At 45.9% G+C, this 62,919-nt stretch overlaps 2 protein-coding genes across 2 annotated transcripts; one reads left to right on the top strand and one right to left on the bottom strand.

The window, feature by feature from the left end:
- Positions 1–27,190: 27,190 nt before the first annotated feature.
- Positions 27,191–28,960, bottom strand: LOC139041828 (uncharacterized). The gene is made up of 2 exons (XM_070496565.1): positions 28,154–28,960; positions 27,191–27,641 (listed from the first exon to the last, which is right to left on the bottom strand). The coding sequence occupies exons 1-2, from the start codon at positions 28,432–28,434 to the stop codon at positions 27,191–27,193; spliced, it is 732 nt and encodes a 243-aa protein (XP_070352666.1). The 5' UTR covers positions 28,435–28,960.
- Positions 27,335–47,263, top strand: NR2E1 (nuclear receptor subfamily 2 group E member 1). The gene is made up of 9 exons (XM_014839043.3): positions 27,335–27,468; positions 32,084–32,229; positions 35,461–35,548; positions 37,063–37,298; positions 38,623–38,769; positions 40,905–41,001; positions 41,389–41,538; positions 41,799–41,904; positions 45,787–47,263. Exons 1-9 carry the CDS (start codon positions 27,444–27,446, stop codon positions 45,947–45,949), a joined length of 1,158 nt encoding a protein of 385 aa, XP_014694529.1. The 5' UTR covers positions 27,335–27,443; the 3' UTR covers positions 45,950–47,263.
- Positions 47,264–62,919: the final 15,656 nt, after the last annotated feature.

Consider the following 62,919-nt stretch of genomic DNA (forward strand, 5'->3'; position numbering starts at 1 on the left):
CTGGACCCAGGAGAGCCAACGATGTAGTTCCAGTCCAAAGACTGGTGGCTCAAGATCTCACCAGATGTTGGGAAGAAGAGCCATGTGTCAGTTCAAGTCCGAAGGCAGGAAAAAACTGATGTCCCAGCTCAAGGGCAGTCAGGCAGGAGGAGTTCTCTCTTACTCAGCCTTTTTGTTCTATTCAGGCCTTCAACTGATTGGATGAGGCCCACCCACATTAGGGAGGACCATTTGCTTTACTCAGTCTATGATTCAAATGCTCACCTCATCCAATAAACACCCCCACAGACACATCCAGAATAATGTTTGAACAAATATCTGGGCACCCCATGGCCCAGTCAAGTTGACACATAAAATAAATGATCACAGTTCTCATCCTCATAAATCATCTTATTAGTGCCCCTGGGAAACTTTCAAAACATACCACACTCTAGTCCCACCCCCAGAAATTCTTATGTCATTGGTCGGAAGTGCAGCTTCTCTTGGGAGTTTTAAAAGCTCCTGGGGTGACTCTGATATGCAGTCAAGGTGGCCAGATGAGGTACCTCAGCCAGCAAACTTAGCTGGGCAGAGAAGCCACATGGGAGTGCTTTATGACCCAGACCAAGGCCAGCACCAACTAACCACTGAGAGTCTCTAAATTAGTTGAGGGCCCTAAATGCACTGCCGGCTGTAACAGCAAGCAAATATCATGCAATTTAACAATGTAGGTGCCAAGTGCACATACGATAAAACTGAAATCAAAGACACAAAGCTTTTGGGGGAAACAGAGATCCTTTGGATATGGGAATGGTGAGGTTTTAAACTTCGGTGTTGGTGGCAAATAGAACTATGGTTTATGTTTCATAATTTAGGTACTTTTGATTCCATGCACTTTTAATCATTTAGCTGATTTTTTGTAGTTGCTACTTTTTTCTTCTGGGAAGTTGGGGGCATGTCACTCCCTCATTTTGCCCAGTGCTATGCCCACAGCCAGGAAAAAAAGGATGACTCGGCTAAAGGGGCTGCAGGGAGGGCCTCTGGCCTGGGCCGTGGAGTTGGGCTTCCCTGTGGGGTGGGGAGAAGGAGGAGGCTGAGAGGATGTGGGGGAGAGAAACTCCTCTCCACCCTAGCTGAGGAAGAAACCAGCGCCTGGGTGTGGGTGGGGTCACCAGATAGGACTTTGCATACTTAGGATAGTAGTTCTAGTCCTTTCCATGGTGATGCTAAGAGCTGAGAGTGACCGTTTTTTCTGAGGGACAGCAACTCTCACCCACTCTGGCATAGGGTAAATAAGGCGAACTAAAATGGTAATTTACAGTCTGTGTGGGTTTTGTGCAGTATTTGCTCAGTATCAATCCAACCAGAGGCAAAAGCACATAGAAATGTTTTCCATGGTAAACAAGAGCCACATTCTATTGTTCCAGCTTTTGCCATGAAGGAGAACTTTGCAAAAGCTGCCAACGCCTTCAAAGATGCTCATTCCTTAAAGAGAATTTACTGATAACCTTAAAAAACCGTGGATCCAACTCTGCAACATAGTTTCAGAAACAAGTCCCACCCTGCCAACAGAGTTTCAGTTTGAGAAGATGGACCGTGGTGATGGTTGCACAGCAATGTGAATGTACTTAATGCCACTGAACCTCACACTTAAAAATGGTTTAAATGGCGCGAAATAAAAAGTTTCCCGTTAAAAAATAAAGGCATTCCATATGCAGAATTAACAGCACCTTTAAATATATAATACCAAAACTGAAACCCTGAAGGCTTTACTAACTGCCTAAATCAGCAATTCTAGGTTCAAACACGTATGAGAAGAGGCAAGAAACGGGATGGCAGAGAGGTCGTGTCTATGCCATCACCACGAAATCTTTCCATCAGCCATGTGGTTCTCAAGATGGCAAAGAGTTTTTTCTCAGTTGAGCTGCTGTTTTGGCGGCAGAGAATCAACGGGAAAGGAGAAATCTTCCTCCTCAAAGCAACGAAAACGGGCCGGGCGCCCACCCCTGCGGACCGCCGCCCCGCGCAGCCCCGCGCCCGGCTGCCCTCGCCCTCGGCGGCCGGAGCCGCGGACCCGCGGGCGGAGAGGGCGTCCCCCCGGCCGGCGCAGCCCACCCCGGGGGCCGCGCGCCTCGCTCCCAGGGCCTCCTGTGGCTGCGAGGCGGGAGCAGGCTTCGCCGCCTCCCTCCCGCTCGCCCGGCTTCCAGGTTCAATAAGGATTACATCATGGAGCAAGTATGCGGGGCAGCCTGAGAATCAAAGCCGTCACAATCAGCGGCTGGTTAACTGTAATGTTGCTGAAACACACCCTCCCCGCTCCGGCCCCCTCCCCTCCCCACCCCGGCCCTCTGCTTGTCGTACTATTAAGGATAGCATTATTGGGGAAGAGGAAAATCTGATCAAAACTGTCGACCGCCAACGGCAGACTTTCTATGGATTCTGTAAAGGCCACCTTAACGATTTCCCTAATTAATGGATGACATCTTTGGCTGAAGGAGAGGCGATGGATTCGACTCTGTCTTCGTCTTTGTTAACCTTCTAATTAACTTTCGTAGGTCACCCAGGTCTCCCAAACCCAAAAAGTGAAGAGGCCCATTGTGCGAGGAGCAGTAAACTTACTTTTTCTGCTGGGGTACTTAAAAGGGGAACGATTATAGGCCGAGAAAAATAACTCCATTTAAAAGCTTTGTGGCCGTGGAGAATGCATAGGTCCCTCCCTTAGAAAATAATTGAAACACCTTTTATACCAATATTTCTATGCATAATAAAAACAAATTAGTAAAATGCATCTAAATTCAGCAGCACTTTCAAATTCCCTTTTTTGGAATGTAAGCCTCTGCAAGTCAACAAAAGGAGTGGGATTCAGAGAGAAAATTGCAACAGCTATCAGCCTTTATGCAGAGTGAGTGCGGACAGGGCCAGGGGCTCAGTCACCTCCCAGAGAAAAAGCTCCCAATATACTGCCCTTGCCCAGGCTGGGGATGAACCGCCTGGGGCACCCAACGACTGTTAGCCGATGAGCAGGTCTTTTTCTGGATAGAGTGGTCTTTTGGGGTTCAGAAATATTTTAATGGTCTTAGTGAAAAACAGAAACCACAATGGTGGAAAAGCTAGAAAGCAAGACGAAACCCCACTGTGATCAGTGAAATTGATAAACCAGAACAATTAAAAGAAAAAAAAGTAAGGCATATTCCCACTGGAATGTCAGTTTGGGTACATTTGCCAGACTATGCGGATGAGTTGTGGCTGCTGCTCCAGCTTCTTGACATCTCTGACCAAGCAAAGGAGACACAGGAAAGAGCAGGTGCTCAGCCTAAAATGGAACTGAGGTGGGGGCTCCCTTTAAGGAGGGCTTTGCCGAGAGCCAGCTCCTCTGAGAATCTCTTCCAAGGGAATGAGATTCCTAACCCAAGGACAACGGCAGCAGCAGTGACTTTAATACTGTCTTCTGATTATAAACAGAGCCAGAGCTAATTGTAGAAAAGTATAAAGACTTTAAATAAGTACTGGTAATATTTTAATTATGTCTTTCCATTTTTTCTATGCACCCCCAAATTTTTACACAGTTCAGATTTGTATCCTTCTTTTTGTTCCTTTAATACCACGTCGTGAGCACTGTCCTGCTCCTTTCGATGTCCTGCCCGCGCACCCAGATGGAAAGTGCAGGGGGTAGCCTTAGGCATCTCTCTGCTGGAAAGCTGCCACTTGTGAGGAGGCAAGTGCTCTCATGAATTGCTGTGAGAGTTTACATTGCTGCAACCTCTCTGTAATAGAGGGCAATTTGGCATTATTTATCAAAATTACGAAAATATTCATCCTTTGATGCAGCAATTCTTCTCTGGGAATTTTCCCTCAGTATACGCTTACACATGTGCGAGGACCTCTGTATAAAGTTATTCTTTACTGCACTGGCCGTAACAGATCAAATAGGGACCATAGAAACAACCTAAATGTTCATCCATAGGGGACTGGTTAAAGAAATGTGGTACATCCATCCAGTGGAATATTACGCAGCCATAAAAATATGGATGAGGATGTTCACTACCAATTTGGAATGGTCTCAAAAATAGCCTGTTAGGTAAAAAACAAACAAACAAAAAGAGCAGAAGAGTGTGTAAAGTATGCTAACATTTGCAGGGAAAGGCATGGTTTGAATGTGCATAAAAATTTTCTTCTAGCAGCAGTTGTCCTGGGAGCAGAGAACTGGGTGGCTGAGGAACAGCTGTAGGAAGAGACTTCACTATAACTTTTGTATCTTCTGAATTTGTACTATGTGAATACATTACCTATTTTTAAAATACGCAAATTTAAAACTAAAAAAAGAGAAAGGTTAACATCTTCCAATGTGCTCTGTGCATAGCTCTGTATAATTCAAGGGTGGCCCAGTCTTAAAACCGTCCTGTTCATGTCCGTATACTAACTGGCTTATTTCAGACTTCTCAAAGTCTGTCTAGATTAAAAGACCCCTAAAACAGAAGGTACAAAGTCACTCTGTCTTTGAAATCTTTAAATGTTTTTAAATGACAACAGACTAACGCAGTCTGTGATTTAATTGTTCAAAATTAATATTCAACAAACTGTTAAGTCTGTACAAATAAAACACAGGCTTCATCAGCCTGTGCACAGGGACAAATGCTTTGGGCCTCGGAATTGTGGAAACATTTCCTAACATTTGAGATGTGCCAAGAAAGAGAGAAAGAAATCAAATGAGATCGTGTCTTACTCAAATTCCTCTTGCTGGTAAGGGTCTGATTTACTGGTGTCAATCAAGTTAAGTGGTTCCCATCCTATGAGCTATAGGAAGTGATTGAACTAAAACCTGGAGCCAATATGATCCCCTCCCCACTGCTCAGCCCAGTCTGTCAAAATGGCACTGGAAATTATTCGGTTGAACCAGATGAAATTGGTGTTGTGTCAATGGTCCAATAGCAGCAATGTCAAGATTCAACCTCATTTTTTCATCCTCATAATGTTGTAGCCGGTGGCTACACAACAGAGATGGTTAGCTGCCTGTCCACCATCCACTTCTCCATTCTTCCCTGTTAGCAGAACTCCCATTTAGTTCCCATTTAGGAAGGTAGTAAATCTCACTTCGAATCAACCATATACATGGAATTCCCATTTCTTTTTGCCTGTGATTGGTTTCGATCTGGGCATATGATACAATTCTAGGCCAATGAGATATAAGAAAAGACAGCTAGAGGCTTCTCAGGAAGATTTCTCTTCCAGTGGACATTTTCAGGTCCAGATGGACCGCCCAGCATTCCAGCTGCCATCTTGCTCCATAAAAGCAGCACGCACGCAGACAAAATGGGCATGTGGGGTGGCACAGTCGAAAAAAGGAAGTTAGAGCTCCATGATCGTACTGAGTGGTTGTATCAAACAACTCTGTAATCCCCTGGCCTTGTACTTGTTATGTGAAATAATAATTTTCCTTATTGTTTAAGCCATTTTGAATTGGCTTTTCATTACATTCCAAATATCAATAGACCATCCTGGCAAATATTTTCACCACTTGAAGCGGTGCGAAGCCCAGGTAGTATCTTGTAAAGCTCCTCAAGTAGTTCTGCTGTGCTCCTGTAGTCAAGATTATTTTAAATGATAAAAATAAATGCCTCCTCAACATCTTTAGTCACTAGGGAAATGCAAATGAAAACCACAATGAGATACCACTTCACACCCACTAGAATGGCTATAATCAAAAAGATGGCCCATAACCACTGTTGAGGATGATGTGGAGAAATTGGAACCCTCATGCATTGCTGATGAGAATATAAAATGGTGCAGCCACCTTAGAAAACAGTTCTGCAGTTCCTCAAAAGTTACACATAGAGTTACCATATAACCCAGCAATTCTACTCCTACATATATATCCAAGAGAATTGAACACATACACTCACACAAAAACTGACACAGGAATGTTCATAGCAGTGTTATTCACAATAGCCAAAAAAGTAGAAACAATGCAAATGTCTATCAACTGATGAATGGATAAATAAATTGTAGCATATCCATACAATGGAATATTATGTGGCGATAAAAAGAACTGACTACTGACACAAGCTACAACAGGATGAACCTTGAAAACATTATGCTAAGTGAAAGAAGCCAGACACAAAAGGCTACAAAGTATATGATTTCACTTATATGAAATGTCCAGAATAGGCAAATCCGCAGACAGAAAGTAAATTAGTGGTTTCCAGGGGCTGGCAGCAGGGGGAAATGGGAAGCAACTGCTAATGGAAATGGAGTTTCCTTTTTGGGGTGATAAAAATGTTCTGCAATTTGAGAGTGTTGGCGGATGTACAACTCTGTGAGTATATTAAAAACTACTGGATTGTGCACTTTAAAAGGGTGACATCTGGGGCTGGCCCAGTGGCGCAGCAGTTAAGTTCGCACGTTTTGTTTCAGTGGGCCGGGGTTTGCTGGTTCGGATCCCAGGTGTGGACATACACACCACTTGTCAAGCCATGCTGTGGCAGGAGTCCCATATATAAAGTAGAGGAAGATGGGCACAGATGTTAGCTCAGGACCAGTCTTCCTCAGCAAAAAGAGGAGGATTGCTGGCAGATGTTAGCTCAGGGCTAATCTTCCTCAAAAAAAACAAAGGGTTCCTTTAGGGGCTGGCCCTGTTGCCTAGTGGTTAAGCTCAACGTGCTCCACTTCAGCCGCCCAGGTTTGGTTCCTGGGCGTGGAAATACACACTCGTCAGTGGCCATGCTGTGGCAGTGACCCACATACAAAACAGAAGACGATTGGCAGCAATGTCAGCTCAAGGTGAATCTTCCTCAGCAAAAAAAAAAAACGGTGAACTTTATGGTATGTCAGTTATATCTCAATAAAGCTGTTATGAAAAATTCAAAAAATAAATGCCTTCCATAATTATAATTGTTTTAAAAGCTCCCAGAATCACCATACAACTAAGAGTCAACCTTCAAAAATACATATGACCAATTGTTTTAAAAAAGTCTATTTTTCTCTAATTCGATCTGCATTTTTCCGTTAATTCAGCCAAAATGGGTGGAGATTCTATCCCCCGGTAGACTGTAAACTTCATGAGGCAGTGTCTACATCTGTGTCTTAGTGTCAGCATGTCCAGCTGAACTACACATATTACAAGTTTCCATTAGATCAATATGCCTCATCACTCTTCCTGTTCGTTCTTGCAAGAAAGATACAATGTCTAGAGAAAAGTGGGGTAGAGATGAGCAAGTAAGTGATTTTTGAAGGGATTAGAAAATCTCTGTTAGAAGCAATTCAGCGTATTCACAACAACCCCCTAACTATACCTCACTTCACCCCACAAAAATAGAGAGAACAGAGGGTAGGATAGAAATAAGAGAGTCTGGGGGCCAACCTGAGGCCGAGGGGTTAAGTTCGCATGCTCCACTGTGGCAGCCCTGGGTTCGCTGGTTCGCATCCTGGGCATGGACCTAGCCCCGCTCATCAAGCCATGCTGAGGCGGTGTCCTGCATAGAGGAACTAGAAGCACCTACAGCTTGGATATACAACTATGTACTGGGGAGCTTTCAGGAGGAAAAAAAAAGAGGATGATTGGCAATAGATGTTAGCTCAGGGCCAATCTTCAAAAAGAAGAAAGAAAGAAAGAAAGAAGAGAGTCTTCTAATACCAGGCATTAACAAGGTTTGATATCACCAAACTGGGTCAGAAATAATGGATGGCAACCTCACCATTGCACACCATCCCTAGAATTAATTCCTTTTTCTTTGTTCTCTATATCAGTAAGACCCACTCACAAAATTTCCTCCCAGTGTGAAGAGACTTCCTAATAACTAAGAAAGTTGGATATTTTCTCTGCTGAAAAGCCACATCTTGTTTATGGGCTGGATTCGCTATCTAAAAGTTCATGGGGCGAGGGGCCCTATGGAGACGGGTTATCCCCCATATCCCCCAATATAATTCCTTCGTTCAATTCACATTTTCTTTTCCTTCCCCTTTATCTTTTCTTATTCCTCTTCTCTCTTCCTATTTTGCACCTCCATTTATGCCTCTGAATTCTCCTTCCCTTCTCTTTTATCACATCCATCTTTAGTAGTGTATTTAAAGTGTCTCAACAAAGTCCTGATTCTGAAATTCTAAAGTCTTGATTTTGAATTTTGCTTTGCCGGACGAAAGATCAGTTTAACATAAAGAACCACAGGTGGTCCAGCATCTTTTCTTATATCCATCCACCAAACAAGGAGGTCACATATCTATCAAGAGATATTTGGTAGAGCTTAATTCAGTATACATGCAATTTATGTAGACATATACATTAAAGAATTTTCTGGATCTGTGTAGGGGCCTTTGAAGTCTCTTCTGCATGTTAATTTCTCTGCTAATCCAGATGCCACTGCTCTTTGTGACATTTCAGAGAGGTCACTGAGCACCATCCTTACAACCCTCCAGAGAAGAACAATGGAATGCCAGTGCAGAACCATTTTTTTATTACCTAACTTTTAGTATTTTTTTTTCTTTTCAAGAAAAGATAGACAGGTCCTAGGAGGTCTCATCACTGATAGGAATTTCTCTGGCTCAGTCAGCAGTTACCCTCTGCAGAGAAATGTCTGAATGTCCCTGTGTTCACAGATTTGTACATTTCCTGGTTTATATGATTACTCCCAGAAGGAAGCACCTTGAGCCTCTTTGCCGCTAAACTGACCTTTCTGGCCTCCCCATGTCTATGCAGTACAAAGAATCATAGATTTTTACACATGAACTTGCCCCCCGAGTTGGGAATTCTAGGAGCTCTAACTACAGTTAATCTGTATACAGACTACAGAGATTGGAAAGCAGTAACCAGTGTTAGGGACTGCAGCTTTTTAAGCCATATATTGCAGAAACAAAACACCAGCTTAAATTATAAGCTGAAAAAATATTTTAGTTTTAACAAAGCAGATTTTTAAAATCTGCTGCAAAATCTAGGTACAAAGTTATTTGTGTTTATTGTAGAAACTTTGAAAAAATACAAAGAAGAAAATAACTGACAATTCTACCATCCAGATAACCACTCTTCTATTTTCTTCCAGTCTCTTGACTATGCATATATTTTGAAATTCCTTTTTTAGACTTTCGTTGTTCTGTTTTAAGCAATAATGCTTCATGCTGAGGCTTGGCTCGAGTTTTCATGACAGGGAGGAAAGAGAGAGAGAAACCAAGAAAGAACAGGGAGGCTACCGGATTCTCTTGCCCCCTTTCTGACTGTTGACACTGCTTCCTTACACCTTCCTCCCCCAGAGGCATCCCCGTAAATCCTCAAATAGAACAAAAAGGCTTTTCCACTCCTAAAAAGCATGGTAAGTGAGCCTACTGCTTTTCACTGTGAAGAAAATATCAACATTCTGTATGGGGATAGCTGGGCAATTTGTGAATTTTTGCATTTCTATCATCATCTGTTTCCAGCCTTCTAAGAGTATGAATATCTGGGAAAAAAAGAAGAAGAGGAAGAAAAAGAAGAGGAAGGAGAAAAAGAATCTTTTTAATCATTGAAAACACCCTTTAGAGTCTAAAATGGGATGACCATTATTCTGACTTTCCTGCAACATAGTCGCTACTCTCCTCAGTCCGACTCTTTTTAAATTTTTAGTTTAAGATACTTACTGAATTTTGGCAAGTTTGAGTAAATAATACAGCTTTTCTAGCTTTGCATCATTATGGCCTAGAACTTAAGGCAATTGAGTGTATCCTCCTTTTCCTATAATTGTCGATGGAAGAGCACATTTGTCACAACCTATAGTACCTATAGTAAGCACTAAAAGCCTGTAGGAAGCACTAGACTGAGAAACCAGAACAGTCTGTCAGCCTCCTCAGAGGATGCTCAGTGTCTCCCGAGACCTATTTTCAGTGAAGCCTCTAAGAGTGACATTATTGTGCCCCTTGATTGTGCTATCATTTCGTCAAGAGAAATTGTAGCTCTGGCCTCTGCTTCCAGTACTTTAGTGGACTAGGTGCTGTGATGGTGAATTTTATGTGGCAACTTGGGTAGGCTGTGTTGCCCAGTGTTTGGTCAAACACATCTAGATGTTGCTGGGAAGGTATTTCTTAGATGTGGGCAAAGTAGATTTTGAGTAAAGCAGATTACCCTCCACAATGTGGGTGCGGTTCATCCACTCAGTTGAAGGCCTTAAGAGAAAAGACTGAGGTCTCCTTAGGAGGAAGGAATTCTGCCTCCAGACCTGCCTTTGAACTAAGATTGCAACATCAACTCTTGCTGGAATTGCCAGCCTGCCAGACTGCCCTGTGGATTTTGAACTTGCCAGCCCCTACAATCTCATGGGTCAGTTCCTTAAAATTTCCCTCTCTCTCTCTCTCTCTCTGTTCCTGTCTCTCTCTCTCGCTCTCTCTCGCTCTCTCACTCTCATATATATATATTTCTTTGGAGATCCCTGACTAATACAGATAGCCTGAATGACAATCTCAACTAAAATAACTAAAATGCTTCATGAAATAATTTTAAAACATCTTTTTAAATGCATCACTGAGCTGGCACAAAAGGGAGAGATTTTTCAGATCCCAAAAAGTAAGTGAACGCAGGAACCCTGGTAGTTAAGCCAGTTTCAAAGCCAGCTTTCACCCTGGGAGTTTTATCAGACTCTGGGGACTCTGAATCTCAACCTGAGATAATATTCAGGGATTGCCCAAGGTGGGGAACCTGTTAGGAGAATCCTTGCATAAAGCTGAAAACACAAAGGGCTACATCCTCGGTGTAAAGATAAATTTTAAAAATAAACCCGGCCCGAAAAAGTGGTGCCACAGCAAGGACATTTGCCTATCTTAATGTTGACTGGGAGGGCAGATGGAAAAAAACTTCCCTAAGAATTTGGAAGCACAACTAGTTCTCAAGCAGATATTCTATCTGGATTCATACCACCTAGGTGGTCCCAAAAATTTTAAACCCTAATGATAGAGTATTTCAATATAAAAGGATCCAAGCTGGTAGTACAACCAGGTGTCTTGACTAGAAAGAGAAAACGCAAATCTTTCCTGAACAAATTCATCTTCAACTCTGGCCTCTAAGAATCGCCAGAGATAAAGTGCCAAGACAAATGAGAAGCTTGCAGAAGGAAAACATCACAAAGCCTAGCAGGAAACATGGCACCATGAAGTGAAGACCAGAAGAAGCAGGCAACAGACACCAGTGAAATAAAAGAGAAGCTTGAAAACATCAGCAAGGAACAAGAGACTGTAACGAACAACCAAATAGAACTGAAATGGAACCAAACGGTACAGAAATGAAAAATAAAATGATTGATTTTTTAAATGGAGGGGGGTGATTAAACAACTGGTTAGACCCAACAGAAAAGAGAATCAGTGAACTGGAAAATAGATTAAAAGACATTTTCCAGAATACAGTGCAGAAATAAAGAGACAGAAAATATGGAAGAGATGTGAGGCCGGCCTGGTGGCACAGCAGTTAAGTGTGCACGTTCCGCTTCAGCGGCCTGGGGTTTGCCAGTTCAGATCCTGGGTGCAGACACAGCACCACTTGGCAAACCATGCCATGGTAGGTGTCCCACATATAAAGTGGAGGAAGATGGGCATGGATGTTAGCTCAGGGCCAGTCTTCCTCAGCAAAAAGAGGAGGATTGGCAGCAGATAGCTCAGGGCTAATCTTCCTAAAAAAAAAAAAAAAATGGAAGAGATGTTAAGAGTTTTATAACTCCTAATCAGAGTTCATGAAGGAACTAATAGAGTAGAGAGAAGACAATTTCCACAGAGACAATAGTTGAGAATTTTCCACTTTTGTTAAAGACAACAGGGCCCAGATCCAGGAAGCCAAGTGCGTCCCAAGTAGGATAAATAAAAGAAATCCACATGTATTCCTACAACTGTAAAAGTGCAGAACTCCAAGGGGGAAGGAAAACTTTAAAAATAGACAGAGAAGAAAGACAGATCACCTGTAAATGTGGAGCTTTAGACCAAATACTGACTTTTCCACAGCAGCAACAACAAAAAAACAAAAGACAGTGGCATGTCGCCAGTGTCCTGAGAGAAAATAACTACATGTCAAGAATTATATCCCCAGTGAAATATCTTTCAAGAATCAGTGTAAAATACAGCTATTTTCAGTCAACTTAAAATTGAGAGCCTTTAACACTGGCAGACTCTCACTAAAGAAAATTATAAAGGATGTTCTTCAGAAAGAAAGAAATAATCAGCAAAGATATGGGTAATTATATGGATAAATCTAAATAAATTTGATTGTATTAACAATGATATCTAATCTGTAGGGGGGAAGGGATTAAGTCAGAAGTGGATCTCAGAAGTAAAAAAGGATAAGCTGAAAAGATTATAAGGTCCTCATATTGTTCAGGAGTAAGAAAGATATTGATTAACTTTAAGTGAAATTAAAATACCTAGGTAATCACCAAAAGAATAGACACACAAAGAAGACAACTTCCAAACAAGAGCAGGGGGAAACTGGACTAGGGGGGGAATTCCTCAATGAATGCATAAGAATCAAAAGCAAAAAGATGGTAGTAATAAATCCAAGTATATGACTAGTTACAATAACGTAAATGTACTAAAAACTCCAGTTAAATGACAAGGATTGTCAGACTGAATTTCTTTAAAAAACAGTTACATACTGGTTACAAGAGATTCTTAAAACATAAGGTCATAGAAAGATTGAAAGTCAAAGAAAGGAAAACCAAATATTAACAGAAGAAAGCTAGTGTGGCTAAATTAACATCAGAGAAAACAGACTACAGCCAAAGCATTACTAGAAATGAAAATTGTTGCTACCTAATTCACCAAGAAGATATGCCAGTTCTACACACATGTGCACCCACAATCATATACTTCCCTTTAATATCAGAGAAAATGCAATGCAAAGTTACTGCCATCACCACAGCTATTTAATAGTGTATTCAGGGCTGGCCACATGGCCTACTGGTTAGGTTTGGTGCACTCTGCTTTGGTGGCAGAGTTCAGTTACCAGCCATGGACCTACACCACTTGTCAGTGGCCATGCTGTGGAGGCATCCCACATACAAAATAGAGGAAGACTGGTGCAGATGTTAGCTCAAGGAGAATCTTCCTCAAGCAAAAAGAGGAAGATTGGAAACAGATGTTAGCTCAGGGAAAATCTTCCTCAGCAAAAAAAAAAAAAAAATCCTAACCTTTATAAGTATGACAAAAGCAGAAAATAAATTAAAGATTTAGGATTAAAAAAGATAAAAAACTGTCATATTTGTACATTATATTATTGGCCACATAGAAACTCAAGAAAAACTATAGATAAATCATTAGAGTTAATAAGAGTTTTTCAATCAACATACCCTTGTGTGCAGCAAAAACAATCAATAAGAAAATATAATTCTTTAAAAATGCCATTATAATAGCAAAAAAATGTAATAAATTTAGGTATAAATCTAATAAAAGTATGTACCTCATTTATACAGAAAAATTATACCTTATTGAAAAAACACTGAAGAAGACAAATAAATGGAGAAATATCAAATTGTTAGTAGGAAGCTTCAATAGCATGAAGATGTCAATTCTCCCTATATTGATTAAATCCAATTCCAATGAAAATCCCAACAATATTTTTCATGGAACTTGACAAGCTAATTCTAAAATTGGAATGGAAGAGCAAAGGGTCAAAAATAGCCAAGTCTCCCTAGAAAAAGCACAAGGAAAGGAGGATTTCCCTCCCAGATATCAAGACAGTATATAAGCTATAGTAAGTAAGACAATGGGATACTGGCAGAGGGCTAGACAAAAAGACCAAAGGATTATGATAGGGAACCTGGGAACAAATCAGTGTATATATAGAGACTTGCTTTTTATAACATAGTGGGCACTAGAGATAGAGAAAAGATTCAATCATGGTACTGGGAAAATTTATTAAACAACTGTGAGAAAACTAAATTGGAACCCTACCTCACACCATACACAAAAATCAATTCCATTTGGACTAAAGACTTAGATGTGGAAGGCAAAACTATAAAACTTTTAGAAAACAATTTAAGAGAACACTATTACAACCTCACAATAGGGAAATGTTTCTAAAACAAGACACAAAAATATCAACTCATGAAGGAAAATATTGATAAATTCTACCACACAAAATTAAAACTTTGGTTCATCAAAACACATTAGAAGGAGAGTGAAAAGACAATCACTAAACGGGAGAAAATATTTTCCATACATATAATTGAAATAAAGGATTAGTATCCAAAATGCTATTTTTAAAGCTCCTATCGATCAAAAGAAAAACAACCCAATAGGAAAATGGCAAAAGCACAAAGACGTGTTTCATAAAAGAGAAAATTAAAATGGCCCACAGACACCTGATAAACACTCAGTCCTGTTAGTAAACAGAGAAATGCAAATTAAAACTACAAAGAGATATTTCTCCCATATGAATAATAAAAATTGTAAAACAAGTCAATAATAAGTGTTGACAGGATGGGCAGCCACAATAACTCATACCTCCTGGTGCGAGTGTAAATTAATACAACCACTGAGCGAAACAGTCTGATAGTACCTAGTGAAAATGGATCAGACAGCAATTCTATTACTGGGTTTCCATACTAGAGAAACTCTTACACATGTGTACCAGGAGGCATGCACAAAAGATGCTCATAGCAGCACTTATGATAATTACAAAAGAAAGGAGAGAGAGGGAGAGAGAGAGAAAGGGAAGGGAAGAAACCAATATCCATTCACAACAGTGAGGACCAACCACTTGGGCATGCTCACACAGCGGAGTACTACACAACAATGAGAATGAAGAAAGACATTGTGTGAATGTGCCGCAGTTAATTTAATACCAACATTAAACAGTGTTGGGAGAAAAAAACAAATCACTGAAGACTATATAATGTATGCTTCTGCTTATGTAAAGTTTGAAAAAAGCAAACTTCACACTATATCATTTAGGGATACACACATAAGTAGTAAAATCATAAAGAGAGCAAGCAAATGAGTAAAACACAATTCAGGGTGGTGGTTACCTCCGGCGTGTGCCCTGGGGAGAAGAGATGCAATCCAAGAGGGCACAGAGGAGTCTCCTTATAGATACGACTGAGATTCTATTTTTTTTTTAACATAGCTGCTAGGATACAAGCATTTATTTTATTTCATTCTTTAGATTGTACAGATACATTCCTATAGTCTTATATTTATGATTCATATCACCATCAAATGTTAGATACGTTATTTCTAGGATCTTAGCTATCATACCGAGGCTCAGCCTATGTCTCCTGTTTTCCCTCTTCAAGGAAAAGCCATTAGAAAATGCCATTCTCTTATTGAGTCCATCCCTGGATCCAGCGTTGTTTTGTTTTTTTTTTTGGTGAAGAAAATTGGCCCTGAGCTAACATCTGTGGCCAATCTCCCTCTTTTTTTTTCTCTCCAAAGCCCCAGTACACAATCATGTATCCTACTTGTAAATCATTCTACTTCTTCTTTGCGGGATACCGCCACGCCACAGCTTGATGAGAGGTGCATAGGTCCGAACCCAGGATCCAAACCTGTGCACCCTGGGCCGCCAAAGCGGAGCGCACAAACTTAACCACTCAGCCACAGGGCAGCTCCTCAGTGCTCTTTCTTTTTGACTCGTGACGACCACAGTCTAGTTGCAGTGCTGTATTTGCCCCTGCCCTGCCATGATCAGAAGTCAGATTTCTGTACTTTGCTGGCAGTCTAAGCCTGGGGGTACCAAAATCATCCTCCTCCCCTTCCAGCAGTGTTTGCTCAGCCAGCAAGTGTAAGAGAAATAAATGGAGTTAAATTATAATGAGATCTCCAGGAGCTTCCTCTAATGATGTTCACATTGAGTGACTCCAAAATAATTCCTCCTAACAGACAGAGAGTAATTCAAGGCCTTGAAAGCTAACCAGAGCGAGTGGTGGAAAGGCCTGATGCCAGTATGTCAGCCCTTTCACGGGTAGATCATATCAAAACCACCTAGTCCTCCCTCTCTGAAGACCTTCATCTGCAAAATAAAAATGATCAGCAATTGTGCTGGGTGTTCTTAGAAGCTGTGCTCATGAGATTTCTATCAATAGGCAGTAGACCCTGTCATCAATTCTGTCTAACCTACACATTGCTGTCAAATGATGCCTTGTATTTTCTTTTTCTTCCCGATAATGCAATATCTCAGTCTTTATGCCCTCACTCAACCTTTGCCGGCATGGACACATGGCATTATCACACTTGCCAATAAAGGTCAACTACTATATATTTTTTGGTAGGCTTTAATAACTTTCATGATAAGCAAAAGGTCCTGTCATTTGTTTGATTTGAACTTGCAAAGGCATCAATAAGCTAAGAAGAAAGCATACTGAGAACTGACAGAAGAAAAATGTTGCTTCCCAAATTTATCTTTTGGGAATTCAAAATACACAATGGAGTAACAGCTGCTCTAGATTTCCATCAGAGATTAGCAGATAAGTTATTATTGAAATTCAAAGTTGTGACATCTTTAGATAAATATTTGCCCTTGATTTTCACAGGCTCTGATTCAACAGAAGTCTGGAAGGCTTCAACAGTCTGGCCCAGAGAATATCATTTTAAATCTACAGCTTTAAACTGTGGTTGAAAAGGAGCCCAGGTTGGAGTCTGCCAGCAGGTCCGTCTGCGGCTGTTGCCTCCTGATGTCAGTGTTTGGGTCTCTCTGCCTCCAGCCCTGTTTCAGCCTGTCCTTGAAGACTTTCTTCACCTCTCCTCCTGAGCCTGCCACAGATTCAGGACCTGCCATCAGAGCTCCACCTTCACTGTGGCGGCCTAGAGGGTTGCCAAAATACCCTGGCCTGATGCCTTCGGAGGGTCTTCATACTAAAGCCTAGCTATTGGAGACTTCAATTCGCCAGCCTTAGAGCACAAAGTGCCTCCAGATCCAAGAGCAGAAGCACCCCCACAAAATAAAAACCTTGGGATATCAGCTGTGAGCACCTGCTCAAGCCCTCCACCCAGCAAATGGCCTCCCTTACACCAGCACGCGGTCCCTCCGCCCTGTTGACTCCCTTGGGAAGCCAGTCCTCGAAAAAGAATGTGGCCTTTGCACTAACCACAAGGACGAGGGTGTCTTGTATGCAACCACTGCCAACCCAGCTTACAACAGAGGCTTGTATCCAGTATTATTGTGAAAGGAATTTCCTGCCCCTCTCGTGTCAGTTGAAGAGCCCTCTGCATTCATTCTCCCATTTTGAAAGGAGAGAAACAAGAGGAGATGAACTCCTGGTCCCTCTGGATGTGGTTTTCAGACTAGTGACAATATTAATCTTACAGTTTCTTTTTTTAAAAAAAAAAAATTACTGCTACTTGGTTCTCATAGTACGGTGCATCTACAAAGTAATTAGATATTTTTTCCCACGCATTTCATGAACAAATCCATCTTGTGACTTTATAGAGGAATGATGACGCCTTCCTTTGAGCCCCCTGTCTTGGCACCTCCTCTTCCCCACCTGCTGGATGATTTAGGTGTCAACCTTCCCAACTTGTCTGTAAACCGAAGGCAAACTCACTTTTGTCTCCCTCCTATCAGGAACAAATAGTTGCTCAATAAACGTCTGATGCATGGTCACACCTCCGAGGGCTAGAATTTCAAGGGGGTGTATCTTGCCCTTCCTCCTAAATCACCTGCCTATACTTCTCCCATCCCGGTGCATCCAACCCTCACCTCGGTCCTTGCAGTCACCCCATCACCCCATCGCCTTTATCTGCGGCTACAGACCTCGGGCAGGGAACTAAGCTCCTGCCTGGAAGGTGGGTGACACCAGGCGAGTGCAACGGAGGCGGGACGCGGCAGCCACACCCTCGTCCCGCTCCACTCGCGGGGTCCCCCACACCCCTCTCCCTCCAGCCCTTCTCCCCCCACCCCCCACCAAGCAGCAAGGTTGAGGCGAGGGAGCAAGTGGAGAATCTTGGCGGCCCCCTCCCCCGCCTTATAAAAAAGAAATTGACTTTTGTTTGGAGTTTGTGAAAAGTGGGGCTCGGGGCCCAGTCAATGGGGCGCCCCGCGGCGCGGGCTGAGTGGAGCTAGCGCGAACCGCTCAGCCGCGGCCCCAATTAATCCGCCCTTTGTGCGGCCCGCGCGGCCGCCCCCGCCGCAGCAGCACCAGCGGCCCATTGTTCGGCCGCGCCGGGCCGCGGGATTTACCCTTTTCAAACAGCCGGTTTTGTCCAGGGCAGTTCGAGCGGAAGTTTCTCACTGACAATTTGCCCCAAATAGATAGATTTGTCAGAAGCGACCTTCGGGAAGGAAGCAAAAAGCCACCGGCCTGAAGGTTGCGCCGGAGAGGGGGCCTGGCCGTCCACCCTCGGCCACCCGGCCCTGCGCGCCCGCAGCCCGGCGGCCCCAGCCCCGCGGGGGTCCCCGCTCAGGGCACCTGCAAGGCCAGACACTCCGCGGACCCGACCTCCGTTTACCCATCTGTGAAATGGGACAGCTGGGAGCTTGCAAGCCGTAAGTCCAGGGCTTTGGGTCAATTCGCGTGGACGCCGTTCATTTCCTTTCTCTCTCCCCCGTCCTTTTTAAAAACTGTAAGCAAAAAAGCTGGCGAGGCCTCAGCGACCACGTGAAATAGCCTTGAAGGTGGGTCACGGTGACAAGTTCCGGATTGTGCTCGTGCTGTTTCTCTCGTGCCCTCCGGCTCCTCCTTAACAGAGATGTCAACCGTGCCGAATCACAGGTGGTGCCTTTGTAAGACCGGCTATTGTCCTCTCATAAGTCAAGATATAAAACGCTTTGTGCTGAAAGGCCCCTGGTCTGGAGATCTCAACTTGGGAGTCAGACTGTTAGATTTTTTTTTTTTTTCCCATTCACCAGAGCCGCTCTTCTCCGAAATGACCTCACTTAATAAGCAAAATCTAAATGGGGGAAAAAAAACCCAACATGCTGTTGATGAAAAGAATAGTTACTGATTTCTTCACACTTAATGGCAAGTATGAGTCTTTTAAAATACAGTCTCATACCAAACAGATCTGTGAATTTTAAGCAGAACTGAATTGTATTAATCAGTTGATGGGTTTGTTCATTTTCTGTCACTAGAGGAGAAAATACAAAGGTTGGGTCTCCACGGCATCTGTTTTTACTGTACCCAGGCAGTCTCTTTCTTTAGGCTAGAAAATTTCCTGCTAGGTGCACATGAGAGAAAAATTGAAACAAAAAAGAAATCTGTTTTTTGTTTATCCATCAGGTGAATACATCCTTCAGCATCCTACAGAGGAAACCCTAGGTGGTCTTTAACGAGATTTCAGTGGTTAAGAGCTACAATTTAGAGACGATGACAATACGTACACAGTGTCAATAGTATTTAAACAAACATCCCAGACAACAGAATAATGGTTATTAACTATGATGCTTTGGGCTTCTGACTAATTTCCCATGCCTCTCTGCAGCCAAACAGCTGCAGGATTCCCCCCCTTTAAAAATGTTTATGTGCATCATTTAAAAAATTGCATTTAACAGCCATATCATTCCGTATGGTCCCTCTGTGTGGAACAGAAGTGACTGATCTAGTAACAGTGATGAAGCCAGTAGCAAGAATGTTTTTCACGACAAAAGGATTCTGTTCTACTAAAAATCAACTCCTTCAAAAGATTCCACATCTCTCTGAAATGTGGACAGCTCTCTGATGCTGTATGCTCTGCGGTATGGGTTAACGTGTCTAAATAAATGGAGCTCTTTAATCCTACTCATACTTGCACAAGTGTTTTCAAAAATGGATTCAATTGTGCAACTGAACTAAAGTGTACCCCTCCAGGGATTGGAAAATATTAAAGAAATCAAAAGAGAAGGTAAGGTTATTATTCCTTTCTCACTTCTAGACAAATATTAAGTTTTAAAAAATTACTTTAGTGATCAGGACATTAAAATGAATGCATTACTGGTACACTCCAAACAGGCAATCCAATCATTATTTAGCTAGTGCAACTAGAAATACATAGATTTAGGGATCCAAATACGTGCAGTTATGAATACTTAGGTAGTTATACATTATTTTAGCTAATCATAAATGCATAGACCAAAGTTGAATCACCTCCATTGCTTTTGTTGTTGTTTAGCATTTATTAAGCATCCACTTTGCACTAAAAGATGGTCAAAACATGTCAAAGAACCTCAGCCTTCAAAAAAAGCCATCTAAATATTTGTATCTTATCTATAGAGAAATACATATGTTGTATGTGGTGCGTGTTGTATTTGAAATAGCTCATTCAATGTCCTGATCTGATAGAAACAGGTTTCAAATCACTGTTTCATCTACTTCAAAATCATGTCAATTACACCTGAAATTTTAGAGCCTGGGAGAAAGCCTGCAACCTACCTCCTGAGCTGTGAACTGCTCTACCTGAAAAGCCAAATCCTCCTCCTCCCAGCAGGCAATCATCTTATGCCCTGAAGCATGAGATCTGATTACCCCTATCATCATCTTAGCTTGCATAGATACAGATGTTATTAACGGCTGTAGTTTATCCAACCCTTTTTTAAAACGCAGCTGCAGCATTTGACTTGGGGACCTCCTGTGAATCCCTCTGGTTGACTCCGTCTTGCACAAAGCACGTGGGGTTTGGGGGAGGGAGAAGAGAGGGGGAGGTTTGTTTTGTTTTGGAGGGTTTTTTTTTTTTTTTTGAATCAGACTTCCCTAAATAGACACTCGGCATCTTTGTAAGTGATGTGAATTCTGAAATTACTTACTAGAATAGGAGGACAACAGAGTGCTGAGTGAACTAGACCATTTGGAAACAAAGCATACTAGAATGTATGATGTTTTTCACTGCATTGGTAGAGATCAAATATGTGATCCTGATATGCTTATTCACGGAAGAAAGAATTATTAGCTTATTCTCAAATATGTTAGCCACATTTAAACTGGGCTACCCTGTTTTACATAACAATTGTTTCTACTAGTGTTGTAACAGTAATCTGGATAAAGCAGGTCCTAAACCTGCTGTGGAAGGAACGGAGGGATGTTTTTAAAATCTGAAAGTCCCAGGTTGGCAATCCACACTGATCAAATTCAGTGACTAATTGTTCAATCTAATCATTGACTTTTTCTCCGCATTTACTATTAGTGTCTCTAAGTAGTTCTTTAGCTCACGCCATCCCCTCTGCAAAAAAAAAAAAAGAGACCTCACAGGTTTTCTCTTCCTTGGGACACAGGAAATTTTAAGTGCTGGCAGAGAGGAAATGTGAAGAAAAATCTGTGATGTGGAGGAGTCTGAAGTTCCAGAAATACTATGGCTTCAAGATACACAAAACACTTTTCTTAATTCTGATAACTTCACTAGCAAGTGAGTGAAATTGCCTTAATTGGAGCTTCTGGAAGCCCTTCTGGGAAATGGGAGGTAGCTCAAAGCAGTGGAATTCGTATTTCAAAGAGCATTAGACTCAGCACCAAGGGATCTTGGTCCTGGGAATGGACTCTGTCTCTAGATGAGTGACCTGGGACAAGCTTTGTCTCTAAGGGTCTCAGATTCCTCATCTGGAAATGATGGAATTAGAGGCTACTGAGCCCTGAGCTCCCTTCTGACCCGTGTGCTCTGTGCTTCTGGGCCAAATGGAAGCCAAGTTGGACCATGTAATTCACAGGAAATTAAAGCGTTGAAGAAGACTTGGTAGCTAATCTCTCCCTGGCTGTAGTCTGCTTTCTTGTTTCTTTAGCCATCCTTTTGTTTTAAAACGCCAAAAATGGCCTGCATCGCTTCCCGAGGTTTGGAGATCTAGATGACCTGTCCCTGCTCTCTACCCTCCTGGTTGCTGGGGCAGAGCAAAGGCGAGCCCCTTCCACCTCAAGCCTCAGCTTTGATTGTGAGTACCATCAGGCAGGGCCACTCATACGGTCCACATTTATAAAGCACCGCTCTGTGCCAGAGTGCTGAGGCTGGCGACCCAAAGATGCATCCGAGCGTCTCTGCCCTCAAGGAGCTCCCTGTCTAGTTGGAGAGCTGGTATCCCTTATGTCACCTCTGAACTTTTTATTCTTCCTATTAAGGAAATAAGAAGCAGGCAGCCTTGTTTCTGTTGACCTATCTTCCTGGGAGAAGAGACTACATTATTTTCTTGCTCCTCTCTTCCTGGTAACACATCTAGTTGTTTCTGTTTAAAATACATTTCAGGGAGTCATCTTACAGGGAAGGAGCCCAGGTCCCAAAGTAAAGCAATTTGACATGAGAAACATGAAAAATTCTTCCTGGAACAAGGCAGGATATAAATAAATAAAATAGTTTATGTAGGAAATAAAGTAAGAGATGGGGGAAAGGTGTTTCTATTTGATTATTTTGGGGGCTAGAAGAAAATCAAAGTGCCATGAGACCCTAGAAGCCTCTAATCCTCAGCCAGCCCCCAGACCTGAACTTCTGCTGATGTGGCCCGAGGGAGGGTGTGAATAAATGCAGAGACGCGATTTGTCATTTGTTAAGAAAAAAAAAAAGGAACTCTCCCACACAGCATTGTCATCTTGCGGTTGCTCTTAACAGTGTTCATCTTCCCACTGGTGAGGAGTAACAACAACTCTTAGCCAACACAGTCCTGGAAAGTGTCAAGGAAAAACTGTGCAACTCAGTATCCATGGGTTCTAGAGCAGCTGGGTCTCTTTTCTGGATTGTTCTTGATGTTTCTTTTCTGAGTAGAGTTAGATAGGAGCCAAACAGTTTGTTGAAAGGTCCACAGCAGAATCAGGAGCAAGCCTGAAGAGACTGTTTCTTTCATCCCATCACTTCCCAAGCCCTCGCTGAGCCCCTGCTCCATGACCCACCTTCTCTCTCTCTCACCATCCGCTGGAGAAGCAACAACCAACCAGAGGTTGAATTATGACTTGGAAGTAAGTGAAAATCAACTTTCTCCTTCTGGTAAACAAGCAAACAAATAAAAAACTTGCATCAGTGTCTTTTGGAAACTGAACGTCAAACCTGAGGTGAGCTCAACTGGTAGGTTTTCCCGGCCATTCTCTGGGTCTCTGTATTTCGTCAGTGAAGTGAAGGGCCTTTTAAAGGAGTGAATCTCCAGAAGTAGAACAGCCTCGGAGAGGGGGCTGATCGCTGGTCGGGGAAGGGGGGGGGTCTGTTCCACACCAACTTTTTCAGCTCTGCTTGCTGATGAGAAAGCTTTTCCTTTCTCCTTTGCTGTTTTAATTTAGAAGAAAAGTGGGGACAGTTAATGGAGAAAATGGCATCATTTTTCGAGAAGCTAGTAAATAGAGAGCTAAGGGTCAGACTCAGATAATCGCATGCTGAGGAGGCATCCCGGCCTCTCCTACAATGAGTTCACAGGGGTCGGCTTCCCTTCTTAAATGGATGGGAACGGTGTTCGCAGGAGAGTGAGTTATGATACAGGACAGTTTTCAGAGGCACTAGAGTCCCCTAACACAAGGCCAGCTTTCCAGGGCATTCCCTGACAGCCTACCCCACTCCACACTGATTAGGGTCCCTTGTATTTTTTCTTTTCCAGACTGCCCTGGGTTTTAGTCCAATCTGAAGCACTTATCACCTTTTATGTGTCTGCTCTCCCTGCGGACTCCTTGAGAAAGGGCTCATGTCATTAATCTCTGGCACATAGTGGGTGATCAGCATTTGAATGGGGTGGATTAATGGATGGACAGAGAGACCTCTAGATTCCATGGTCCTTCTTGTGGTCTTTTTCCTGGACCAAAATGTAGACATCCTGTGCTAAAAGATGCCTTCTCTGTGTTTTTGGCTTTGGTTTTGGTTGAGAGCTGGGTACTCACAAAAGACTAAAGAGAAAGTTGGGGGCTATGTTTGGACCTGGTCAGAGGGCTTCAGAACCTCTGGGGTGTGGCTCTGCCCGGTTCCAAGCCAAGACTATGAACTCAGCCTTGAATTTAAGATCTTGTCTCTGTTAAAAGGTATTTCTGAGATAGACGGCATTTGCCCCTTATCAGTCATTTCCCTTGGTGGACTCACAGGAAAAATCTTTGAAAGTTGAGGTTGAACAGGGCATAGTTGTTTTACATATAATGACCTGGAGCCCAGAGAGATCTAGTCACTTGCCCAAGGTTACACAGCTAGTTGGGATGGAGCCTGAATCCCCACCTTCTGGCTTCCATGATTAGCCTTGCTGTGCCTCCAGTGGCCCCTTGGGAAATCTTCAGGTGACTCTCCTCCTTCATTTATTCTACCACCATTTATGCAGCACCTACTATGAATCAGGCAGCATGCTGGAGCCTGTGGATAGGAAGATGAAAAGTAAGAGTCCCTGCCCTGTAGAAGCTTTCTTCTCTGACCTTCGGCCAGCAAGAGCCCTAAATTTCTACACCTTAGATGCGTGTTCCCTCTGGCCTGCAACTGTTTCTGGCGAGCAGAAGGCACGGGTGCTCGGCTCCAGGCTCCTCCTGGAGCTGGTGGGCGCCGGGCCCCAGCCCCTCCTGCCTACCCTGGATCTTGTTGCTGCCGTTGCCACCGAACCAATCATGCCAGAAAGTCATCACGATGATTTCAGAACTGCATTGTGATTTATGCAAAGCGCGCAGATAATTACAGCCGGGCGCCCAGAACGCAGGACGAACATGCTGCGGATGTGTGTGAGCGTGTTGTGCCTTTTGCCAGGGTTGGATGCTGTGTGTGTGTGTGTGTGTGTGTGTTTCTATTCAGTGGACTTCTTGACACCTGCTTGATTAGGGACTGGTGACAGGAGAAAGAAGGAACATTCCCATTTTGATTTTGAGACAATTCAGGGAGCCTTGGGAGTATTTTCCAAAAATTCTGGTGCCTACAAATGAGCCAGCAGGGGGAGGATGTCGGGGAGTTGGGGCAGAGGTGGTTTGGGCCCCTCCAGAACTATCATCCTCCTACCTCCAAGCCCTGGAACCCGCGAATCGGCTTGTGGGTCTTCTCACTACAGATTCCTAAACTTTTCCTCAGGAGGCAGGCCCAGGTCTAGTCTTCGCCACCTGCCCTCATCTTCGCCCGAGATAAATTACTTGGATTCTTGAAATTCTTTGTCCTTAACCAAGCGCCCCTCTCTGCGTCCACATGATGGTAGGGGTGATGGTGGTGGTCGTTGTGGTTGTGGTGGTGGTGGCTGCCACAAATGGATTTCTGGCGGGAGCCAGAACCCCAAGCCCCAAAACCGAGCCTGGCGCAGTAACTGTGCTTCCCAAACTCTGCCTGAAAGTCACTTCCCTTTCTGGGTGCGGAGTTCGAGTTTGCACTACGTCGCGGGCAGGGCTGGTGGCGCACGGGTCTGCTCAACTTGGCTGTAAAAAATGTTGATTTCTTGTCCTGTCGCCTAAAAAAACCCCTCAAGTTTATGGTTTCTTCCCACAATTCCCCAATCTCGTCCCAATTCGAAAAACGGAGGAGGGGTAACTTGGGAGATAGTTGTCCCACTTCTTGCCTTTTCCGGGCGTCCCCAGCCCGCAGCCCTGGTCGCTGCGCGGCACCAGAGAGACCGCGGGCTCTGCTGTGTGGGGCGGGCGCGGCCCCGGGCTCCAGGCGGAGCCGAGGCTGCCGGGGAAAGTTACAGTCACGTGCCTCGGCCGCCGACAGTGGCGCACAGCCCGCGCCCCTGAGACGCCGGGCCGACGAGATGCTGCACCCTCCGAGGGCTCGGGGAACGCAAGCAGTTACTTGCACACACTTTCTCTGATCGAAAGCCCGAGTTGACACCCAGTCTGGGGAAAGTGGGACCAGGGGTGGGCGGGCAGAATTGTGCAGTGCCCGCCTGGGTTCTCCTTCCCGCAAACGCGCCGCGGAGGGCGGGGGAGCAGGAGGTGTGACCTCTGACCTCTGGCCGAGCCCATGCCCCGAGGAGAGGCTGGCAAGCTCTTGTTCGACAAGTTCAAGCTGCTGGGAGAGCTTAAATAAGAATTAATCTCTTAGAGATCGGGGATCACCGCTCCCTCGGCGTGCGCTCTCTCAGCGCGACGCAGCAACCAGGGCGCGAAAGAGCAGTGGAGTCGCGGGAAGGCGGTGGAGGCCGGGGAGCGAGGTGCTGAGGCGGGGTGGGCTCTCCAGAATCCCTTGGCCTGGAGAAGGGAGGTCAGCGAAGCCCACTGGGAACGAGCTGCGAGTGGCAGGAGGCGGCGGGTGGCGGGGGGTGGGGGGTGGGTTGGGAAGCTCTGCCCTGCAGCCGCTCCAGCGCAGATAATGGAGGCGGCAGGAGCTTCGCTGTGCTCCGGTCGGGCTTTGCTTTGGGAAGCAAGCAGCACCCTCCCCGCGGCTGGTGCCCAAGAGGACAGCGTGAAGGCCGCAGGAACTCGGAGCCTCCGCAGACCCCATCCCAGACCCCAAGTCTGCACACAGCGTCCTCAACTCTAACTTTCCGTAGATAGTTGCAAAATGAATAATTACTCACCTCGGACCAGATCCAAGTTTTACTCAACAGAAGGGGCACGGAACGAACTCATACGGTCATAGCCGGCGCGCACAATCACACACAATCACACAGCCACCCAGTTTCTTCCACGAACCTGTCTGGCACTCTGGAGAGAAGGGGAAAAGCGTTTTGAGAAAGCTCCATCTCCCCTCCCTTTCCCCTCTTGCCATGAAATAGAGTAATTCATTTTTATTGCAAGAGCAGTACCGTGCTCACCATCGCGCACGCACAGAGCCACACTCCCATATTCACTCTGCAACTCGTCAGCTCCGAGAGCGCCTGCATTTTCTTTGGGAGCCGCTTGGAGGTTCATTAATATCATTAGCATTTAACCCCCTCCCTCTTCCCATCCCCTCCCCGCACATGGCTGACGTCAGACCCCGCCAGGAGTTGGGGGAAAAGCTAAGTGGGCCAGGGACGCCCTATTCCCCTCCCCGCGACTGCCTGTCAGAGCGCTTCTGGAGATATTACAGGGGACCCAGCCCGCAGCGACAGGCACAAAGTCACGGGGTAATGAACTTCGGGGACCCTTTGCCGCTGCGTGCGCGGCTCTCCCCGGAAACCCGGACCTGGCCGCCTGTTTCCTCGGAAGACTTCCCAGCAATCTAGTTTTCGCACCCCGCGCTCGGGTTTGGGCAGCGCCGAGCCCATCTGCCTGAGCCTGCAGTTGTGTTTTCCTTCTCTCCTTAGAAGACCAGCGGCCTGTAGAGATCTATGCATACTCTGCATGCCTAATGTAGAGGGAGAAATTGAAGACTGAGAGACCGGAATGGGGAAAGAGAGGGATTTCACCCTTTTTGCTCCGTAGGAAGACCATTTTCGTGTCTCCATCTCTGTCCTTCAATACCCCTCTCTCGCTGTCCTCCTCCCTTCTTCCTCGATCTGCCTGTCCGTCTCTCCATTCGTCTGTCCATGCGTGTGTCCATATCAAGCAACATTCCCAGCAGCTGCGGTTTTGCAAGAGCCGGGAAGAAACTTAAGGATGCTTAAATTTCCACTGTGGAACGAATTCTGAGCCCTCGGGGAGCAGCGCAGCGCGCGACTGATACCCACCTGTCCGGCCCGGGAGCCTCGCAGGCTGGAGGGCGGCTGGAGAGCGGCGGCGCCCGGCGGCGAGGCGGGCGCTGCCGGCCGGGACTCGGGCAGCGCCCACCAACCGCTCCGCCCCGGGACCGCCAGCATGAGCAAGCCCGCAGGATCAACAAGTGGGTACCTTTCCGGCCGCCGCGGGGCTCCGGCGGCGCGCAGCCTGGGGCGGGCGGGCGGGGAGGCCTGGGAGGTCCTGCCCCGAGCGCTGCGGCTCCGAGCCCGGGAGCGGTACTCCGGCGGCGTGCGCGCTTTGGCCCAGCTCCTCCCAGACCGTGAGTCGGAGCGTTTCCTGGCGAGGGAAGAGCAATTTCGTTACCTCTGGATTGCTTGGTTCCCCCCTCTCTCTGGTGCGGTGGGAAGGTTGCGACCCATGCAGCCCACCAGTCCGGCGAGTTGCCTCCACTTAGCCGCCAGGTGCGGGGAGGAGGGGGGCGACGGGGGCGGGAACTAGGCCGCAGCTCCAGGCGGCAGCACAATAACACGCTCGCTCCAAACTCCGAGCTCCAAGGCGCAAAAGCAACTCTGCGCAAAGCGGATTTGAATGGAATGCTTTGCACCCCGTTTCTAGCTGTTTCAAATAATCCTGCAAACCGGGAAGCAGAAACAATTTAAAAGTCACATTTTCCTTAATCCTAAATCCGCGTAGGTCATAACTGGGGAATTTAAAGTATGGCGAACCGCTCTAGCAAAGAGAGGACCAAATCCCTAATCCCAAGGACTTTTCGAGCGGGAGCTCGGCAGAGGCAGGAGTGTGCGGCCTGTTCCCTTCGCGCGCTCCTCTCCTTCCTCAGACTTGCTTACCGGTGGCTCTCCCTCGGAACGCCAAGCCGAGGCTGGTCTCTAACTTCCCCTAGACGCCGCCGTGCAGGGCTGAGTGTGTGCGAGGGCATCTGTGTACACCGTGCCTGTGGAACCGAGACGTGCAGGCCCGAGCTGGAGTTGGGCGGCGCGGCCGCAGTGCTCGGATCTCCCCAGGGCATTTCAGTTCCCGCCTTCCGGGGGCCCGGGGCTGCCGCTGCCGCCGTCCCCACGTCTCGAGTTCTCCCTCCGGCCTTGAGATTTTCTGCACCCGCCTGTGGCATTTTTGACGCTCTGTGCTTTCCTCAGTCCCCCTCTCCTCGCTCGCCCACATTGTCCTGAGTCTTTGAAAGTTGGGAGCGTTCGAGATACTTCTGAGGTCCACTTAAGTGGCATGCAATTCCAGCTCTACCCCCCTTCCCGAAGTGCGTGGTGTTTTCACTTTGCCCGTTTGTTTTGGTTTGGGTGCTGACGTTTTAAAAATTAGAGTAAAATGAACGCGAACAAAAAGAGAAAATGAGAGATGTCTAGATCTGGGGAAGAGAGAAGGAACTCTAGCCGCGTCCCGCCTTGGAGCCCACCCTGGAGAAGGACCAGCGTCCGCAGCGAGCCTCGGGCCTACCCCGGCCTCCCTGCGCAGTCTCTGGGAAGGGAGGCCAGCTCGCCTTTTGCGGCCCACGTTCCCGGGTGTGAGGGGCCTTCGCAGGAGGCGCCGAAGTGACCCTTTCCTGTTGCATTCCGAGCTTCCATGGCAAAAACCGAAGCCCGCAGGCCTCGCCCGGCAGCCTCCTGGCTCGCTCGCCCTGTGCCAGGCCCTGGCTTCCTTGCCTGGAAGTAAGGGGGCTCGGACTCTCGCGCCCACTTCGGGTGTGGAGCCGCCGGGCTAGGGGCGGGGGTGTGAAAAGCGAGGCCTGGAAGGCGAGGGAAGCGGCCGGCGCCAAGCAGGGTCGCGGGGGGCTGCGCCCGCCTGTTGTGCACGAGGACGCAGGGGACCCTCAGGACTTTTAGGAGGAACGGCGGAGTGACGCACTGGGCAAACTTTGGAGCTTTCCAACGTCCCGAGAGCCAGAGATTGGCCTCGGCAGCCCGGAGCCCCGGCGCGGGTCCCGACGCCGCTGCAGAGGGGTCCCCGGCCCGCGGGGACAGCAGCCCCGCCCGCGGCGCCGGCGCGTCCAGGCCTTCTCCAGACCGGCGGCGGCAGCCTGGCCCGAAAGCCGCGGCCCTCGGCCCAGGGCGGCGGGGAGGTCGGCGCTCAGCGGGCGAGGTCAGGGCCGAGCCGGGCCGCGAGGTCTGCAACCCCCGCCTGGCTCGGCTTCGCCCGGCTGGAGAGCAGAGCGCTGTCACCCGGGAGCCCCGCCTGGGTGGTAACAAGACCCCGGCCAGTCACCCCTGCAGCCCAGACTAACTTCTTTCAACAGTCTCTGATGGTAATTACAGTAATCGAAGCTGCCATATATCTTTAGGCAATTATGACACACAAAAAGCCCCAAGGGGACCCCCTGGCGAGGGAAGTTAAGAACGGTTTTCCAGCCTCGGGAAACTCCCGCTCGCCTCACGTCGGAGCTCGCTCGGCTTGCTAAATGAGAGGAGCTTTGCAACGGGGTCAACCAGCTTGTCTCGTGACCCCAAGTCACCTTAACGTGGCTGGGTGGCGGAGTCTGAGGCGCAGACCCGCTATGCCCCGGAATGTTTGCGTCCCTCCCTCCTGTGCCCCGCCCCAGGCGGGTCTGCCGTCTCTAATCTGCCCCGGGAGCCGCGGCTCCGAGGTCTGCGCCGAGCCCGAGGAGGGTCGTCCACCCCGCCCTGGACCTCCCTGCACCCCCGCGGGGTTCTCCAGAGGATGGTGTCCCTGGCCTCCTGTCTGGATGGGCAGCGGGGGAAAAGAGCCCCTACCACTGCGCCTCCCGCGCGCTCGTCTTGGCATCCTCAGAAGTGCCACTGGGAAGAGGACAGCTGGGGCGACAGAATGGTTGGACCCCAAACACGGACCCCATCTCAGCCAGAGGGGTGTGTGTTCTGCAGAGCAGTATGATTGCAAAATATGACAACCAAGTTTACTGCCTCCAGAGTGAGTGCGGTGAGGCCAAGCTGGCCTGGCGGCCAGGCTACTGGCAGGCCCGTGAGTTCCTTGGGGCGCAGGGACAGGCCCGAGGGGGCGAGGGACAAGACCCGCTGTGGCCTCGCCTGGCTCTCTCCAGCCCCTCCCTCCCTCCAGCACAACCTCTCCTCCCACCCTCCGAGAGAGGGGGCACCAAGGAGATGGTGGCCGAGCCGCGCGTCTCCCCCGCCGCCCTTTGTCGCCATCCGAATTCCCATGCTACTCTTTTTGACGGGTCACTGGTGGCTCTATAGGCAGGTGCTATGGAGGGGTTGTAATTACCCCAGCCGAGCCTGGTGGTTACCAAACCCCCCGCCCCCGCGCTTCTCCCCCGCTCCCCCCCCCCCCCACCCCTCCTCCAAGGCGGCAGCCCAGGGTGTGCTCCAGCCCCCCGGACGCCTAAGAATCCATCAGCAAGTTTCCACCTCGGCCTCCTCGAGGGCCCTCCGCACGCCGCGCCCTCGCCTCCCCTGGTCCCCTCGCCGCATCCTTGTCACCCTTGCTTCTCCTCACCCCGCCTAATCGCGTCCCCACCCGGGGCGCTCCGGGGAGCAGCTGTCGAGTTTCACCCAGGCCCGAGGACGCCGGGCCCAGACTGGAGGCCTTCGAAAGGGCAGCGACGGGAAAACTACATGTTAAGAAGTTAGTTATTATTAACTAGTATTATTAACTATCATCATCATTATTATTAAAGCGTTAATTAAGTTACCACTTTATTTAATACCCCCATTGTTTGCAGGAAGAAGGATTTCTAAGTCCCTATAAACCTCTTCAAACTGGTTGGACTCTTGAACCTTCGAGAAAAGTAGTTCCCTCCCTACTGAATTTTGGAATATTACCCCCTTCCTGACATTCCTCCAGGGCCGGCGGCCACCCCAGGCTTGACGGGATCCCTAGGAAAGTTCTCTTAAGCCAGGCGACTGTCGAGGCCAGTCGGGGTGGGGGGCAATCTAGAGAAACCAGTCGGATCCTTTACAAAACTAGCCTCCGACAGTGGTGGAAAAACAGGAAGGGAGAGACCCGCACAGGGTCCAGCGTGAGGAGGCAGGTCTCTAAGAAGGAAGAACTCGGGGAGTCGAGGGAAGGCGAGGGGCTGTAACAGGTCCCACTTGACCTGCTAGCGAATCGACTTGCATCACGTCCCTCCCGCTTGCCTAGGCCGGTGCTAGTTACTTTGGGAAGAAATTTTTTTTTCCCTAAAAGAAATAATTTCTCAAAAGCGATCCACCCAGCATTTTTTTTAAATAGGTAAAGCGAAAGTTGGGCAATTACCACTACCCTTATTATCATTAATAATCCTAGTATTAGCATTACAATAATAATCCTAATAATAACAACCGCCCGGCAGCTCAGAGAAAACTCGATTGCCTTCCAGCTGCCATCCCTGGTTCCAGCCGTGTTTGTTTTTCTTCTTTTCCCTTTTACATTTCAAGTTTGTCTCCTCGCGCGCTCACTAACAACTTTTCTCTGTTAAATGCAAGAGCCGGGGAGGGAGGCGGCCAAACTTTGCGCGGAGCAGAAAGGCAGCGGCGGGCTGCGCTGCCGCCCCGGCCTGCTGTAATCTTTTATTCCAAAATGGGCCTCGGCGATTAGAGGAGACCCAAATACATGTAGCGGTGCATGAATAATGCTCATTGTAGGAAACTGACACTTGCTCAAGGAAAAAAAGTTTGGCTATAAAATCACTTCATTATTTGCTTTTACCGCAGCTTCGGTGCTAATCCCTTCAGAGGTCAGATTGCTTAGCATCTCTCTCTCTCTCCTTTCCTCCCTCTCCTCCGCCCTCCTCTCCTTCTCGCCCCATCCCCCCTTCCCGGTCTTTCCTGCGATTTCAGGCCGCATTTTAGATATTCCCTGTAAAGTGTGTGGCGACCGCAGCTCGGGGAAACACTATGGGGTCTACGCCTGCGACGGCTGCTCGGGTTTTTTCAAACGGAGCATCCGAAGGAATAGGACGTATGTCTGCAAATCTGGAAACCAGGTACCTTAGCCAGGGCTGCACTGCCTGGCTCCCCTCCGCTGCCTCCCCCTCCTTTGTTTGTGCCAAGGCCGCCTCTGAGTTTCCAAGCTACAGAGGAGAGACCAGGCCCTGACCTCGCCCTTCCTCTGCCCTCCTTACTGCCTTCACTCTCAGAGGCCCTTTCGCTTGGGAGAGGCGGGAAGAGGTAAGAGAAGACAAGAGTTTGCAAGGGGAAGTTTGAATGCCCCCAGCCTCCCTACACCCTGCGCCCCCCCTCCCCTGCCCTTTTAATCTTCTGATAGATTTTTACACTGGGTAAGGCCTACACCCAGTGGCTATAAGGCCAGCCCAAAGGACCTAAAGAAGTTTAGAATATAAACCACAAGTGCAAGCAGGAGAAAAGGCTATATTGTGTTGCCTGCCCACCCCACCCCAAGCACCCAAGCTCAGTGCACTGACCACTCGCCTGATTGGCAGGAGTAAAAGGCACAGGGCATCACAGTCAAAGTTGAGGCCCAAAGTGAGAGTTGGCCGCTTGGGACAGAGACGATGTGCTCTGTGAGGGACTGTGCCCTTTCAGCTTTGAGAAGGGCAGAGGAGCTTCAGCACCCATGTGACTTTAACTGGGCCTGGTCAGAAAAGGGCCGAGTGAGCGAGAAGGCTCCCAAGGAAGGGCTAACTGGGACCCTCTCCAAGCTTCCCATGTCTCCTCTTTCTCTGCTTAGAAGACGTGCCTGGTTGGTTGTGTTTTGGTCTTGAGCAGGCAGAAGGGGTCTCAAAGAGAATGGGGAGTCAGGGCATGGGCTGAATGTGAGTCAAAGCTTCCAGAAAGAGAGAGTAGAACCCCCGACTCAGTTTCTAGCTCAGTAGTAGATTTATTTCAACCTAGGAGATCAGTCTTTTGGTCCCATATTTTGCCTTCTTCTTAGCCAGGCACACAGACCCTCAGCTCAGAGCTACCACCTTGACTCCCGAGAAGATCCTGGAGAGTGTATTAGTCAGAGGTCATCCTTTGGTAACCAAAATGGTGAAAACATTCTCACTAATTAATACATATGATACATGTATATACCTACATATATATTGTTTGGTGCTAGTGAATTAGTCCATCTTTTTCTGAAGCCATGTCTGCTCATATAAATTTCTGATAGATTTGAGTTATCCACAAAAAGAAGAAGACATTTGCATTTGGATAAGTTATTTTGAACTCTCTAGCTCTGTTACCTGTTTAATTTGGTACACAGCTCTGTATCAATTTTTAGCTCTGCCATAGGGACCCATCACATTATACACACACAGGACTGTATCCTAATAGCTCCACAGAAATATAGGGATTACTGTGGGTCATCAAATTTGAGCAGACTTCTACTTAAATTATCTTTCGCTTTTATGCAATGCACAGAATTAGGGAATCAAAATCTCAGATGTTATGCTTGATATTTTCAAAGGGGTTGGCTATCAATTCAAACATATTGATGTCAGTCCAAGTACTTGTAAAGGAGTGATAATAGACTCATCAGGCTTGGTGGTCTCTCCTTGCAGACAGAATAAATGGACTGAGCTGAGGCGCTCTTCTTTCTCTCAAGCTCCTGATATTTACATACACATCATTTGATTTGAAGACACTCTTAAGAACTAATGAAGGCTTCTATTTTGCATTAGCATGTTTATCAGAATACTAGGAGGATAACATCTGAGGATAGACATATGATTGCATTCAATAAGTTCTTTAAACCTCTTTACGTTGAACTGTTACACTGGCCAGCAAAGATGCCCTGAAGAATTCACTTAGGAACCCAAAATTATTTCCTTTCTCTCTTTTATTTTAAAATTAGGTAAATAATACTCCAAATTATTATTAACAGTAATGAGGACATTTAGAAATTGTTACAAAACCTCTGCCCTACCTTTATTTTAAATAAGTCAACATATTTTAAATTGGAGAGGTGTGATCTCATAAAATTGTGTATTCAAGTGTGTAATTTTTCCCTAAGGGATATTTGAGCAAATGTGCTTACTCCAAATTCAGAGTATATGAATTTTTGAGATCATGAAGCAAAATAAACATGCATTTATTTTATTCTCTTCCTTCCCACTGCAAATGTAACAGTAGCAAGTCATATAAACATAGGAGAGCACCAAACCTCTTATGTATTTTCTGTGTATAAAATACGTATGTAGATTTGACTCTTTACGTATCTATGCATATGTTCCCTCAGTAATGACACCTAACGCTGAATAAATTCCATAAGAAATTTTCTCTGTCAATTTCCTTTTAGTGGCCAATATTTTTCCAGAAAATTGCATTAGATAAAACATTTATTTTCTCACGCATCTTAGATAAATATTTCTAAGGCAGCAATTACCTCTTTTTTTCAGTTATCGGGCTGTCGTTCTCAGTCCATATTATCGTTTTGTCGGATAGTCCATCACATTAGCTTCCTTGTCATATTTACATAGGAGGCATTTCTAGATTTTGCCCAGGCTTTGGGCTCTTCCTTTCCCACCCACACCTCTGTAGACCAAGCCCTCCTAACCTCACTGGCTTCTGCCTCACCTTCTAGGAATGGCTGTGTTTCCATGAATCTGGGCTGAGGCTAGTCTTTAAGAGAACTCTTGACAGGCTGGTTATAAGGATTATTTCAAGTACCAAGGCAAAAGTGAGGAAACAAGAAAGTGAAGGATAAATAGCAGATATTTATCTGATAGATAAATGGGCTCACCCAGAAAATGACCGAAAGAGGTAAACCGGACCTGAAGCAGAAGGAAAGCATAGCTGGCGAGAGGGGCGGCGGCGGGGATGCCGGCAGGCCGGCGCACTCCCGACTGCTCTGAGGCCTCCTCCTCCGGCACCAGGTCGCTGTCTTCGGTCCTGAAAAGTTTCGCCCCTGCTCCACCACCTCCGCGCCTGGCCGAAGTTCCCCTCGTCAGCTTCTCTTCCCAGCGCTGCAGAGTCTGGCCGGCCGGGCGCTGTGCCCCTTCACCTGCTTGGAGAAGGACTTTTCCTCCTTGTCCGCTTTCATAGGATCAGGGCTTGGTCCTCTTGAAGCAGCCCCGGGAATCCTAGCTCTTTCTCTACCTGTCCCTGCTGGTGCCCAAGGCCCTGGAGTTTCGCGGACCCAGGCTTGGCGCTCCGGGGTCGGTGGCGGGGTCAGTTCTCACCTCCACGACATTTTCGTTTACCCGGTGCCGGCCTCGCATCCCCAGCCTGAAGGCCCTGGGGGCCGCTTGACCGCCTGCGCTCTGTTCCAGGGAGGCTGCCCGGTGGACAAGACGCACAGAAACCAGTGCAGGGCGTGTCGGCTCAAGAAGTGTTTGGAAGTCAACATGAACAAAGATGGTAATCAATACATCTTTTTATTGGTCTAATGTTGATTGAGTAGTAAGTAAATTATATGTACAGAAAATACATGGCCCCCCTATGCATGCAAATCATCTCCCTAACACTTCTTTCCAGATGCTGAGAATTGGCCTCGGGCTTTCAGGTGTATCCTTCCTCATTGAACTCCCTAGGCAAGGCCCACGCCCACCTAGCAAATTTGAGCCCCCACAAAGGCGTCGTTGCCAGGGACCCCACTCTGCTACGGATATTTCCTGCCTCGCTTCCTAATTCCTCTTCTCGCCTCTCCTTGCAGCCCTTTTTGTGGCCACCCTTAAGCCTGTTAGCCTCCCGCAGTATCTCGCAGTCCGGTAGTCTGCCAGGAAGGAAATCACGGGGACTAGGAGACGGTGTGCAGGAGGAGGGAGGGCAGAGACAGGAACACTGGGAATTTCGAGCCCTTGTTTGCAAATTCATCAAGATTCCAAAATCAGGAAGGCCATTATAGAGAGCTGGGTTTTTTCAAGGCCTTCTCTCGGTTCTTCAGGAAAGGGCTGGACAGGCAGGGTGACACCTTGGGTGCCTCGGACACCCAGCTCCCAGAAGGCTCTTAAACGTGAAGAAAGAACTAGGACGTCAGGATGCTGGCTGCACACAGAGCGCCGTCCCAGTGCGCGCCGCGCGGTGGCCCGGCGAGGGCGCCCAGGCCGGGGCGGGGCGGGGGTAGGGGTCAGGAGGGAAGAATGGGGCCTCAGGACAGGGTGCGGAGGGGGCTTTGCCGTGGCGGCGGGCCGGGTGACAGCTCCAGGAGGCACCGTGCCCGCTGGGGAGTTCTCCTTCCTCCGCAGCGCAGGAAGCAGGAGGGAGCGTCCAACCTGTTGAACTTGTGTATTGACAAGTAGTCAAGCTCGGCGAGCGGAAGATTGCCCTGAATTAATTTGTTTGTTTAAACTGTTGGTGGTAATTGTCACATCTCCCCTGCCTTCCTCCAGCACTCTCCGAGACAGGCTCTCCCTCGTCCCATCTCCCAGAGTCTTCCGGGCTCGGGTCCTTTTCTCCTGGGGCCCTCCGAGGCCAAACGACATTTCCTCGGGGGCGGGGGGGTGGAGGTGGGGGGAGTCGCCCCTGGGCGGAGCGGGAAATTCCGTGCACAGATGTGGTGCCTGGCTGTGCGCAATGCTCCCTCTCCCCTTGGTTGCGGACGAGGATACCTAGCTGCTCCGTCCCAAGGCTCTCGGTTTCCTTGCGACCTCCCTTGGGTGGGGAGGAGCCCTCAATGGATAGAGAAGTCATCTAGTCTTGCTTGAGGCTCGGCCGGTGTCGTGACCTCTCCTTGGCCTCAGCTTCCTAATGCATTCGATGTAAGACTTAGACGGTCTCAGGGCACCCTCCGCCCTCACGTCCCCTCTCCCTCGCTCTCTTCGCCTCTGGGGTGACTTTGCCTGTCCAGATGTGGCGTTTGGCCCGGGAGCGCGGGCAGCGGCCAAGTGTCGCCGAGTCTCTGATCCCAGGCACGCGTCTGTCTGTCTCTGCAGCCGTGCAGCACGAGCGGGGGCCTCGGACGTCCACCATCCGCAAGCAAGTGGCCCTCTACTTCCGTGGGCACAAGGAGGAGAACGGGGCGGCCGCGCACTTCCCCTCCGCCGCGCTGCCAGCGCCCGCCTTCTTCACCGCTGTCACGCAGCTGGAGCCACACGGCCTGGAGCTGGCCGCCGTGTCCGCCACCCCCGAGCGGCAGACCCTGGTGAGCCTGGCTCAGCCCACGCCCAAGGTCAGTGGCTTTGCTGGGCCCAAGGAGATCGCGCCAAGCGCAGGGCGGAGAGGGGCGCACCCACTCATTCTGAGGTGGGGTGGGGTTGAGCAAAAAATGGAGAGCCCTCGCGGGGTGCTCGGCCGGCCTCTGCAGGGCACTCTAGACCTCCCGCTCTTCCCTGTGGAGCCAGAGGTGCTCAAACTTTAGCGTGAGGTAAAGTCACTCTGAGCTGGCTACAAATGTGGACTCCAGGCCCATCCGCCCCAGAGTCCCTTTCTGCAAGTTTGAGGTGGGGCTCAGGAACCCGCTCCTTTAGAAAACCCAGATGTGAACCTGCCTGAACTGAGCGGGCAGCCTAGGAGTTCCCTGAGGCTAGAAGAGCAGACGTCTGTTTTTAGAAGAAAGGAGTTGCCTGCAGCTGACAGAAGAGCCCGAGTTGCAAACCTCAGGGATGTGTGTTCTTGGGCAAAGCTATGGCTCCCTAATGCAGGAGACAAATGTGGAATTCACCCGCCAAGACAGTTTGAGGAACCTGGCGTCCTTTCCCACACTCCCCACTCTCTCTTCTGACATAGGTGGATTTACACCAAGACTGAGCCTCTACTAGAAGGGCCACAGCCAGAACGACCTCAAAAGGCTGCCACCTAGGGATTACCCTCCAGGCTTCCAGCTGGTACCTACCCAAAGCCCCCACTCCAAGTGGAGCAGGGCTCGGGACCTCCCCCAGAGGAGGGCCAGCTGCAGCCCCACGCTGCAGGAAGCCAAACACCTGGGCACATGCACACGCACAATATTTAATATTGCTTTCTTACCCTTGATGTGTATAATAAGCTTGGGAAAGTAGTGTTATGAATATGTTGTCAGTTATGAATGGGAATGCTCTGTGAATGATTAAGATGTCTAATTGAAATATTTCCATAATATACTAATCCTTTCTAAAAATACTCATATGCATATTTGTGTTTGGGATGCCTATTAATTTATACTTTTTTCACATCTATTTTTATTTACACAAATGCAAGCAGCTCTTGTCTAAATTGGGAGACAGGCCTGGCGCTTGGCTCAGCCCAAGGAAAATTTGCTGCACGAGATAGAAAAGCCAGATGCCCCCTCTGGAAGGAACAGGCCTCTAAAGAGTGGAAATGGGCGTCTCCAACAATTGTTATTTCCCAAGTTCTGTGGATGTAGATGTTTGGTTTTTATCCCCCTATGGCAACAGCCCATTTAAGTAGAACATCCAAATTCCTATCTCCTTCCCTGTTCTAATCATAAAGTTAAAAAGTTGGCTCTTCTGGCAAAGCTGTGGTGTCCTCACTCTCTGGTGTCTCTCTTCCCCACCCAGTACCCCCACGAAGTGAATGGGACTCCAATGTATCTCTATGAAGTGGCCACCGAGTCAGTGTGCGAGTCAGCTGCCAGGCTTCTGTTTATGAGCATCAAGTGGGCTAAGAGTGTGCCAGCTTTCTCCACACTCTCTTTGCAAGACCAGGTATGGCCAGGAGGGCCCTGAGGTCTTGGGGAGGGTGGTTGGGAAAGAAGCAACAGTCATCATTATGAAGCCGGAGGTTACCCAGATAAATCGCCAAGGACAGGCATCCATTCTTAACAGAACCGAGGAACCTATTTTTACTAGCTTCTTTCTATGGGTTCGAAATATCTAGTTATGGAATCCTTAGCAAGAAATGTAATTATGTTATTTCAGTAAAGATGGATCTGGTCTATGCAAAACAAACCTACAAGAACATTATCTCTTTTTTTAAGTTTAATTGAAGTATTAAATTTAATCACAAATTTTTAAATATCTTAATGACCTCTAAAATTATTAATAAAACAATGTTTTCTTAAGCACACTGGTACTGAGAGAAATAGAAGGAGATGAAAGTATTCTCCTGTAAGGTTTTTGGAACTAGTCTCATCATTTTATATTCACAGCATTATATTTTCCACTGTGATGCTCAGTTTTGGCCACTGATTTATCAGCATGCAGGGGTGAAGGGTACATTGCACACCTCCTGCAGGGAGGGTCTCCCTTGATTCTTTAAGTGTTTTCAGAGATTTTGTAAACAAATAGGCATTGTGCATAATTCTGTGGTTGTAAATGACATTCAGAGGGAGAAAAAGTATGTGCTGCTAAAAATTGCATGGTACCAAAACACAGAAATGTTATCGTTAGGAATATCAGAAATAGCCTCTACCAGAATTTTTCTAACCTTAAGGGAAAGAAAGAAAATGAAGCGTTCACAACCATTGGCTGTCACTAGTGCATTCACGAAAATCAATGACAAATTTCCCAAAAGGCTAATAAGTGGTTCTAAAGGTAAAGGGTTTATTTCCTTAATTCATTTTATACCTAATTAAAGCATAATAGTGCCCTTTAATATGAAGTACATCTCCTACAGAGAGACTTGGCAATGTGCTCAAAACATTGAATATTCCAGCCTGGGATGTTGTTTTTTTCATGGTTTGGACGCTCAGACATGGCCAGAATTAGACATTATTTACCTTCCATTTTTAAAGTATTATTTTCTGTACTTAATGCAATAAACTAAAAATAAAGCATTTTGAAAATTAAACCTTTTGGTCTAATTGTGATTTTGGTTACAGGCTGTCACATTTCAGTTTTTAGCTCCCAAAAGGAAATCCTTTCACATAAATCATCCAGAACTGGCTGGTTTCTGAGAGATTTTTCAAAAACAGATTTTTCAAGATGGCTGGGTTCTATCTTCAACCAGGTTTACTCATTCACTCTAACCATTTGCTCTGTGTCTGTGGTGTATGAGTAAATTGGCTATTTTTTCTCAAAACAAGTATTTGTAGACTCTTTAATCCAAACAAAATTTACTTACTGTCTGCCACTTAGCCCTTCGGTGCAAACCCTTCAACAACAAGCAAACTGTGGTGAAGTAGAATCCAGTATATTAATCTGGAATAGGAGCCGGAGTTTCATTTTAAATATTCAGTAGCACATTTTATTAGAATGAAAATGACAAGCACCTTGATGCTGTCCACTTATGAGCCTCGGAAAAATCAGGCAGTGAGATGAGGTAAACTCAGCAAAACCCGATTAACATAATTACACCCTGATTTCCCTGCATGCCTCTTGGGAATTAGTGATCCCTCTTTCTCTCTCTGTCTGTCTGTCTGTCTGTCTGTCTGTCTGTCTCTCTCTCTCTCTCTTGGCTCAGCCCTCTCAACCCTCCAGGAAGACGGGGGCCCAAATCTGCCCACTTAGTCTAGAATCCTCAACTCGGATAAAATCAGCATTTTATATGAGGGAAATTCACCTGCTGAGCTGCTGGTGACATTTCGTAGATCCTGGATCTCAGAAGCTTCTAGGTGGTTAAGAAGGAATGGATGCAAGGACAAGAAGGATAAACCCTTTACCAGGGGAAGCAAAGTTGGGGGAATTGGGATGGCTGACTTTCAATTGCATGTGCTTATCCATAGGCACCTTTTCAAAAAGGAAAATCCAGGAAAATAAGGGAAAGCTAAAATATTCAGAGGAAAAATGACCAACACAGGCATTTAAAACACTTTTTAAAATAATGGAAATTTACATATTGCAATTGTTTATAAATTTATAAATTACACACTATATTATATTATACGTCTATTGTATGACAGCTGATGCTTTTGGAAGATGCTTGGAGAGAACTGTTTGTTCTAGGAATAGCACAATGGGCCATTCCGGTTGATGCTAACACTCTACTGGCTGTATCTGGTAAGAATTGCACAATTTAATGACTTTGTTGTAGAAATTACCATAAAAATACATTACTGAAAAAAGAACAACATGTAAAGAATAACAAATTCCTGCTGAACAATAGCGTATACCTGTCATTTATAAATCTATATTTAAATGCAAATAATGTTGTTTTGTTGTATTCATGACTGCTTGCATTGTTATTTAAATGCAAATTACTGTGTTTGTTATCATCCAAGAGAAGATTTTATATTAACTTTCATACAATATAGCCGGTTTACATGGAATCAGATATCTTAGAGTGACAATTGAATAGATATTAATATGCAGGATTTTGTCAAAAATCAATATTAAATCATGAAAATGCCTTCATATTAGAGCATTTATTCCATATTTTTATTCTAGGCATGAATGGTGACAACACAGATTCCCAGAAGCTGAACAAGATTATATCTGAAATACAGGCTTTACAAGAGGTGGTGGCTCGGTTTAGACAACTCCGGTTAGATGCTACTGAATTTGCCTGTCTAAAATGCATTGTCACTTTCAAAGCTGGTAAGCAGACACAAATCCATGTCTCTTCTCTTTCCCCAGTTTGCCCCCTCAATAATTCAGCCACCTCAAAGACAGACCCTTGTAAAAATAGGTGATTGTTTTTCAAGGGAGCCGATACTCTCAGTTTGATGAGGGGAGGACCCCGCTTTCGATAGCCGTAGGGGTCTGCATGTTCTGCTGGCCATCCACTTCCAGAGAGGATCTTTCCCCATCTGCGTTTCCTGTGCTGCCTGTCACAGTTTCCTGGTCTTCATTTCTAGTTCCAACACACAGTGGTTCTGAACTGAGAAGTTTCCGGAATGCTGCCGCCATTGCAGCTCTTCAAGATGAAGCTCAGCTAACTCTCAACAGCTACATCCACACCAGGTGACTTTTGTTTCCCTTGAATGTGTACTTAAGAAAATTGCTTCCATTGTGAATGTGTAAGCAGACGGTAATAAGCCAGTTCAAACATTGTGACTAATTATCCTGTTGCCAGCAAGTTAATTTAGTTACAGTATATGTCCTCACCTATCTGGCAGGGTGGGTGAGAGGAGTAAACCAAAGTAGATTATTGGAGGGAAACACAACAGACGCCTTACAGCCGTCCTGGCGGAACAAGTTGCTCTGTCAAAACAGTTGAACACATTTTGATGAATGGACCCAGATATGGGAAAAGCCAAAAATGAAGGCTAAAGTGTTATGGTTGATATAGTAGAGAGCGGGCCCATCATCCTTTAAAAAAGTCAAGTGCCTTTCTTTGGATGCCCATCCCAAAGAGAAGGACCAGAGAACTTTCTAAAGAGGCCATCTTTCCCCCATCATGACTGCTGTTTGACTTTGCTGATTAGTATCTGTTGAGTGGCTGAGTCATAGCCCCCACCGGGTTTCTTCTGGCCAAGCAGTGCCTACTGGCAGAGGCTGTTCTTGGCTATTTGTAGAAACTCTCACCTGCTGGGGATCCAGCGATGCTCTTCCTGGCCCACCACCGATGGGGAGGTCTACCCGGAGGTATAGAGTTTCTGACTCCATTTTCACATGAAAAAAAGCAAGGCTTTTCAAGAGTGGTGAGCAGCTTCCTAAGTTAGGACTGTGGTAGAGGTGAGGTTAGAATCGAGTTGCTGTTCTTTTTATTCTCTAGATTGATATTGAGGGAAACCCATGGAAGCCTGTCTCTATCATCTCAACATGGAAGTAACTAAATCAAACGGGTAGAGGCAGTTAATGCCCCCCTCACCTAAGGGGTCAGAGAAACCCCAAGTCAGCTGTATTCATTGGGGGTGATAACACTTCTGCTAGGATCTCCCTATTCTGTTGTAAATCCTCTTTTGAATACTAATGAATAAAACTGTCCCCTGTCCATGGAACATCACTGGAACTGTGTTGTGACAGTGCATGTGTATATGTTTTTCCAAATTAAAGTGAGATGGGTTTTAAATTTAAATCCATGTTAAATTTCAGAATGTATGTAGTAAGCACTTAATATTTGTTCAAAATCATGAAATGGAGCAGTGCATAATTTGGGCACTTTTTCCCTACTAAAAACTAACTTGGATATCATAAGTGACCTTTGACACTTAGAGTCTTTAAGGCATAAAGAACATTACGCCAAGGAGAATGTGATATCTGGAAAGTGATTCAGTCAGGCTTTACTGAATACTCACTCTGTGCAGGGCTCCTGGTGAGCATTGTGGGACCCCAGAAAGAACCAGACACTGCCCCTTATCTTTGCATGAGGCAGGAAAAAGTGTTACTCCAATTCAGACCAGAGGAGAGGGGAAAGAAAAATGGAGAGTGGGAGAGACACGTTCTGTTTGGACGGGGTGAAGGAAAGTCTGGAAAGACTGATGGATGGAGGAGAGCACATGTGAGCTGGTCCTTGACTGGGAGGATCTCAGCAGGGGAGAGGGGCGCAACGAGAGCCAGTAGAGGGGCTGGTAGAGGTGCTGTGGGAGGTGCTGGAGAGGTGAGCAAGGAGAATCTAAGTGAGCTGGCCTGCCAGGAGCAGCTTATGGGGAGAGTAGAGGGGGTGAAACCACAAACTGACAAAACTCTGTCTTAGAGAAAAGCAAATAGACCATTTCTCCCCCACCCTCAAAACAGGGAAGTTATTCACGGAAGGAACACATTTGCTTTGACGTGCAATTTTGATTTCATGATATCAGCTACAGCTATAATTTAATATTAATATCTAGAGTCTACATGTGACAAAACTGATGATGCCTTATTCCTTAGCTTCTTCAAATCAGTGAACATTCTCCTCTAGCACTTTCCTGTCTAGAAAAACAAAATCTGAAATTGAAAAGTTAATGTTGCCAATTGAGCTAATTGTACGTTAATTGTTAAAATTGAGAACTGAGCCAGTTGTTACAGCTCTGTAAGCTATTTCTGTAATTCTTTAGGACATAAGGAGAAGGAATTGGCATGTCACACAAACTATATGTTATAACTAAAGGTCAAATATTCAGATCTGTGACAGACCCAGAACACTTACACCTGGAGAGAAAACTTCCAGTTATTTATGCTGCTGATGGATGAAGTCAGGGGCGTAGATATTCTAAAAAATAATTTTGAGCAGTCAGAGACACTCTCTCTCTGTCTCTCTCTCTCTCACACACACACACAGACACACACACACACACACACACACACACACACATTGTTATTGTCCCTGGGTAGCACAGTACTTCACATATAATAGACAATTAGTTCTTGTTGACTGACTAACCAGCCCCTTCCAAACTAGAGAATAAAAGAAGTGGGTGAGTGGGTTAGTGGATAGTCTACTCATAGAAAATCAAGAGTTAATAGTCTATGGATTGTCCCAAATCCATCCTTTCTGAAAGCAATTATTTCCCACAGTGGTTTCTCACCTTGGGAAACTTCCAGCACGTTGGGTGGATGCTGCACACATGATGGGGGCTTGTCTAGACAGCCACTACCTCCCACCCACTGCAGGCTTCTCTCTCCTCTGCCTGATCCTGGGAAGGGAAACAGAGCTGTTGAAGGGAGCGAGTGACCAAGGTGAAAGGGAGGGGTGGGTCTTGGGATTACTTTCCAGGAAACATGGGAGATACTTTCATCAAGGAGAGCAAGTGGTGGGATTTGGGTGTTTTTTAAAATGTAGAAAGGCTATGCTATTTCCATACCACATCATTGAAGGTGGTCTAGTGGTCCCTGTCCATGGGTGGTCGTGAAGCGAAAGAGCCAAATGAGGTCCTCAGAGGCCAAGGATGTATTATCAGACCATTATCAGGTTGAAGAGAGGGACTGTCATGTGCTACAGCGAAGAGACAGTCACGAAAACTGCTCCCCTGGCCTCTATTTGCAGGGGAGAGTTATCAGGCAGTTCAACTCAGTGTTCAGCTATCCAACTCCTGTGAAGGAATTTTGATATCTGTCAGTTTTTCTGGCACCTTATGGCCACGGGTTGAACCTGGCTTGGTTGCAGGTAGGTGTCCTGGAGCTCAGTCTTTTAGGCGGTCAGTTTCAGTGGAGGGAGCCCTCCTTGTGGGGGGGATGGATACCTGATTCCAGGCTACTGACTGAAGAATCATCGGGGCTGCCATGAGGAGATGGTTTATAGGCATCTGAAGGCAGCAGAAAACGGAACTTGCATATCTGAGCCCAGATGTATGTTGGACATCAAGAGAGGAAATTGTTAAGCAATTTCTCACATCTTTAATTATATGCCAATTTCATTGACATGAAAGTTGGGTGGCAGTGCCACCCAACAGAACTTAGTCTTTAATTTGCAGTGTAATAAGGATGGAATTATTCCTGAGAGTGACTAAGTATAATGCCTGAATAATGATTTGGAGAATTGCTTAGAAAAGGACTCATTTTATTTTAGAGAAATAGCCTGGTGGAGAAGCCTTGAGAATTGGAAAACGTGGGTGCTATGGCTAGCCTTGTCGTCCATACCAGCGGTGTTTTCTACCCTGGAAACCTTAAGTTTATTATTTGACCTACACTTAGTACCATGTTTGTTAAAATTATTTTTTTTCTCCAAACAAAATGCATCCCCTTTGCTAATGTAGAGACAGTTGCCGTGTGATGTTGGCAGCATCATTTATGCTTACCATGCCTTGCTTGGTCTACCTGATAAACTGGGACGGTAGTGCCTGTCTAGGACTCTGTTGCAAGGATAGTATGTTATTAAAGAGGCCCAATCAGGAGATCATGCTGAAGATGGTGTGTGTTCCAGTATAAGATATTAATTGCCATCAGTAATGGATCTTATTGCTTTCATGGCTTCTCCTATTCCAGATATCCCACTCAGCCGTGTCGCTTTGGAAAACTCCTGTTGCTTTTGCCAGCTTTACGTTCTATTAGTCCATCAACCATAGAAGAAGTGTTTTTCAAAAAGACCATTGGCAACGTGCCAATTACAAGACTACTTTCAGATATGTACAAATCCAGCGACATCTAAGCTCTCGAGGTCCCCACTTTTCAGGATGGGACAGTCTCTGATGAACTTCTACCCACGGAGAACAAGCCTCAACTAACAAACGCTTCAGGGGGCATAAACCTGGGGATGTGCAGCCTGCAGGAAAAAATGTCAATTGGCACAGAACAGTTCCAGTAGCTTTGACCTGCTGCCTCACCCAGGGTAGGGCAGCCTGGAAGGAAAGGGGGAGTCACAGGACCCCTGAGCAGAGCGCTCACTGCTGCCATGCCCTGGGAGGGGGGCGGAATCGGGGGCTGTCACAGGCCTGCCGTTCTGCCTCTTCCTGGAAGATCCGGCTGAACTATCAAAAGCCGAAACACAAGTAGAACTTTCTTTTCCTTTTTAGCTTACAAAGTTGGGTAACCAAATATAGTTCTCTGTGTATAACATCAGACAGCAGCCTTCAGAACTATCTTATGTTGGAGAATTTATTTTACAAATAATGGTTAGGTCTTCAATCAAAAGTTTTATCAAAAGTTCCCCTTCTATTGTAATACATCATGAAGTGGCCTTCAGAACTGAGCTAATAAGTGAAAGGTAGCTGATGCCATGAGATTTGCTTTTCCTCTCTCTTTTTTCTTTCCCTTCTCTTTCGTTCTTCTTTTTCTTTCTAATACCATAGGCCAGGCAACCTTGTCAAAGGAATTGGTGGACGAAAATGAGATTCTCACCAGGACTTTAGGTTGGATAACATCTCAAAAATAGAAGAGCTTTACTAAAGGAACACAAGTCAAGGGAGGGTGAATAAAGACAGCAAAACCAAATAAAGTGGAGATGAGTGATGGAGGGAGGCAGATTGCTGTCCCATTAACATAGTGCTGAAACCAAAGGCAATGGGGGTCGACACTCGTGTTTCAGCGAGTCACACCAGACAGTAAATGAATAGAGATATGATGCCAGAAGGAACTTCAAGGAGATGGATGCGAAAGGTTTCGTGACTGATCCATTGCTAACAGCCTGAGACTCTTCAATGCCTTTCAGAAAACCGGTTTCCAGTAAAGCCTTGAATGCGTACACACGCATGTGCACACACACACACACACATCGTCCTATACTATACGCTGCTCCTTTGGTATGAATCTATACTTACGGAAATGTAGAAACAAACATTTTAAAATAGCTGCTGTACTTTTCACGTTTTGATTTATTAGGTACTAGCACTGAGGAAAAATATCCAGCACTTGGCCTATCATAGGGTGAGTCAAACTTTTCTTGTACAAAGTGAATTAACTGATTTGTGAAGTTACAGGTTGTACTCATTGTATTTACAAAGAATAAAAATATATTGAATTTAAATGAACTCTGCCTGATTTCTTAGCCTCCCCCCTGGGCTGGTTCACACCCACCAGATCCAAGGTGGTGGCAGCAGCTGGTGTAAAAACTGAAGCTCTCCCGAGTGCTCCAGTCTGAAGAACTGAACCACAAAGGCAATTTCCTTTTTACAGTGAGTCCCATTTGTAAAATGATGAATAAAGAAATAAAACGCAAGATTCCATTCTTGCAGCTCTCAAATGAAATTGCATCTGTTAGAAAAATTGCTGTGTGAGAAAGAAAGAGGCCGATTAACAGAGTCTTCATTCACTCACTCTTCTGTTTCTCACTCCCTTGCCAACATTTCAGTCCTGACCAGGAACTTGAAATCATTTAATGATCACAAAGATAAAGGGTGAAGAACTGTATTGGTGAGTAAGATGTGGAGGGAGCAGTGGGAAGTGCGTTCAGATGTTCCCAGCAAATCTTAGGACACTGGCCCCTCGGCCAGAGGCCAGTGGTGGGAATCAGAGGTGCCCAAGGCCGTGGGCACTGTGGGCTTCTCCTGGGCAGCAGCTCCAGCAAGAGTCTGGAGCAGAAGCCCTAGCAACTCTTGGCTAAACTGACCTTGCAGATTGCGTGTGTGGAAGTTGAGTCAGCCATGCACTATTTGTCTACTGACTCCGCAAAGGAGAAGTAGGTCTTAAAGAAAAGCAAGAATGTTCCTTGCAGTGCTGTTCATATTTAACAACTAAAACATGCACCAACAGAGAATAGATACATTGTGGTATATACAGACAGTGTTACAGCAGGTAAGGTGAATGGACTAGAACCAATGTATCAACATGGACAAATCTGAAATACAGTGTTGAGGGTGGGAGGGAAGTGAAGGTTACACACAGAGGTTACACACAGTTCGGTATTTATATAAAATTTTACAACCTACAGAACAATACTATATATGTTTATAGATATATAAATGTATGGGAGATGCTTAAAACAAACGTGGTATGATAAGCACTGCCTGCATGATAGTGGTTGCTTTTGGGAATGGACAGGATTGGTGAAGGACCCGAAGAGGCCCTGCAAATGTTTCTAAAATGATTGATTTCATACGACAAAAAAGAATCAGAAACAAATATGAGATCAATGACAAGATTTGGCAAAGCTGAGCAATGGGTTGGAGGCTGTTCCTCCATGTATCAGTCAAGTTTGCTTCAACAATGCTGAGTAACAAACCACCCCCAAAGCTTACCACAACAAACTGGATTTCTTGCTCTCGGGACCGCGGTCCCTGGAGGCCCAGCTGGGCCTGGGTCCAGGCTGTAGTTTGGGCTCAAGCTGCTCCAGGGTTTCCTCCTTCTGGACGAGCAGTTTCTCTAATGCAACTTCTTTGAGGCGCAGAGGGCAGAAGTGCAAGAGACTGAGCCAAACCATACAAGTACATTTACAGCTGCTGCTCACGTCACATTTGTTCCCTTTCCACTGGCCAAAGCCAGACATGTGGCCAAACTCTACCTCAAGGGGGCAGAGAGGCGGGGGAGGGAAAGGTATCACCGACCTATAATAAAATCTAGCACAATCATAGGCTAATCTATTTAAAATGTTCTTAGTAAAATTACAAGGAAGTAAGTGTCTGGTGACACACCACGGGAATACTGATTCCCACTGGAACTGCCTTTGTTTTGGGCATCTCTGCCATTACAAACAAGAATCAAACCTGGCTTTCAACATTGGAAAATGCCCAGCATTAAAAACCCGGTAGCAGTCTCTTCTGGCACTTTGGGCTTTCTCCTGGATGCAGCTGGGTACTTTAAAAACCTCCCTGGAGCCAGCCCGGTGGCGCAGCAGTTAAGTGCACACGTTCCGCTTTAGAGGCCCGGGGTTCGCTGGTTCGGATCCCGGGTGTGAACATGGCACCGCTTGGCACGCCATGCTGTGGTAGGTGTCCCACGTATAAAGTAGAGGAAGATGGCCATGGATGTTAGCTCAGGGCCAGTCTTCCTCAGCAAAAAGTGGAGGATTGGCAGCAGCTGTTAGCTCAGGGCTAATCTTCCTCAAAAAAAAAAAAATAAATAAACCTTAAAAATAAATAAATAAAAACCTCCCTTCCTGGCTGGAGTTTTAAGGCTGGTGTTGTGGGGACGGTGCCACAGTGGTCTTTGAAGATACAATTCGAGATATACTATTCCAATATGTGCAATTCGAATATACAAACCAGAGAAGATGAACCCAGCCAAGTGACTACTGCAGTCGAAATCCTGTCTTCAGTGCCTCTCCTTTGACAAATAGTTTTTCTACATCTGGGAGGGCCACTTGTCAAAAGTGTCATTTACATACCATGATGGAGTCTTCTGTTTGTGTTTGAATTACTTTCAGTTGTTTTTTGATGCTAGGGAAGAGAGAGAACAAGGGATGAATTCAGACTGAATTGAGACTCCCGAATTATTTCACTGATAGTTCAAGGTTTTCAGTCCAATTTTGGAGCCCAAGAACTGAGCTGATTGATCACAGACCTGCACTGAGGTGGCTGTCCTTAATCGTTTGTGTAAAAATGGAAACCCTCTACTTTTCTACAAGTTATTTTTGTGTATATGTCCCTCTCCCCTGGTGGTACATATGGCTCTATGTCATTCTTTCTAACATCTGCCTAGTCTTTCAATTTGTGCATGGACAATATTTTATTCAACTAATTCCTTATTGATGGACTTGGGTTGCTTGTAGCTTTTCACTATAATAAATTAAGCTGCAAGGAACCATCCGTCTAGGTACACTTCTGTGGACTTGTGGAGGTATTACTGTAGGATAAATTCTTAGAAGTGGCATTCTGGGTCAAAGATTATATGCATTTTTAATTTTGATACATAGAGCCAAATGGCTCTCCAAAAGGGTTGTATCAATTTGCACTCCTGCCAAGAGGGTATGAGAGGGCCCATTTCATTGCTTAGAATTTAAAAGTGCTTAATCAGACACAGGCTTGATGAACACTTCAGAAGCTGTTAGAAAAATACAGAGAATGCGTATGTTTCTATCATGAATATGCCTCGGCTACAATGCTTACTGACTGATTAGATAGGTCTCACCCTGTACCCGTGGTTAGATCTTGGTTCCCCAAATTTTTCAGTTCGGGCCACTTTTGTGAACTTTTGGGAGTACCCATGTCATGATACAGGTGGAGAGAAAGTGGATAAGTGAAAATATCGATGGAGCTTGGCAGACACTTTCTGCTGCTAAGATGCTGCTCTAAGAATCTCAAGCCACTCATTTTACAATAAAATTTTTCATTATCATTTATGGAAATTGAAGAACAATAACTCTCTTTAACTGAAGAACTCCAGCACCTTTACCCCAAATGAAAAGCATTTATTTTTTTTTATGTAGACTGTATTTTAAATGTTTTTAGATTTTTGAAGCTCACTTTGGAACACGAAGTGGCTTTTTTTCCTCCAAATATTGCTGATGTGCATACAGACCAGTAAGGAGGGTCATCAGAGCTTTCAGCTGACCACTGAGCTGGGCTCAGCAATGTGTGGAGACCAGTACTTCTGATGAAGAAACCAGGATGTTGCCACATAGCCTGGGCATCTTTCTGATGTGCCAAAGTGTTGCAATGCTCTGCTGGGAAACTGTGAGCAGGGTCACTGTTTTGAGGAGGCCAAGGTCATAGGTTTGATCTTCAGGGAAGCCAGGTGGCCTTTTTTCTCCAAGGCCCTGGACTCTCTAATATTTGTCAATGGTCACATCACAGGACACTGAGCCAGGAGCAGCAAAGCCCTGGGCACCTCTACCATGAAGGCCTGTCCCACTGGGTGCCATCCAGGGCACCTTCTTCACACTGGCCCAGCGATGAGCCTAGTGGAAGGAGCACTGGCCAGGGGAAAGAGGCTGGGGCTCTTGTTATGACCAAGGTGATCTTGGGCAAGTCATTTAACCTCTCTGCACCTCACTGTCTTCATCTGTACCAAGGAACATGAGGCTCAGTGATGCCTAATTTCCCTCCTTCTGTTCTCACCATCATTATCTTTAAGTAGGGCCAGGAGATGGCCCCAGAAGAAATTCTCCTTGGTGGCAAGAACTAATCAGATTAAGCACATTTCCAAATGTGCCCAACCTTGGTTACTTGCCTCCCAAGTCCTTCCATTTAGGCAAGTCATTCTCAATTTTGGCTGCACACAGAATCACCTGAGGAGCCTTGGAAACTCTCGGTGCCCAAGCTGCATCCCAGAGCAATTACACCACAGTCTCTGAGGTGGGGCCCTGGCATCAGCATTGGAAAGCTCCTAGATGAGTCCAGTGTGTGGCTAAGGCTGAGAAGCACAGATGCCAGCCTTTGATCAGGAGCCCGGGAACATGGGTTCGTGCTCAGGCTCCAGGATCGTTTGTGCCCCTCACCCTTCATGCCTGGCTGCTCTCCGCCTACTCTCTGATGACCTTTAAGAAAGTTAATTCCTTCCCCCTTCCCCCTGCTCTGGCCTGTCATTGAACTCACCCAGCTGATTGAGGCGCTTATGATTGAGAACCTCTTCTGACCGCTTCCCTTTCCCCAGAAATTAACGTGATCATTAAGCCTTATAATTTCACTCACCAGTGCTATCAATCAAGGGGCTGTGAAACAGAGTTAAGAGTCCTTTTGTAATTGGCAGCAGCCTGCGATTCGGAGCCGAGCATCCAGGGGCTGTGGGGAGGCTGCAGGAGGGGAGGGCCTCCTTGAACTGACTCTGCGGCCTCTTTGTGGCCTGCTCCCACTGAGACCAGCAAGCTTCAGCTTCATCTGCCCTGAATGTCGAAAGGAGGAAACCGGTTCTTGCCAACAGCGCTTCTGGCAACTCCTTGCCCCCCCCCCCCCCCACACACCAAGCTCTCTGCCGTGGGAAGGAAGGTCTTCAGAACCCAGAGTCCAGAAGATCAGTGGATTCTTTACACACTGGGCAGCTTGAGTCTTGTGGGGGAGGGGCAGTAGGTCCAGATTATTTGTAGTTCAGAAGTGGGGTTGAGGCTGTCAGGCTCAAGGGAGCGACACATTCCTCCCCAACCCCCTTGGAATCCCTAAACAGCAGCTGAGCCTGGAGTGATGCGCCCCCTCTCCGCCCCTCCCCTAGCCCAGCATGACTCCAGGCTTCCTTCCGCACGCAGGGAGCTTGTGATCAGAGGGGCCCTGGGACTACAGCTGAGTTTTCCCTCCTAGGAGAGTTGGGGTGGTTGATTCAGTTTCTAACACATACAGTGCCTAGTGGAATATCTCACACATACATAGTAGGTGGGTGATGGCCCAGAGGGGGTTTATTTTAATTTCAAATAAAACATTATAACAACATTAAAAGTGACTTTCTTTCATTAGATAATAATACAGGAAAATCTAGAGAGGAAAAAATCATCTGTAATGCCACCTCCCTATCACAACTGTTTTCACTTTTGCCTGTTTTTTCTAGTTCTTACACATGCACCTATATATTTTAACATAATTGTAATCATAGTTAACGTGTTTTGGATTGTGATATCGCTCTTAACGTTTTACCACTAACATTTTTTGTTAGTAGTTGTGAAGCCTCAGAATTCCTTTTTGTGGTTGCATAATAAATCTGTTACTTGGTGTGTGCCATAATTTACCTGCTGTTCACTGTTTTGGATAATTACTAACAAAAATGTTTAATAAAATAAATTCACATTGTATGGAACAGCATGTGTAAGACTTACCCATGGAGATTGTTAAAAATTTAGATTCCTGGTTCCTGCTTCCTGAGACTGGGATTCAGCAAGTGTGAGGCGGGGCCTGGGAATCTGCATTTAAAAAATCCTGATGGAGGTGCTCCCAGCTCCATACTTCTGGAAACACAGGCTTGAGGCTTGCTTCGAGTTTCTTTAGGAGCCACCAAGGATGGAGGTTTGGTCACTACTCCACCACAGAGACACCAAGAGAAACTTTCATCTTGAGCTCTTCAGTCAGCACCAAGGTCGGGCCCAAGACTGGAGTTAATGTCTCCTCAAGAGTGTGGGCCACACTGGAGCTTCAGCCCCATCTGGCTCTTCACGGGAATTTGCTGGGCAATGGCTCACCCGGCAGCCTCCAAGAGGCCAGCAAGCCCAAAGACAAGTGGTTTGGCCAGTTCAAATTCTTTCTAGGATCAACCCAGCTCTCTCCTCTCCACTTAAAAACTACATAGGAAGGGTTCCACACACTCGCCCTGCTCCAGCATTTTGTCAATGAGAGGCTCCTTTGAATGAACAAAGTTCTCTTTTAAAATGCAAGTACTCCCTGGTAGGGTGAAGCTGTACTAGGTGAGGCCACTCTTGATCTCTCCACTGTGGCTGGCCTGCTGGAGCCTGGGCTCTGTGGATAGTATCAACAGGTTCTCTTGAAGCAAGGTGACAGACCTCTCAGCACGCAGTAGGGGTGGACCCCTGGGTCTACGACAGTCTGGAGAACTTGGCAGAGATTCAGGGCTCAGCAGCCAGCAAGGGCTGAAGTGGGGCCCTGTCATCCGGGGACCACCACAGGCTCAGACCACAACTTAGCTGTTGGGAAGCCCAGCACAACGCCTGCTGGTGGGCAGCACCCGGCTGACAAGGACATCTTTCCAGAGCCCAGCGGGGTGGGGGCACTGTGCCTGACGACCTCAGCTCTTCCTACAGCCAGGAGCACGTTTCTGCTGCACTAGCTCCCATTACACAGGGACACCTTCTTAGGGAGAAAAGCCGGGGGAAGGGGTCACTCTCTGGGAGACTGCAAACTACCTAAAAGTCTATGTAAACCACTCCCACAAGATAGGATGAGAAATTAATTTTTGTCTCTAAGCAGTAGGTGTGAGTTTGTGAAGAAGACCAGGTGAACTGCGGATAAACTAAAGAAATCAGGCATCTGTGCAATTTGAATTGTAGTGAGAGTTTCGTGTGGGCTCTCCTACATCAGCTTGAAGGGGCTGGGCCAGTCGTTTGAACTGTGAAATGATGGGCTAAAGCGGAGAGATCGCCAAACTCCTGTCCAGCTCTGGCATTCCAGTGCCATAATCCAAAATAAGAATATTGATTGGGGAGGGAAATAAGATGCCATAGCCCCATGGGTTATGATATTCATCCTTCATTCATTTCTTCACCCAGTAATGCTCATTGAGAGCCTACTGTGCACCCGGCCTGAGTTCCATGGCCAGGACACAGAGGAATGATAAAGTCCTCGAGGAGCTTATTCATGGTCTAGTAAGGGAAACAGATATACAAAGAAGTATGACACAGTGACGTGGGCCATCATAACTGGAGACTTGGACACTTTGCTCAGGGAACACCAGAGAGAAAGAATCTTCTCTCTTCCCTGGGACCTTCGGGAAGCTTTCACTGGGCTGGTGACAGTTAGGCTGGCTCTTGATGAGTGAGGTGAGCCAGGTGCTGAACAGTTGGGAACAGCAGTTTAGGTGGAACAGCATGCCAAATGCCTATCAGAGTGGCATTTTTAGGTCCAAGCTTCAGAGGCTGGAGGGTATGTTGTTAGGGGCTGAAGGGTTGGGGGAGCGGTAGCAGATGATGATGGAAACGAGACTGAGATCAGATTCTGAAGGTGTGTACATCTTTCTCTATGCACCACTTTCTACCTTGAGTTGTTACATACCCACCCCCAGTCGCCTACTAGACTGCCTCACCCTGTGGTAAGCAGTGCACGTAGAAAGCAGTCCATAAGAATCTGATGAATAAAGAGTTAACTGTGTTTCTGTAGAGTGTATGGGGTCAATTGGGCTGGGAGATAGGTTCTGTTAATCCATTTGACAAGGGTCAAGACCAAAGCAATGGGGGGTTTAGGGACTTTCATTTGGTCAGTAAAATTCTGTTGTCCCATCGAATCCCTTTAGGAATTACTAACTCCTGTGTTTTCTATCAAAACCTTCAGCATAACTCAGTATCTGATCCATCTGTTCATGGATCCCCTTTTATACTGTTCTGTCCCAAAGCACTTTACCTTATTTTTTTTTTAAAATCATCTCACCTGCAAGTGAAACTGACACTGCTGAAGAACGAAAACGGTAGCAGTCCATTGCATAACACCGCCTCCAGGGCAGTGTGGAAACCGAAGCAGTCAACACCAGAGGGGACAAGGTCAGCAGGCTATCGTGCCCACACAGCTGGCCAAGGCCTGGAAACAGTATCTCTCTTCCAGGGAGGAAGCCAGCAGAGGAGTTGGAACGCCAACCTCACCTCCCAGCTGAAAGACACGCCTACGATGAGGTGTCTTCTCCAGAATAGGAGGTGCCTCAGTGAATTAGACCTTTCCACAAATGCTTGTGACAGCACACAACTCTTGTGAAAGACAATTTAGCAACTTGAATCACAAGCCCAAGGCATTCATTCACATCTTTAGATGTGCTTCTGGAACTCCTCCCCCAGCAAGGGCTTTATGCATAGAGATGCTCACCATAGTGTTATTTATAACATTAAAAATTGGAAATAACAAAAGCGTCAAATAAAAGAAAATAGCACAAACACACTTGTATACCCTCCTCATTTATTGTTATATCTGCAAGATTATGTGGAGGTATTATCTCATGAAAATTTGCATGGCAAAAGATGGTGGGATTATGGGTAAGTTATTTTTTCAACTATTTTCCAAGCAATCTATCAGGTGATTTTATTATTTTTTAATAGTTTGACATATTTATTCTACTTATATTAGTTTTTATTACTTACATTATTTTATTTATATTTATAGGCCACAAATTTATTTAAAATTTCCAAAGCTGGAGCATTGACTGATTTAGTCTTGACTGCAGGGAATTTACAGGTGCTGGCAGGTCTGTGGAGACACACGCAGCCTGGAAGGTAATAAGGAGGTGACCTGCCTTCTTGGGAATGCCTATGCAAGTTCAGGAAAAATCTTTCTATCCATGGTGTGTCATTAATACCTACAGGAAAAACAAGGGCATAGACACTGAAGAGAGGGGATCTCTGAGAGGTATGAGCACGAATGGTGAAGAGAAATGACAGTGAGGAACACGAGAGAATTTAGAGGTGGGCTGTCCACTCCCTTCATTTTACCTTGGAGGCCCAGGCAGATGAGTGACATCTCCAACGTCCCATGGCTGCTCTGAACCTGGAGTTCAGCAATTTCCCCAGCTTCTACAACGGAATTTTGCAGTCCATGTAGAAGCCCAAGCCCCTGCTTCTTAATATGGATGTGTCCACTCAGTGCCTATACTAGAGGCTTGCTTTTCTTCCCACTCCCTCTCGCTGAGGAATGAGGCTGTCTCTGCAGGCTTTCATCTCACACTGCTCCTTCCTCTTGCTCCCCGCCCCAGCAGCAGTGTGGGGGCCCCGAGTGCTCCATGCTTCAGTGTTCCCAGGAGGTGAAGCGCAGTCTGGTCAATGGTGTTGCATTTCTGTCCAAGAAGCAGAGATCAAGGATGCAAAAAGACACTTTCTTTTCTCAACAAATTCTTAGAAATCATGACTACTTCCTCAAAGAGCTGTTTGGTATTTGCGGGGGGGTGGGGGGGGTGGGGGGAGTAGGGCTTAATGTCATTTGTATTCCAAGTTCAATGCAGCATCTAAGAGCATGCAAAGGCTGAGGTTATGGGCTATGAGGTTTCGAGGTGCAAAGCACGTGGTCCCTGCTGGGGATCGCCGTCTCGTGAGGGAGAAAACATGGATGCAAGTATCTAAAGTACCAGGCAGGCCCTGGTGAGGGTTAAAACCCGGGGCCAGAGTTCTCTAGGGCCACAATAAGGTCTAGTTAATTCTGTTGGAAGATTCATGGAAGGGGTGGTGTGAGTCCTTGGAGGTGCCCTGGTGACCTGCGAAGGATTTGGTGACCATTAAAACTGGGTTTGGATCATGTCTCTATAATTTAAAATCCCTGTGACCTTGGGAAAGCACAAAGAACTGTTTTTTTTTTGTTTGGTCTTTCAAGCAAATTACTGATATATGCAATATGGTTGAATCTTAAAACATTATATTGAGCAAAAGAATCTAGGCAAAAAAAAAAAAAAAAAGAGTATCTACTGGCCAAGCACCCAGGGCTGGGATTTGAACCTGAGCCTGGGTGACTTCAAAGCTCCTCTTTCTACTAGTCTGGGCTCTGGGTCTGCTGTTGGGGAGGCCCTTGAACAAGTCCTTTCCCGTGTCTCAAAAATGAGAGGTGTGGATTGGATTGCTTCTAAGATTCCCTATAGTTCTATCCTATGACACTTTAAGTAATTTCCTTTTAAAAATTTACTTCTTTTTGAATAGTTAATAGTCACATGATACAAAATTCAAAAAGTTCCAAAAGGTGTACCCGTCTCAGAGCAGGGGAGACTAAAGAGACGTGATGTCTAAATGACTGTGTCTCCTGGATTGGATCCTGGGACAGAAAAGGATCTCAGTAGGGAAGCTGGTGAAAGTCAAAGTTTGGAGTTCAGTTCACAGTAATGTATCAATGCTGGTTGCTTAGTTTTGACAAAAACACCGTAGTCAAATAAGACGTCAACATGAGTGGAAACTGGGTGAGAGGGTATATAGGAAATCTTTGTATTATCTTGACAACTTTTCTGTAAATCTAAAATTATTCTAAAATAAAGTCTTTTTTTGAGAATATACAGTGAAATGTTTTCCTCTCATCTCTGTCCTTGGGCCACCCAGTGCACTCAACCAGGCCACCAATGTTACCTGTTTCTTATATAATCTTTCAGAGATATCCAATTAATTGTCAGAAAAAATATCTGTAATGTATAAATATCATTTCTCAAAACAGAAAGTATGTCTGTGAGATAAATTCCTAGACGTGGATCCTGGGCTTATAGTTTTGTTATTGCCAAAGTGCCTTCCAGGGAATTTGTGCCAACAAGACAATGTGTACGAGGACCTGTCATTTCACCAACAGACTGTTGTCTGAGACATCAATTCACTTCAGCTTAAGTCAGACTGTCAACTCTCAACATGCTCATGGACAAACCTCTCTAGAATGCTGTCACAGAACGGCGGGCCCATTCTGAAGCACCCAGCCGAAGCAAGTGGGGGCGGCTGCGGTAGCCAGGGGCAGCGAGGCTGTGAAGAAGTGACAGCCATGTGATGAAAATTCCTAACGTCAATTACTACTGTCCTCAGGAGAATTTCACAGAAGGGCATTGTCTCTGCAACACAGCACACAAAGGGTCAAGCCTCACAAATTTGCTCATAGTGGGGGAAAAAACCCATAGGTCAAAGTGTTCAGATTACAGGTCCAGGAAAATCCCTTTGCAGAAAGAAGACAGCAAATCCCCAGTGCAGTTGAAAGGACAAAACTTTCTTCACCTCGGAGACTCTCCGATGAATAAACCGGTTAAACATGGTTTGGATTTACTGAACATGAAAACAACTGGATTAAAGTATAATCTGGCTAGAAAGGAGAGGAAATGTACCGAGAAAGCTATGTAATGACAAAGCTGCGGTGTTTACATGGGCCAAGCAGGGACGGCCACTCCAGTTTTATAATTAAATTTTCTTCAATGTTTAACTTTCCTTTAGACCAAGATCACGAGTCTGTTGTCGTTGGCCTCGTTGATAACAACACCGGTGTCAGGGCAACTGTGCAATCACTGGGGACACTGATGCCCAAGAGGCCGGAGGCCCGGGCTGGCAGGGTGTTGTCCCCGCGCGGGCCTGGCCCAAGCGCCAACAGTCCGTGCAATCCATATTGGAGGCAGCATCGCACAGGCAGATTTTAGAATCAGAAAGACCTGGTTTGTATCCCGGTTTCACTTTTTACTGGCTGTGTGACCTTGGGCAAATGACTTGCGCTCTTAGTTTCTCTCTGTAAAATGGGGATAATATCTACCCGATAGGGCTGTTTTTCGAATTAAATGAGAATACATGTAAAGAGCCCAGGCTGAAACCAAAGCACTCAAGAGATGGCAGGCCCGGTGTTTCCAGTCTCTCCCGCTACCCCCTCCTCCCGCACACCTGGGGAGCTCCAAGCAAACCTGCCCCACCTCATCCAAGTTGTGCCCTGTGCCAGAGGGCTCAGAATTTGTCACATCAGGGGTTCCTAACCTTTTTTGTACCAAAGATCCCTATTCAGATGTTTATAAAAGTATAAAATAAAACACATAGGATTACAAAGGAAACCAATTTGTTGACTATTTATTAAGCATTTTTAAGAACTTGTGATAAAATGATATATGTGCTGCTCTTTAACACATTAAACAAGATTTGGGGGGCAGGTCCAATTACAATAATTTTCAAGTAGTGATCAGTGTGTTTCAAGATCTGCAACAACAAATTCAATATATTTGCATGTTTTAACTGGTAACAGTCATGAGTTCTGCTTGTACTACTGCTATAGTTTGCTCCTACATTCATAATGGAAGAAATGCTAAATTTCAGCTGGGGGATACTAAATATAAACAGGCAACTTTTTCCCATCCAAGTTCAGACTCCAGGTTAAGAACACAGGTGTTATAAAATATCACCACCTCCTGCCCCAAAACTACTGATAAAAGCCATTTAAAAACTGTCACACCAGCACTCCTTTATTTTATTCTTTCCCTCTGGCTTCTTTCAAGATTTTCTTTTGGTCTTTGGTTTTCTGCAGTTAGACTATGCTCTGCCTAAGTGTTGTGTTGTGTTGTTTTGTTTTGAGTTTATCCTGCTTGGTGTTTTCTCAGCTTCCTGGGTCTGTGGTTTGGTGTCTTTCATTTTGGAAAGTTCTCAGCCATTATCGCTTGAAGTATTTCTTTTGCTTTTTTCCTTCTGCTATCCCGATTACACACGTTATAGCTTTAGAATCCCACGGTTTCTCAATGTTCTGTTTTTTCTATTGTTTTCTCTCTGCATTTCAGTTTGGGAAGTGTCTACTGACTTATCTTCAGATCGACTGATTCTTTCCTAAATTGTCATGTCTACAGAGAAGCCTGTGGAAGGCATTCTTCATTTCAATTACAGTGATTTTGATTTTTTGCATTTCCTTTTGATTCATAGCATTTCCATTTCTCAGATCACATTACCCTTCTGTTCTTGTATGTTTTTATCCATTAAAACTTTTAACATATTAATCATAGTTATTTTAAATTCTATTTCACAATTCCAACATCTGTGCCATTTCTGACTGGTTCCTGATGATCGCTTTATCCTTGCAGACTGTTTCTCGCCTTTTGGCATGCCTTGTAATTTTTTGTTCAAAGTCAGACATGTTGCATTGGATAACAGAAACTGAGGTAAATAGGCTTTGTGTGTGAAGATTTATGGCACTCTGGCTAGGGAATAGATGTGATCAATGTTTGCTAAAGATACAGTACCAGGTGCTTCAAATTCCTCTACTGCCTTTGTTTTTGCCTCTCTCTGAAGTTTGGGTTTCCCTAATTACTCCTCCTCAGAGTCTGTCCTGCAGCTGTAATCCGTTATGGCTGTACTGGAGCCGTGTGGTGTGATAAAGTGGGGAGGGCATTCTATCATCTCCAGATTAAATCTCAGGGGTTCAGTGGGTCTGTGACCTTCATAAGTGTTTCCCCAGTGGTACAGCTTTCTCCCTCTGCCCCTTCCTCCCTTCTCTGGCTGCAGCATTGCCAATCTATTTTCTTAAGTCTTGACTCCTGTGGACTATGTGGGTCTTTTTTTCCCTTAGGTGAGACAGGAAGGCTGGAGGGGGCTGGTGTGGGAACAATGCCCTCCCCCTAGCTGGGATAAGGCTCTGGCAAAGTCTTTTACCTTGGAGAGAAGGCCTATTGTAATAAAGAAGGTTCTGGGTGTGTTTCACAATAATTAGTCTTCTCCTCTCCCTGTCAGAGCCACATGGGGATCTTTCCCGATCTTCACTGTGGGAGTCTGGTGGGGTTCCTGGACCAGGAAAGTGTGGGGGCCCCTCTAAGACTGTGGTCTCCAAGTTTCTGTCATGTGATACCACACTCAACCTCCAGCAATTCATCAACCTTAACATCTAAGTATCCCTACCAGTTTATGGCTCCAGTAGCTTGTGCACCAGGTAAACAGATTTTGGCTGTGTCTCTCAAGATGAGTCTCTCTCTCTCTCTCCAGATTGTGGGACGGTGGTTTGCCCTGCAACCTCAATTTTCTGATAGGTGGATCCAAGAAAAGTTACTGATATTTAGTTTGTCTAGCTTTTTCTTGTTCTAAGGATAAGGGTGCCAACTTTTAAGTTTCTTGACATGTCAGAGCTGAAACCAGAGTCCCCTTTATTTTGAATGGCCATTCCTTCCCTCCATCTGCACTGCCATGCCCGTTCTCGTCCTCACACTTGCCATGGCTCCTATCGGGCTGTACTATCAGTTAGTCATCATGACAGTGTACTAACAAGACTGAGTGTCTTCAGAAAATGGCCCATGTTTAACCTTTGGTCGATTTTAACACTTTGCACATAACAAATACTTAGTGTTGCTGGTTTATATCCCTTTACAGCACTCATTCTGACAGTAAAAAGCATCTGTGGTGACATATTACCCAGCATCCTCCAAATTTCCTTTTGTGCTTTTTAATTAATTTTCCTGGTCTCCAAATCAAGGTCTTATTTTGTTAGCAAGGTTGGACTAAGGCAAACTTCACTTACTATAAATCAAGATTTACAAAAGTAATTTCTTGATATCTGATTAAGCCCTTTTTCATGATTTCCTTATCTCTTTTTGTAATGACTTAAGTAGCCATGTTAAGATCAAATCTGACCAAATTCCAGGAAGTCAAAGGGCCTCCTAGCTAAGTGCCCAAATCTAGCTGTTTCAGAATTATCTGGGAAGCTTTAAAAAAAAATCCTGGACTCAGTCTTGAGAGAGTAATTGTGGTACACAGCTAAGTTGAGGAAAATAAGATACTTCTGATCAGCAAGCACTTCACGACCAAAAGTGCTTTTTATAACCACATTTAAAATCAACCCAAAAAACATTATCCATTCATTCACTTGTGTTCAGCCTAGAAGACATAGGAAAGGTTACTGAAAATTCACCCTTTCATTCATTCAATAAAGTTTTGAGCATGAAGTAAGGGCTGAATATCAAGCCGCAGGCCCTGACCACAAGAAGGAAGTGCACCCGAGCACGGCCTCCAGAGTCAGACATCCTCATGGTCTAACTCCAGAGCCACCGCATCCGGGAAACCTTGAGCATGCTTCTTAAGCTTGCAGAGCCTCAGTCTTCTCACCTATAGAGGATGAGATTATCTATTTCTGAGGGACGTTCTGTGACAGAGATCACAGAACTACTACTAAGATGACTTCTACTCTCTATTCTCCTACAACAGTTTCTCACTTGTTTCCCAGTCCAAACACTTACTGTACTAATCACTGCTAGCACGCACTGAGCAGTTATCCTATACGCCAGGCAGTGTGCTAAGTTAAATTCTCTGTCTGTCCATCCATACGTGAAATTTCATCTGTAAAGGCCTAGGGCCCAGCAGCCTCCTTCCTTCATTGGCATATTCACTCCAAACAGGCAAACTGAAACAACAGGACAAGAACTTCTAATCTAGAGTGGCCTATAACAAGAGGGCTGAGGTGCAAAGTCAGGGGATGTAATAAGGAGGAGATGCTCCCCTGCACCACTCCCTAGAGAGGTCACATCATTACTAAGGGTCATGGTGGCAGAACCTCCAAGCAGGAAACCAAACAGCAGAGAAACCTATCTGGGAGCTGTCATGGGTTTAGTACCATTTGCTGTTTCACTACTGTATCTATGATTACCGCTGCCATCAGATAACTATTAATAAGCTATTACATGTCCCAGACACTGCTGTTCTATGGATTTCAGATTTAGTCCTCAACAACT

The sequence above is a fragment of the Equus asinus genome, chromosome 24 (assembly GCF_041296235.1).
Source record: "Equus asinus isolate D_3611 breed Donkey chromosome 24, EquAss-T2T_v2, whole genome shotgun sequence".
NCBI lineage: Eukaryota > Metazoa > Chordata > Mammalia > Perissodactyla > Equidae > Equus > Equus asinus.

Bases quoted from the DNA above. Each gene is read 5' to 3' on its own strand.
- NR2E1 (XM_014839043.3), top strand. From the start codon at position 27,444: ATGAGCAAGCCCGCAGGATCAACAA. The intron at 35,549-37,062 runs GTAATCAATACA...CTGTCTCTGCAG, and splicing joins AGTCAACATGAACAAAGATG to CCGTGCAGCACGAGCGGGGG. The intron at 41,002-41,388 runs GTAAGAATTGCA...TTTTTATTCTAG, and splicing joins CACTCTACTGGCTGTATCTG to GCATGAATGGTGACAACACA.
- LOC139041828 (XM_070496565.1), bottom strand. From the start codon at position 28,434: ATGCCACAGGCGGGTGCAGAAAATCTCAAGGCCGGAGGGAGAACTCGA. The intron at 27,642-28,153 runs GTAAGCAAGTCT...TTCCCTCGCCAG, and splicing joins GTTCCGAGGGAGAGCCACCG to GAAACGCTCCGACTCACGGT.